Source organism: Citrus sinensis, chromosome 6 (assembly GCF_022201045.2).
Source record: "Citrus sinensis cultivar Valencia sweet orange chromosome 6, DVS_A1.0, whole genome shotgun sequence".
In the NCBI taxonomy this organism is placed as follows: domain Eukaryota; kingdom Viridiplantae; phylum Streptophyta; class Magnoliopsida; order Sapindales; family Rutaceae; genus Citrus; species Citrus sinensis.
Genome location: NC_068561.1, coordinates 14,089,642 through 14,161,730, shown reverse-complemented (window position 1 = coordinate 14,161,730; position 72,089 = coordinate 14,089,642). Strand labels below are relative to the sequence as shown.

General features: G+C 33.9%; 1 protein-coding gene and 1 non-coding gene across 2 annotated transcripts; both read right to left on the bottom strand.

Moving 5' to 3' along the window:
- Positions 1-36,370: 36,370 nt before the first annotated feature.
- Positions 36,371-36,474, bottom strand: LOC127903629 (small nucleolar RNA R71). The gene has a single exon (XR_008056338.1). It is a non-coding gene; the product is annotated as a small nucleolar RNA R71 (small nucleolar RNA).
- A 27,470-nt stretch (positions 36,475-63,944) lies between these two features.
- On the bottom strand, positions 63,945-65,372 carry LOC127903107 (uncharacterized). The gene is made up of 4 exons (XM_052443772.1): positions 65,250-65,372; positions 64,758-64,799; positions 64,135-64,350; positions 63,945-63,950 (listed from the first exon to the last, which is right to left on the bottom strand). The coding sequence occupies exons 1-4, from the start codon at positions 65,334-65,336 to the stop codon at positions 63,945-63,947; spliced, it is 351 nt and encodes a 116-aa protein (XP_052299732.1). The 5' UTR covers positions 65,337-65,372.
- Positions 65,373-72,089: the final 6,717 nt, after the last annotated feature.

Here is a 72,089-nt window from a genome sequence, read left to right as displayed (position 1 = left end):
GTGTAGCAGTTTTGCCACCTCATTGAAGTTGCATCAGCTGGTAAATAGGTGTAGCTTAGGTGGCATGCCAATGTGTCACTGAGCTCAACTGATGATTTGTCATGGTCATGGCTGCTATCTTCAACACCCTCTCTCAAACACAAGGTTTTGTCAAACACCTTGAGTTTGCTTCTGAAGCAGCTGAATTTATATTAAGGTAATGGCTTGGTTAGAACATCAGCTATTTGGTCTCTGCCTGCAACAAAACTGATTTCCAACTCTCCTCTAGCTACCATGTCTCTGATAAAGTGTAGATCTATCTCGAAATGCTTAGTTTTGGAGTGAAATACAGGATTGGTTGCTATTGCAGCTGCACTTGTGCTATCACTTTGGATTGTTGGTGTTCTTTGTATTTCTATTTTCAGCTCACTTAGCAGAGAACCAATCCATGTGAGTTCTGTAGTGCAAAGAGCCATTGCTCTGTATTCTGATTCAGCCGTAGATCTAGCAACTAAGCCTTGCTTTCTTGAACTCCAAGTAATAAGGTTTCCACCCAAGAATACACAATAACCACTGATAGATCTCCTGTCATCCAAGTCATTTGCCCAATCTGCATCCGTGTAAGCTATTAGATCAAAGTACTCTGATCTTTTGAATTTCAGACACATGTTCATGGTGCTCTTGAGATACCTCAACACTCTTTTGCATGCTATCCAGTGAGGTTGCCTAGGATCAGACATGTATTGGCTAAGCTTGTTCACTGAATAAGCAAGCTCAGGTCTTGTGAGTATTGCATACTGCAGGCTACCTATAACACTTCGATACAATCTGGGATCATAAAACTTTTCTCCTCCATTTTTCTTTAGTTTCTCTGTGGTACTGAAAGGTGACTCAATTCCTTTACAGTCACTCATCTCTGTTCTGGCAAGCAGATCTTGTATGTACTTGGTCTGAGATAACATAATGGCATTTTGGTTTTTGTTCACCTGAATTCTCAGAAAGAAATTCAGCTCCCCCAAGTCTTTTAAAGCAAATGCTCCATTTAAATTGCTGACCAGCTCTTCAATACTGCCACTATTGTCACCTGTAATGATGATGTCGTCAACATAAATCAGCAATATAACTATCTCAGATTTTGTTCTTCTGTAGAATAGTGAGGTATCACACTTGGAGTTTTCAAATCCCCAAGAGTTCAAAGCACCCTTTAGTTTGTCAAACCATGCCTTGGGAGCTTGTCTCAAACCATACAATGCTTTCTTTAATCTGAATATGTGATTAGGCTTACTTTTGTCCACAAAACCTTCAGGCTGTGGCATGTAAACCATTTCTGTCAGCTCACCATTCAAGAAGGCATTATTTATGTCTACTTGCCTCAAACTCCAGTCATTGTTTACTGCCAATGTGAGGATGATTCTGATTGTTGCAGCCTTAACAACAGGGCTAAAAGTTTCTGTAAAATCAATGCCTGGAATCTGCAAAATTCCCTTCACCACTAGTCTGGCCTTATATATTTGTTTATGGTTCCATCTGGATTCTCTTTGACTCTGTACACCCATTTATTTCCAATCAACTTGCAACTTGAGTTACTTGGTACCAAGGTCCATGTTTCATTTTTCAGCAAGGCATTGTATTCATCTTCCATTGCCTCTTCCCAGTTTGGTTCTTTTAAGGCTTCTGAAGTGTTTAAGGGTAATGCAGTCTGTGGTTGAGTAGAAACTTGGTATAATTTTGTTTTAAAGATCCCTGCCTTAGATCTTGTTACCATAGGATGTGATGGTATGACTTCTTTTGTGTTTGGAGCTATGATAGGGGATGAAGGTTGGTCATTTTCTTGAGGCTGGTGATTTGTATGAGGAGAAGACATTTGATTATTTGACATCATATCAGTGCTCAAGTTCTGTTGTTCTTACCTTGGTCAAGGTTCTGGAATTGTTCTGAAGCTTCAAGAGTTTCTAGAGAGTGGCCTTGATGAACTGTTGTCTGAGTGTTTTGAGGAGTATCAAGAGAGAATGACACAACCTGAAATTTTTCTAAGAGAGTAATAAAATCACTTTGACTTGTGGACTCTTGTCTACTGAACTTGGTATCGTTAGAGAAAGGAAATGAGCTTTCATTGAATCTGACACTTGTAGAGATATATATTCTACCTGAGTGATGCATGCAAACATATCCCTTGTGAGTTATGCTTATTCCTAGCAATGTGCATTTGACAGTATGGAAATCAAGCTTGTGTTTGTTATATGGCCTAAAAAATGGATAGCATTCACATCCAAATACTCTGATTTGTGAGTAATTTGGTTTGCAATGGTAAACCAATTCAAAGGGGGTTTTATTTCCAATGACAGGTGAGGCTAATCTATTGATAATGTAGGTGGCATAAGTGAAAGCTTCTTGCCAGAATTTTAATGGCATTTTAGCTTGTGCCAGCAATGTGAGTCCAGTTTCTACCACATGTCTGTGTTTTCTCTCAACCTTGCCATTTTGTTCATGTAGATATGGACATGATTGTCTCAATGCTATCCCCTCTTTGTCAAGAAATGCTTTGAATGGTTTAAATTCTCCTCCCATGTCTGTCTGTAATGCTTTAATTTTCAGATTCAATTGATTTTCAATTTGGCTTTTAAAGGTGATGAATGTATTGAGAGCTTGGGATTTTGTTGTCAAGGGAAACAGCCAGGTGTATCTTGTCATATCATCCACAAAAGATATGTAATATCTATGTCCATGACTTGAGGGAATTGGTGCTGGTCCCCATAAGTCAGCATGAATCAATTCTAAGGCCTTGCTGGTTTTAGTTTCTGTGCTTTTGAAGTTTTGTTTAGATTGTTTTCCATACTGACATGCACAACAAAATAAAGGAACAGAATTCTTGTTTATTTTGAACTGATTGCAAGACAACAGGGTGCTTTTCAGAGCAGACTCATTTGGGTGCCCTAGTTTGAGATGCCGGAGATCAATGTCTTTCAAAGCATCATTGCTTGATCTATCAGTTTCAGAGGACTCAACACAAACATTTGCTAACTTGACACTACTCAAATTAAATGACAACATAGACACTGGATTGCTGATGCAATTTATTGACTCAGGCATGAAGGAAGAAGATAAGACAGCAGCATAAGGAGTTTTTTTCCCACTCAGGTGAGTAGGTAAGCACAGCAGTTCATAAAGCCCCTCTCTAGCCACTCCTTTCACCAGAATTTTCCCTTGTCTCTTGTCCTTGATAAAACACACAGATTTTTGAAATTCGATATCAATGTCATTATCATGCAATAATCTGGAAATGCTAATGAGATTTTTAGTGATGCTTGGCACAAATAATATGTCATTCAAAGTGATGTGTTTATGTGGATTTGAAGTGGAGAGCATAGAGTTACCAATATGAGAAATCAGGAGTTTTTCACCATTTCCAACAGTTAGCTTTTTATTACCTTGATACTCAGAGTTGGTGTTTATGTTGCTAAGGGCATTTGTCACATGGTTTGTAGCACCACTGTCCAAGTACCAGGCTCCACTGTTTTGGCCATCAGTTGCAGCCACATATGCACCTCTTGATTTCCTCCTTTGGCTTGGTTGTGGCACATAATTCTTTTTGAATCTGTGCCAGCAATCAGCAACCGTGTGTCCCATTTTCTAGCAAATTTGACAAGGCCCCTTTGGATTTGCACCATCATCATCACTTACAGCTTTGCCCTTCCCTTTGTCATGAGAGTTCTGATTTCCTTGACCATTACCAGATCCATTACCAGGGGTTCTGAAGACTATGCCAGGTTGATATTGATTTCCAGCCCTGTTCTGGTTGTTCCAATTCCTTCTCCCATTTCTCATTTGTGTGTAGTTTGCTTCTATAGTTCCTGAGCTTAGGTTGTGTTCTGTTCTGTTTTCTTGGCTGAGAAGCATTACATAGACTTCAGAATGTGAGGGACTTTCCTGCATTGAATTTATGCTAGCAATTACTGAATCATATTATGATCCCAAACCAGCAAATACACACATGATAAAGTCATCATCACTCATATTACTCCTTGCAGCCCTAAGAGTATTTAATATAGACTTCATTCTAGAGTAATACTCATGAATGGTTAGTGAGCCCTTTTTGATGGTCTGGATTTGTGTTCTGAGATGTAGGATTCTAGCTCTAGATCTTGCACCAAATTGATTGGAAAGAGTTGCCCACACCTCAAAGGAGGTGGAACAATCCACCACAGTGCCCAGCACATCCTCACTAAGTGAAGATAACAACCAACTTAGGAGAATGTGATCCTGCTTTTTCCAGACTTGGTAATTTGGGTTAGGTGTGGTGATTATTGTTTGATCTTGTCCAAGGTTTATGAAAACTCTAGGAGGGCAGACATGGCTGCCATCTATGAACCCCTCAAGTTCATTTGCTCTAATGCTGGAAATCACTTGTGATCTCCAGAGCATGAAATTGTTTTGATTTGGCTTAATGGGAGTTGTGAACACATATGTGCTGCTGGTAATGTGTTGAGTGGGTGAAGGTGAGTTGTGACTTGAGTTTTGTTCAATGTTTTGAGGGGTGTTTTGGTTTTCATTTTGATTCAAGTTTTCCATCTGATCGTTTTGGTTCACATTTGCTTGTGTGCTGCTACTGCTTGCCATAGCTTTGAAGATTGCTCTGATACCAACTTAAATTCCTTAGGAATTGCTTTCTTTGACAAGCAGAGCACAAGAGACCAGAAACTTGTATTGAAAATAAAACTTGAATTGAATTCTGTTTACAGACCATCGTCTATTTATACATAAGAAAACAAAAGTGACAGCTAGCTAAAAATAACAAATTCAGATAAAACAAAATAATCCAGCAATCATTAGCCAATGATATGATGCTTCCAGAATCTTCATCCATTTATTCCATGTGCTGGTATTTCTCTATGTAGCAGTTTTGCCACCTCATTGAAGTTGCATCAGCTGGTAAATAGGCGTAGCTTAGGTGGCATGCCAATGTGTCACTGAGCTCAGCTGATGATTTGTCATGGTCATGGCTGCTATCTTCAACAAAAAGGATCCTTCGATATCTCAAAGGATCATTAAACTATGGCATTCGTTTTTTGTCTCAAAGTTCATTAACACTATACTCCTTTTCTGACTCTGATTGGGCAGGTTGTCCTGAGACCAGACGAAGCACCACAGGCTATTGTCTCTACTTAAGAGCAAATTGCATTTCTTGGAGCTCAAAGAAGCAAACCACCGTAGCAAGATCAAGTGCCAAAGCAGAATATCGATCAATGGCCACCACTGCAGCTGAGATCACATGGATTCAATTTCTTCTTCGCTAAATTGGTCTCACAATGAACAAGAAAACACTTCTATTGTGCGACAATATGAGTGCTCTCTACATGACAAAAAACCGGTCTTTCACGCGAGGACAAAGCATATCGAGCTTGACTTCCACTTTGTTCGAGAAAAGGTCGCGCAAGGATCCATCTTCACAAGGCATGTACCTTCATCATGGCAAATTGCGAATGTGTTCACAAAACCATTAATCAAATACCAATTCCAAAACTGCCGCAACAAGTTAGGAGTCCATCCCATGGACATTCCAAACTTGAGGGGGGCTGATAAGATTCCTTTGTTAATGCCAAAAGATCAGCCAACAAATTATAAATCACATCTTCAATCAGCAAAATCATCTCATCAAAGTTGCTTATATCAAGGAGTCCTTGACAAGCTCTCAAACGGTCACAATATCCCATAATTTAATCATTTTAATAGAAAGTTCCTAAACTGATGTAATTATATCCTTTCCTAGTTGATACCTTCTCTTTGTATATAAATTAGAATTGTAATCATCACTAAGGTGTGAGCAATAACATATTTCTTTTGCAATTATCTTGGATATTATTTGTTTAAAAGGTAGGGAAGCAAAGCAAAAATGCGATTTCACACGTTCTTATTCCAAAGAGTAACTTCCTAGAGAGATATATTATTATTATTGACAAGCTAAGCAAAAGAGGGAGATATTGAATAACAGTCAATTAATGGTTTTCGCGCCTTTTTTTTTCAAATAGTCCCTATGAGTGATCTCCGAGAGATCGTACCCTCCTATTGAATCTTTTCGTATTTTGATAATATATCTCTCTAAGAGAACACTCTTAGGGACTATTCAAGGAAAAAAAAAGGCGTGATAAACGGTCAACTTATATACCATGTATTTTACATGATATAATTTTTAACTAGCTTGCCATATCATCTACATGTATAATTAATGAGTATTGACATGATAATATTCAGGGTTAGATTAACGCTAAACAATACCATATTTGAAGCTATCATAATAAAACACGTTTTTTTTTTAAGAATTATATGAACTAATCTTGATCAATTTATTTTATGGTAAATATTTTAGATCATGCAACCTATCTGGACAATTAGTCAGACATGGAATTTATTTATATTTTAGTTGTTTGTCATCCGTTATATCTCTCTTGTACTTCACTTTTCTCTAATAAACTAGAAAAAGATTCAAGAGGAGGGTAAGAATCCTAAACTTTAAGAATCTTAAACTTTCTTTCGGGTTGCGCGTTGAAGGTAGGGAAGCAAAAGCAGAAATGCGATTTCGCACATTATCTTTTTAATCCTAAAGGGCAGCTTCCTAAAGAGATATATTGTTAATATTCACAAGTTAAGTAAAGAGCAAGATATTGAATAGCAATCAATTAAGAAATAAATGGATTTCACGCCATTTTTCCAAAAAGTCCTAATGAGTAATCTCCTAGAGAGATATATCATTAATAGAGAAAAGTAAAATATAATAGAGAGAAACCAGATGGCAAACAACTAAAAAATAAATAGATTCCGTGCCTTACTAATTGTCCAGGTAGGTTGCATGATCTAAAATAGTTACCATAAAATAAAATGGTCAAGATTGGTTCATATAATTCTCTGAAAAAAGGGAGTTTTATTTTGACAGCTATAAATATGGTATTGTTTACCATTAATCTAACCTTGAATATTATCATGTCAATACTCATTAATTATATGTGTACATGTGGATTATATTCATTGTGAATAATTATGATATGGCAAGTTAGTTAAAAATTATATTATGTTAAATATATGGTATATAAGTTGACTGTTTGTCGTCTACCATTAGTATGTATAACAATTTACTCTTCATATTAATTATTTACTGTTGTATTAAGGAATTATGAGAGCTTAATATGAAAATTATTAGTATATATTATTAGGTCATATATGACATCTAGAATAATTATGATTTGATAAGATAGTTAAACAATAGGATGTTAGATATGTAAGGTAGGTAGTCGTTTATCATTTACTCTTAGTCATGTAGTTTTCATAAACGACTATTTGATGTGCATGAATTTCTAGATGATAGTTCATTGATGGTTCACTTTGTGCTTAAATGTATAAAAACTTTTTATTTTCCTTCAAAGTCATTGCGTAGTTAAGCCAAAGATTTTTTTTTTTAATAGAGGATAAATTAATTTTATGTTCTATTACCACGTTTGATACTCAGTTTTCTCTTTAACTTTTTTTATTTGTATCTATTTATTATTATTTTTTTTTGGGGCATTTTGTAGCAGACAAAAATGGGGCAAGCAAACAATTCTACTCCACCTAATGAGTCCTATATCATAAACCCCATGCCTTTGAGGATGATGCCCCCTCCTGGTTATCAAAATCCTAGAAGGAGAACAAATGATCCAAGTATTGACCAGGTGATTTCTTTTATCTGGTTAGTTTACTTTTATAGCTTTGAAAGTTAAGTGTCATAAACGTTTTATAATTCAAAAAAAATTTACTGATAATAAAATTTTGTGAATTATAACCCTAATGAGATCAACAACTGATGGAGAAAGATTGAAAATTGAAGTATAGTAAGAGAAATTTTTAAAAAATAAATAGCGTGCAACATTAATTTAAGTTTTATGTGGTTGTTAATAAATCCTGCAATATGATTCTTCTCATTCACGAGTTTTTTTATAAAACAAATGTATGGATTATTTATTTGAACTGATATATCCAAACAAATAGTATTAATAGAGTTTTTTAATATATGTATACGTTATAAGATATGGCAATTTATTTAATTATATATTTTTTTAATTTTGTCTAACAATTGAGTGTGTTGCATGTTAAAAATACAATGCAGAATGCAATGGGATTTGAAGGTGAAAAAATACACCAAGACGAAGTGCTGCACCAGCTCACCAACTTCTTGAAAGGATTGGCGGGTGTACGTCAAATTATTGCTTATTCATTTTCTCTTACAATTTCTACATTTCATTTCACTGTAAAAGACCAAACCAGCTGAGCTATCATTCGTGGTTACATACTTTTCAACGTTTAATTACACCAATCATTTAATATGTATTTATCTTTGTTACAGCAAGCAGCGAAGGAACTTAAACAAAATTGTCAAGTACCAGCAGTGCCTGCAAAACCCCTCAGTGTGCCAGAAGATAATGATGCTGGAAGTTCATCCTCAAAAGCGGTAATTGATCATTGTATTGCTTCTCTAACCCTATAGAAAATAAGTTCCCTTGAATTTTCATGGCTATAAATGCTGATTCTATTTAATTTCTTGCTTCAATATATTGCATGCCATGAACATATATAAAGTAGTCATGCGCATAGACTGATCTTCACTGCCACTATTTATCTTATATTAGATGCATTTCGCTGCAGAAAAATAAAACAAAACATGCTGTCTTGGTCGGTAAAATAGATACATCCTTTCAACTTCCAGAAGACTATCCTGTTCTTGATTTAGACCTGGACAAGGTATAAATGGCAGCTTTAATTAGAAAACGCATATTACAACATTGTTAAAATATTAATGATCTCCACAGCTTTAATTGCAATTGGATTTGATGTCAACAGCTCCCGGTGCCTGCCTATCTATTAGATCGATTAATGCCACACGTCAAGCGCAGCAATAGGAGTTTTTCTTTCATGCAACGGATGGCACATTGGAGGATTGAGCGGAAACTACGCTCAAATTGGAAAAATTGTGATATGGTAATTTGATTTAGATTGGTTTTATGTTTCGATCTCGTTGATGAACTCTCCCTTAATTGTTATGGGCTTAAGCTTATAGTCGAGGCATGAAGTTAGGGGTCCAAATTGAAATTTTATCCATTTCTGTGAAAAGGTTATGTTTTGGCACCCCTTATTTTGTGAATTTCATTCTAGCCTCCTCATTATATGCAATTTTTGAAACTTGATGTTTTGAGTCGTCAACTAGTTAATGGAATGTATGAAGCAAATAATCTAAACCCTTTTGTTACTGTCAAATGTGACTATACTTATAGTGAAGTAAACTTATACTATAGGTTTGATGCTTGAACTCAACCCATATCAGTTAGGGTTAGTAAGAGGAATTTAATTAAATTGTTATTGATAAATATAGAATAAATGGATACTTAATTATTATAATCTCATAGTTTTATTGTCTATTAATTGCGGTTAAATTACTGACATTAATTTCCATGTAGTATTTCATTCATCAAACTTCAGACGAGCTGCTTAGATCAGCCGTTGAAGTAGTTAATTTTATCCTCTATGAGATTGTTCCACGGGATCTGATGAAGACAAAGAAGAATACCCTAGAAGAAGATAAATCTTCAGTTAGTATTAAATTATTATTATTGTTATTATTTTAATCATACATCGACGAAACTTTAAAATTGTTATTAATTATCGATAATTTTATTTACACTCATTTGGTTGGCATGGGTAACAAATTTATATTATTATTATTACTCTTGCATCAATGTCACAGGAGCTAGAGACGGGGGAGAGGACGCAGGTAGAGGCGGATCCACTTAGAGCCAACAGCAAGCAATTGATTCCAGTAAACTTTTATTTTCCATTATCCTTTTTATAATTTTTTATGATATTTTCACGAAATTACGTATATAGTTTAGTTACATGTAATTAATTGTTCCCAATAAACACACGTAATTGATTTCTATTTTGCATTAACAATTTATATGATCCAGTTTTCTGGTTTTTGCCCTTGCACACAGGAAAATCAAGCTTGTGCTAGCGGTAGGAGAGTTGTGACAAAGAAAGTAAAGATTTGCTTGAAGTACGAATTTTCTGAAGAGCACTTAATAGATGTAATGAAATTCTCAAGGGAATGTTGCGAGCATCTACGGAGCAGTTTTGAAAAGTACTCTGATAAGAGATTTAAGAAAAATAGGAAGAGTACAACACAGCAGCAATCTCTAACCAAAAAGGCCATCAAAGCCCTGGCCAGAGAACTGAATCAAATGTTGCATCACTCTTTTAAGAAAATAAATATGCAAGGTAATTCAATTCATTCTAGCATGTTCCAACAAGTATTTTGTTGCCTAAATGCTCTTCTATTTCTTAGGGTTTAAGTGAATCGATCGCACTATTAGGTATTTTCTAGTTGCTGCATGCATATGTCTATTATCTATTTTTTAATTGCTGCACACATATCTGACTTACTGAGATTTTGTCTCTGCAACTGTTCGATTCAATTTTTAAAGAGCAAGAAATACTTTTGCCATAGACAGACATAAATGTTCAGAGCACTTTTTTTTAAAGTACTGAGACTAATTAGATAATAAGTGGAGACTGAAAATGACTTTATCTTCTTAAAAAATATGGATATGTAGAATCTTTCAATCTTGATGCTTAAAATATATATATATCCCTGGTCAGATCTATACTTGGAGTGTAAAAGGTTGAGGACTGAGGGTGCAAAACCTTCATCCAGCTCTTCCACGGCTTCAAGCGATGAATTTGCGGTCCGAAAGGTCGATAGGATCATGCATCGCTGCTTTGAGGAAGCAAAAATGTTAGGTAATTAATTTATTGCCTCTTCCACACTTACTGTTGCTCATTTCATTTTCTTTTATTTATTTTTAACTATCTTGAGCTTGTTTGTTTATGCTTATCTTGTTTCTCCGCTAGAAATATACTCGGCAAGTAAGAGGGTGAGGTCTGAGCATGCCAGAATTTTCTCGGACTCGAAGATAGATAGTAGGGCTGATAATTCTTTAGCCTCACTTAAGTTTAATGACTTTACGTGTGGCTTCCATGAGCATACAATTTTCCAAGGTAATTAATTTCCTTTAATTATTGTTGATCAGGCTTATTGTGTTTATTAATACTATTGTTAATTTCTCGGACAATAATAATCGGTTACAGTACGATATTTTGATCATATTTATAAGTTGTGTTATTAATAATCTTAATTTTCTACATTTGCACCTAGACTCAACCAATATAAAGATGGTAATTGAGGAGGATAGAATTGTAACAAGTGACTCTACTGGAACTACTGTTGATGAATCTATGGGACATGAGTTTGATGAACTCCTATATAGTTTCTGCGAGAAAGCAAATTTACTAGGTTGATTTCTTCTTCAACGTTTCTCTTCTTAATCAGCTAATACAATATTTTGATAATGATAAGTATATTTAATTATCTTTTTCGTCTCTATTAGACATATACTTAGCTAGTAAAAGGATGAAAACTGTGGAGTTAACGGAAGAAGGTAATGAGAAGTGTGCAGCGACTCCAGAAGCGGAGATGGAAGACACCGTAGCAGTAGCTTCACCACCAAATCATGTTGCTGAACAAAAGAACACGTCTTAATATTAATTCAAACTTTAAGAATGTACATATGAGATCAGCAAATCCCTTGCATGTCAAGCGATAGAGAGATTGAAAACTCCATTAATTAATTGCATGTACAGATGTATGTTAGTTCCCTGTGTTATTAAAATCCATCCGAATTTAGTTTTGTGCATCCCTCTAATTAATTATTTGAACCTATACTAATTGAGGGGAACCGATGGGTGCGAGTATGTGACCACATCAGTACTAATGTTCTAGATCCAATCAGAATTCCACAGAAGCATATTTGGGTAAGAACAATATTAAGATATGTGATCTCGAGAACTCTTTGCGCCTACTTTTAGAAGAAGCATTTGAAAGAAAAAGGAAAAATGAATAGTTGGAGAGATCAATTTATCAAAATAAGATCGAAAGATAGGGGACATTACAAACAAATGTCAAAATCCTATGCAAATAACACTAATGAATAACACTATTAGTATTGATTAAAAAAATGAAACTTTTATATTTGGGTCCTAGGATTCAACAACGAAATACATTAGGGTTACTATGTAATAGTAAAACATAAAGATCATTAGTAAGACTACAAGATAACTATCAATGCTTGATATTTTTTGGATAATTATCATGCATTCATAGTTATCTAGTATTCTTATTTCTATTAGGAGGTTTTGACTTATGTTCTCCTCTTTATATTTTCTTCATTATCTAATTTATATAACAGGTAGGGGTTCGGCCTAACCTCCCGTCTTCTTTGTGGTTTTAGAAAGAAAAAAAAATTATTTTGTACTCTTGGTATTAATTATAAAGGGAAGGAAACTCAAAAAAAAAAATCAATTCAATTTAAGATTGTGATTATATATTGACAAATATTACCGAAAAGTGATCTTTGAGGTGAAACATACTGGGAACTAAAAGATCGCATTCACTTTAACGTCTAACTTAAGTATTCTACATATACAAATGCATGCATGTAGTGGTTGCAAGTTAATTCAAGAGCAATGCAAAACATTCTAATTTTTTATCTAAAAAAGACATTCATCAATAAATCGATGAGATAATACAATAAATTCACTTAGATCTTGCAAAGAATTACTAACTGCTTGATAAATGACACATTAGTTGAGATGAAATTTGCGGTAAAAAATTTGAAATGCCTGTCATTACTAAAAAATAAACCTAATTTATGGATACATATTTTTTAAACTAAGTATTTATAATCGAACTATGAAAGAAAAAAAGTAATATTTGTTCTGGCCTAATTAAATATCCCTTCATAATTTGCTTGTTGGAACACAACAACCAAGCAACAAATTATGGAAGGTTAAATGTGGTTTAAAAAGGAAAGCAATCTTTATTGTGGATAAAGGTTGAAAACATTTGTTAAATTCAATAAACAATTTTAAGTATTTATGAATTTTATTTTTAAAATGGATTTAGTAACATTTTGGGTGCATTTAATATCACAACTTATTGCCTTCTTGTTATTTATTGGAATATATAATAAAACCTCTCTATAGTCATAATGCTGGCATCACTCCAACTTTAATATTACGACGCGGTTGTAATTTTATAGAAGTATAGTGAAGAAATTATTGTTTTAATCTTAATTATCTTTAGTGCAAGTGACATAGAGGTAAAACGCATGCTACATTGATAACTGGTCATCCACGGAGTATGTCAAATCCAATATGTAAACATTCATAAAATAAATAGACATAGTTTCAAAAAAAAAAAAGTACACAAATCTATGTAGTGTTGTAAATATACAAAGTAATCTTAGAAGTTTAAAGAATAAATGATTGTCCCAAACAACTTAAGAAAAATATTTTATTTCATTTAAACCTTTAATGTAACTGTATATAATTTTTGCAATATACAGATAATTAATACTATATTTGCAAGCGCATTCTTTCAAATAGGACATAGAAAAATTATAATTTATTACAATATGAAGTTTATTTTCATTTATAACTAGCCCAAATTGGGATTAGAATTTGGTTATGACTCCAAGGAGGTTCTTTCTATATAGAATATTATGAAAGATTTAACTGTATTATCCATATAAGATAAATAAAAGCATGCTGCCAACTGTCAAGTGTGTGGACCTTCCAAATAAGGTAGAAAAGGTTAATTGACTAAGTTATGCATTAACGGTGACTAAATTAACTATAAAACGTCTTTAATGGTATGCATTTTTGGCCGAGATATCTTTGAATATTATGTATTTAGTGACTACACCAAATAAATGTAGAAAAAAGTTTAATAATGTGAATGAAGTATGAATAAATATATATACTCTTTATTTTTGGGTAAACTACAATATATATAAATTAGTATATATAAAAGTTAGAGCAATACATATATCCCAAAATTTGTTGCAAAACAGATTTATCCCATGAATAAGAAGTAAAGATGACAGAATTAGAATTTTTGTTTAATAGAGAAACTACAAACTTGGAGTGGCTAGAACAAGCAAACGATAATATGACGGGCTAAAATTGAATATTTATATAAAATTTGTACAATTTGAATTATACAATCATTGTATTCGACTGGATAGACATGAGTTGTGATAACTCAATCGATATGTATTTTATGGGAAGACTGAGAATACAAATCCATGTACAAACTCTGCATAAACAAGTCATTATAATTGTATTATATAATGTTGGAGAATTCTGGAACTTCTGCACGTGCGCTACAATTCACAAACACTATCATGAGATAAATCTTGGTCTGTGATGATTTTTCTTTTATTTTTAATTTTTTCAGTTCATTGTTTGATTTGGTCACTTAAAAGGATCAAAATCCATGGAATAAAAGGCTAAGAGGGTTCTTGGTCTGAACTCTGAAGAAAAACTCTTAAGAAAAACTTTCTTTACTGCAGTTACTTTAGTATAGTAGAAAGAAGTAACAATCCCTTGGTTGTTTTGATTGACACCTCTTTCCCCTAACTCAAAGTTGGACTCTCTGCAGTAGATTTGAGATTATTTTACTTGATTTCTTATACTGGACTTTAGTGGGCTTCAGTTAATTTTATGCTAGGCTTTGATTTAACATTCATATAAATATTAAAAAAATCCAATCAAAATAAAAAAGAAAGAAAGATAATGTGATTTTTGTTAATTGGAAAACTACATTTAAATTTTTTTTTCATATTTGCAGTCTCTTTTTTAGGTTAGCCTATAAGGGCACTGCAAAAAAAAGGCAATAGATAATGGAAAATAACTGTTATAAAAGGAGACACATGATAGACAATTCATCCGTCATCTATGTCACTGTCATTAATTTATGATAGAATCTTTTCCATTATGAATTTAAGATAGTGTTTAATAGTTGTTGGGTATATAAATACTAATGCTATTGGTGTCAATGTGCAAGTGTACACAACAAATAATAAAGTGATGAGTATTCAAGATCGTCTCCACATGGATTGATGTTATTAGACTTGCTACAGCAATCTTAACAGTGCAGATTTTGTGTCTAAATTAAGATAAACAATTGATGAAACTAATTTACTAATTAAAATAAAAACACAGTAAATAAAAGGCAACAAATTAAATATCACGTCAATCTCAAGGATAAAATCAATGGGAATATAAAGTAGTTGAGTGAATAAACTCTCTTAATGGTCTTGACTATTTTCTAATGGTTGGCGCGGTTACTGTAGTATTTGCTACAGCACTGGGCAGAATCCTTATGTATCCTCAGCCGTCGCATGTTGGATATCTTATATCTATATTCAACCTAACAGTGATCAATTGCTATGCCAACATAAGATATAGCATTACACGCTTAGGTTCTCTTTACCCTACAAGGTGAATCCTTATGTCTAGTTCATCACTAATATTAAATCAAGCATGACCCTTTCGGGACTCAAGTAAAACTCAATCCGGGAAACTCAATTTAAGATCAAGTATTGTTCTGATATGTTCCACTAAGATAGGCCCTTTTGCGGCTCTCTCCTAACTTGAATCATTAAATGGGTGATCAACCGAAATAATGAATAAAAATAAATACTATCAAAACAAACTGCTACAGCAAATATGCAGCAACACATATATTCAGTCAATAAACCATCAAGATTGTTTATCACTCAACCACAAATAAATTTAGTTCATGGTTTGTAAAAGAAAAATAAAGAACAAAGTTTCAGCCATGAAACACATCTTCATAAATAAATAGAAAACGAGAAAGTAAGAGAAGAATAAGAATGATTGAGCTCCCAATTGATTTATGCAAATTGTCCTCTTGTGCAGCCCTTAATCTCTCTCTTGAATCTTATTTTTCTTTTGTTTCTTTGTGTTTTTCTCCTTGGGTGACAGCTCTCTTAATCCTTATGATGTGTGCTTCTTTTATAGTTGAAAATTAGGATAAACGGAAGCCTAGGGCGCACATAAGTCAGATTAGGAAACTGCAGATCGCAATTCTGCAAGTATCCCGCACGGAATTTTATCTGTCGTTGTTCCAGGATTGCTACAGCAATGGCTACAGCAATGGTTGCTACAGCAATGGTTGCTACAGCAATGGCTACAACAACTGCACTGTTCCAGATTTGTTTCAACTCTTTTGTAGCCATGTTCTTTCCTTATTTTTGCAAGCCTATTGCATAGCATTCCTTCCATGAATTATAAGCTTCTGGAAACCTACAATTATGCACACAATTTGAGCACAAATTACTTTAAATCGAGCAAAACTTATTAAGACTGACTAAAATGATTATTTATGCAAAATGTAACAAAAATGCAATAGAAACACATAATTTACTCTTTAATTAGTATTGATTTAAGCCTAAAAGTGTCATGATAACTCTTATTTCATAAAATTATCAATAGTCACACGTGCGTCACATCATATTTTAGCAGGAAATTCAAAATTATTTGAATTTTTAGCTTTTTGTATTTTTTTGGCAAGAAATTTAATATAATTTCAATTAAAATTATTGTTAATTCTGTCATAAATAACGTCGTAACAATCTGTAGCTTTAAAACCTAACTTACAACTCCTCCTATATGGTTAACTTATAGCTAGTATTAGATTTTCTTTTATTAAAATCTCCCTCAAAATTTGAATCCAGTAGGCCCTTATAATAAATTTTGATCCTCCATGATATAATACAACATCTAACGTTCCTTTGATGTGTCATAGAATTCTCTTTACAATTTTTCAATGCTCTTTACCAAGATTCGCCATACATCTACTAATCACTCCCATCAGTTGTACAATTCTAATCTAGTACATATCATTGTGACCATTAGATTTCCTATTATTGATGCATACGGTACTTGAGACATCTCCTTCCTCTCTTTTTCATTGCTAGGATACATATTTAAAGATAATTTGAAATTAACAGGAAGTGGGATAAAAATTAGCTTAAAATTTTGCATGTTGAAGCGCCGCAAGATTTTCTGCAATTAATTCTTCTGAGAAAGTCAAATCTTCCTATTATTTCTTTTTTAGTGAATTTACATCCCTTAAATCTTTTTTGCGGTCTTAAGTCTTTCATATCAAACTCTCTAACTAACTATGCCTTCAATTCATGGATTTGATCTTTATCGGACCTATTACCAGCATGTCATCCACATACAACAGTAGAATGATTAAATCATTATCTTTAAATCTTTTGTAATATACACAATGGTCTGAACTAAGCATGCTATATCCAAGGCTTATGATGAAGGAATTAAATCTCTTATACTAACACCACAACACCTATTTGAGATTGTATAAAGATTTATTCAACTTGCAAACAAATTTCTCTTTATCCGTTTCAGCAAAACCTTCTGGTTCGAGCATATAAATCTCTTCTTCAAGTTCTCTATGAAGAAATGTAGTTTTCACATCTAATTGCTCTAGAAATAGGTCAAATATAGCATATATAGCTAAGATTATGCTAACAGTTGTAAGTCAAACCACTGAAGAAAATATCTCATTGAAGTCAATGTATTCTTTCTAAGCATAACCTTTCACCACCAATCTTACATAATACCGCTCCACTTAATTATTGGCATGAATCTTGATCTTGTAGACCTATTTGTTGCCAATGGCATTTTACCATGTGTTAGTAGTACAAGTTCCTAAGTTTTATTCTTATGTAAAACTTTAATTTCTTTATGTGTTGCTGTTATTCACAAAGCAACATCTAGATTATTTAAAGTTTATGGAAAGTTAATGGCTCTCCATCTTCTGTTAGAAGACAATATGCAATATTGATCTCCTTAATATACTCTAAGTGCCATATTGGTGGTCATCTCTCACAAGTTGGCTGATGAACTTCTGAAGCCTCGGACTCGACTGGTTCTTGTTCTTTATACTCTAGTGCTGTTTTAAAATAATTTGAATCTTTCTTTTCCTGATTATTTTCCACATATACCAATACAGGCATTGACCTTTTTTTTTTCTTTTATAGTACTACCATCCCATCTTTCCTTTGTAGTTGACCTTCTATAAACATCTCTATTAATGATAATCTTGTAGTCATTGGGGTCCCATAGATGATATCCTTTCACTCCACAGTATATCCCAAGAAGACACATATTCTGAATTTTGGATCCAGTTTTATTTTTCTTTTGGACATTGTACATCACACACATAGAACATCCAAATACATGCAAATAAGAGTAATTAGTTGGCTTCCTAGTCCATATTTTCATGGGAGTTTTCAACTTAATTTCCATACATGGTGATCGATTTCCTTGAAATAGCCTTTACCTTCATTTTCCACTAGGGGTGGGCATTTTACCCGATCCGACCCAACCCGACCTGATAAATTTCGGGTTCGGGTCAGATCAGGTCGGGATCGAAACCCAATCGGTTTGAAATTTACAAACCCGATCGGGTTGTAATCGGTTCGGGTCAAACCCGACCCGATCCGAATACCCGATCCGGTTCTCAAAAAAAAAAAAAAAACCTAAGCTAAGCTAACACTGCACACACACACAGCACACAGCCACTGAGCCACACACACACACGCTGCTTGGCTGCTGCACAACACACACACACAACTTGTCACAAGCTGCACAGCACACAGCCACACCCACACACACATACGTTGCTGCACACACACAACACAAGTCACAAGCTGCACACTTGCATAGCACACACATAGAAATGCAGAATGACAGAACAGAATAGAACAGAACACACACGAGCTACACAACACACACACACGCTGATCCGAATTGACCCGAAGTGACCTGAACTCAATCCAACCCGATCTAACCCGAATTATTGACTCGACCCAAACCGACCCGAACTGTTCGGGTCGGGTCAATAATTTGGGTTATGTTCGGATTGGTTCTTGTCTAACGCGAACAACCCAAAACCCGATCGGGTTGACCCGAACCCGATTTTGCCCACCCCTATTTTCCACAATGAGAAATTGTTTCCATTGAACTTATCAATTTCATATTTTGCCAATTACTAAAAATCTTAATAAAATTATAGATAAAATTAAAATTTTGTATGAAGTATACGAAGTTGAATAGACAAATAAGATAATATTAAATACAAAATTAGAGTGATAATGTTATACTTTGAAAACATATTTATTCTGATTCAGAGGGAGAAATGCACTGGAGTACTGATGTGTACCATGCACCCGAATTTACATATAGTAATGTCCACTTCCATATACCAAATACTGCAATTGCTTTTGATTCTCGTCTAAATTTATTACATGAAAAAGAAATAAGATAGAATTGGAATTCTTATTTGATAGAGTTTACAATCGAGAACTTATGTAAAAGTATGAAGAGGAACATGAAAACTCTAAATTTAAAGGGTTAAAATGCATGAGACGCTTACTATAAATTTGGTAAAATCTTATACTATATCCTCTATGACTTTATCTTAAAAAATGAGAACAGCCTACATAAACTAGTAGGGTCACTCTGTGGTGCTGTTATAAAAATTACAACATAAGTATAAATATGCATTGTTAAATTTAATCAATAGTCCATAAAATTAAAAATTAGTTAGGATAATATTTTAATTTTAATTAGTTAAAATTTAAACTTACTAATTATCAAATATATTAAACATGCATTTTAAAGATTTAATAATAAAAAAGAAACAAGCATAGTATATTGAAACTTCTATATATTTCCTTTTAAAATATATGAATTTTAATATTAGCACAACTCAATCTTAGTTTATCCTCTTATTATTATCTCTTCTTCAACCAAAAAAAAAAATGCTAGATTAATAAATATTGCAACAATTAATTCAACTCAATCTTAGCCAATGAGTGATTTCAAAAATAAAAAAAGACCATGAACAAAAATAATTTATTTACACATAAATTAATTTGTATATTTGCATGTTCAATTTTCAATTTGGTTAGCAATTTAGAAAATATCTATCAAATTATAAAAAATTAAAGTATATCAATGAACTTAAATATTATCTTAATTATTAAGGAACTAATTATAAAACGACTAAATTAAATCAAGGATGAAGATTAAAATATTTAAATTCAAGGGTCCATAATGACCCATTATCAATACTCATACCGCATGCTAAAAAATCCAATTAATCTATAGTAACATATTAAATAGATTTGGACTGTAGTCCGGTGAGATAAGGGTAACCGTTGTTTTTAGCAAATTTACTCGCCTGATTATCCGCCAACTTTACTTACCAAATGTGCAAATGGTGCCATGTTTTGAGCTCAATAAAATGACACTACTCACTAGCATTTCCTCTCTCACTCTTTCAGTCTCTCTTTTAACCCTCTCCTTCTTTTTCTTATTTCTAGGGTTAGCATAGTAATGCTAGACAATTCAGATAGGCCGATGTTGACTCTCAATAGATGGATAAGGTAATTTAGTTTGTGTCCTTTCTATACATTTTCTTTGATCCTCTAAGATCATCAACAAATTTGATGTCTTGATCATGAAGCGTATACCTGATCTTTTTTTTCTTTTTTTTTTTAAAGAGACTCATTTGTTTTCACCTCATTCCTTTTAATGAGGCTCGAATCTAAGACCAAGATTCTAGAAAGGTTGCAGTCTTACCTCTTAAACTAGAACTTCGCCAGATCGACTAAAATTCTGCTTGGAAAATATTTTGTTATTCGTCAATCTTTCTCTTTGACCGTCTCTCTCTTTTCTTTTATAATTTCTAGGTTAGAATACGGTTCAAATAATCAGTGCCGCCATTGGCTTCTCAACAAATGGATCGGGTAATTTAGCTTATATGGTTGCTATTTTAGTTATCCTCTAAGACCATCAATAAATTTGATTGCTTCAATCACTGATCTGATAATAGTCTTGCTTAATTCAAATTTTTAATTCAACAACTTTACTACTTAATTGTAAAAGTTTACGAATGAGAACAATTGATGGAGAAAGAGACTTTATATAATATCTCTTGATCCAAATTTCATTCTCGATTCAACTCATCTTCAAGTAATTTAAGTGATCCCTTGATCTATTTGTCTCTACTTCTTTTGCTTTTGAATATTAATTCTTTGAATATTAATTCAATGATAATAGTGCATTGCAGCACTTCAAAGTAGGATCATTTCCTAAACTTTTAAAGATCTTGTGCTTTTTAGTGCTAATATATGACTAAGATTTAACTGTTTTATGTTTTAATTTATTAATCACCAATCACATGAATTTTTTTTTTCAGGGGCATATCAGATCTTAAAACTATCCAGAGCAACATATGAATGGAGTGAATGCCCTTGAAGAGGATGTTGTATGTTGTTTCTCTCTCTACAATTATATATAGCTTTTATAGTTTTTTTAAATAGACAATGACTTATATTTTTCGATTTTTTAGGTAAGATATGACAGTTTTTGCTATTTTTTTCACAAATACTTACAGTCTGTAATATAAGACATTAAAAAAATAATCACCCTTTATTCTTACATTTTGTTTTTTGGCAGACCTAGGTAGAATGAGGGAAAATGAATTAGATTTCACTGTTTTTCTCAAACATTCACAAACCCACCAAATAAATGACGCATTAAAATTCCCTTGATACTCAGTTTTCTTGTATTTATGTGTTTTCTTCAAATTTTATAGAAGACAAAAATTGAGAAAGCTAACAAGTCACTCTCCATCTAAAGAGCTTCATATGTCGGGGCACTGTTGAATCGCATCAGCAACTTTCTTAATCTTTGCTATCTGTGCATCACATGATGGTGATGATTTATGCCATATGTGCATGCATAATGGTTTTTGTCACTATTATTTGTGCATCACATAACGGTGTTGATCATTGTCATACGTGATCATATAAGTAATGGTATTGATTCATGCCATCTATACTTATCATAGTAGCCTTGGTTAAGAAAAATCTCGTAAGTGATTCCTATCTCATTCATTTGATAGTGGCACCTCTTCCAAATTAAAAGCTAAGAAGTTTAAAGAGGTTAGATATTTATATGATAGATGACACTAAATTTGATTACCAAACGGCTAGATGTATGAGCAAAGAGAAAGAATCAATGTCAACTACTAATATCACACACTCATAGCACAAAATATATAAAAACTACATATCAACAAATATTTTAATTCTGATCAAAATGCTAGTTTTATGAACAACATGAGAGCAGACCTAATTTTGAAGGCTACAAAAAACAAATAGGTAGATGAAAAGATATCAGACGTTGAAACAAACTGGTCAATGTTTCTAACTTAGTTGACACTGGTTCTTTCCCTCTGCTCATACATCCAGCCAGCAGGTATCCAATTTCTGTGCCATCTGTGAAAGGAATTCTAGATTTTTCTTCCCTTCTTGGCTTTTGATAATTAGAGGGAGGCACGTATCACTGTTAATGGCACAGTGTTGATGATCTGAAGGTCATTATATTTAGCAGAATAGTTAGCTTCCTCTATTTTTGTCTTCTGCAAAATACGAAGAAAACACACGAATATATGAAAACTGAGTTATCAAGGTGGCAAATGAAATATTGAAACAATCCCCTGAACTCCAAGGGTCAGTCTATCTAATTTCACATGACATGACTAGATAAAATCATTAATAAGGGTCTTGCATAAATTAGGCAGAGTTTCCCCTATATTATTGACATTTCCAACTTGCAAATTTGTAGAATAAGCACTCATTAATCAACCTCCTCAACCATAATAGTAAAGATTAATATTGAAAGGACAGAAGAATATATTATTCTTTCTTATATTTTGAATTACAAGAATATGACTTATATATATACAACTTTGACAAGCCATTATAGAGATAAATTTGTGGCTTATTAAAAGAATGCTTTCCTAATATATATAATAACTGTTGGCTAGAGATATTCTAGCTGTTAGTAAATAATACTCAATTAATCATGATGACTCAATCTTGATAGTGGGATTCCTCTAGTCACGGCTGAGTATATTGCTACATTTGTTTTAATGGTTTTAATGTTGGATTCTGGTGATTCTTTGTTGCTATGCATGGAGCCCGTAGTTATCTTGCTTGCCAACTTTGTTTCATTGTGATGAGTTATCTTATCAGTCCCCCGCAAACTAGGCATGGCCATGGAGTGAATGCCGAGTTTGTACCGAAATTTGATGAAGAGTTCTTTGGACAGAGGCTTTGTGAAAATATCTGCAGTTTGCTGTAAGGATGGAATGTATTTGGTGGTGAGCAAACCACATGTGACCTTTTCTCGAACGAAGTGGTAGTCAAGCTCAATATGCTTGGTTCGAGCATGATGAATTGGATTTTTGGCCATATGGAGCGCACTCATGTTGTCGCAAATCAGACCTGGTGGTTTGTCTTGACGGATACCAATGTCGCTTAATAAGTATGTAAGCCATGTAAGTTCTGCTGCTGTAGACGCCATGCTACGATATTCTACTTCAGCACTAGAGCGAGCTACTGTTGCCTGCTTTTTGGAGCTCTAAGAAATACAATTTGCTCCAAGATAAACACAAAAACCACTTGTGCTCCTTCGAGTTATCGGACAACCTGCCCAATCTGAATCTGAAAAACCATATAGTTTGGTGCTGCTTTGTTTTAGGTATCTCAATCCAAAATCCATTGTGACCTTGAGATAGCGAAGGATACGTTTGACAGCCCGAAGGTCTAACTTGGTTGGAGCTTGAAATTTTTAACAAACCTGGTTTACTACATAAGTTATGTCTGGTCTAGTGAAGGTTAGATATTGGAGGCTACCGACTATTTTTCGATACTCAGTGGCATCAACAAGTTCATTATCATCAGATCCTGGTGTTTCTTTCACGGCAATTGGTGTGGCAATAGCTGTGCTGTTGATCATTTTTGTTTTGAGCAGCAAATCCATTGTGTATTTAGACTGCGAGAGAAACATACCATGATTAAATTGTTTGATTTCAATTCCCAAAAAATAAGTAAGCATTCCGAGATCCTTTAATGCAAATTGTGTGCTAAGAGTGTGAATGATATTTTGTATGACAAAGGTATTATTTCCTGTAACTATTACATCATCCACATACACAAGTAATAACACAATGCTTGACTCATGATGTAGAATAAATAATGAATTATCAGCCTTACTATTTCTAAAGCCAAGTTTGATAAGTGCATGATAAAGACAGTCAAACCACGCTCTTGGGGGTTATTTAAGTCCATAGAGTGATTTATTTAATTTACAAACATACGAAGGCAATTTAGGATTGATAAAACCTGGTGGCTGCTCCATGTAAACAGTTTCTTTGAGGTGACCATGAAGAAAGGCATTGCGCACATCAAGTTGCCTTGTGGTCCAATTGAGATTAACGGCAAGGGAAAGAACAAGCTGAATCGTTGTGTGCTTGAAGACTGGATTGAAGGTTTCTTCAAAGTTAATTCCGGGAATTTGTGTGAAACCTTTAGCGACTAAGCGTGCCTCGAATCTTTCGATGGTCCCTTTTTCAGTATATTTGATACGATACACCCACTTAGACCTAATTATATTGGCATCACTAGGCCTTGGTACAAGAGACCAAGTGTTGTTTTGGTGCAGCCCGTGGAGTTCGTCTTTCATGGCAACAACCAACTGAGGATGTCTTAGAGCACTTTTCAAGGTTTTTGGCTTAGTCACTAATGAGATCTGCGAGGCCAGGTTCGGGTTTTGTTTAAGTTTATGACGAGTCACCATTGGATGTGTGTTCACAATACTCTCAGTTGGAAAAGTATGCGGATCCTTTTGAATTGGCAGTTCAATGACCAGCTTGTTTGAGATGTCTGGTAAGTCATGGGTTTGAGTTCTTTCTTTAAGGACTGGAGTGGTAATGTCTTGGCTTTGTGATGGATTGGCCAGAGTGGCGATATTTTCCTCTATATTTGGATTTTGAATGCATGGTGATGAGGGCGTCACAAGAATTGGTTCTTGGCCTTCATTATTTGAATTTTTGTTATGCATGCTTTCCTTGTGACTGTTGGGCTCCTCATCGCAACAATAATGAGTCCGTGCAGGAGTACTAGTTGCTTGGTGATTTTCCTCTTGATCACAATTTGATGTTGATTCAATCACATCATGCCAGTCGTTAGCAGATGGAAAGACATTGTTTTCCTGCAAAATAGACAAGTCTGAAGAATTATTATCAAAAGGGAATACACTTTCATAAAAAAATAACATGTCAAGATATATAAACTCGTTTGGTACTGGGGTGCAAACATCGATATCCTTCATGTAAAAGACTATATCCAATAAAAACACAAGGATATGTTCTTTTCTCAAATTTATTTTTATTGTAATCTCTTAAATAAGGGAAACACCTACACCCAAAAACTTTTAGTAAATGATAATCAAGAGACTTAAGGACGAGTTTTTCATAAGGACTTTTCATCCCAATTGAAGATAAGAGCATGCTATTTATTAAATAAACTGCTGTAATAAATGCTTCAACCCAAAGCGATAGAGGAATTTTAGCATGAAACATCACGGTTAATGATGTTTCTGATATGTGCCTGTGCTTCCGTTTAGCAACCCCATTTTGCTCAGGCGTATAAGGACAAGAGACTTGTTGTGTGATGCCACAAATTTGTAGGTGATTAATGAACAATTTCGAGGCAAACTCTCCTCCTCCATCAGATTGAAAAATCTTGATTTTTCTTTCTAGATGAGTTTCCACATGTCGTTGAAACTTTACAAAGCAATCATAAAAGTCAGATTTACGTTTTAAAGGGAACAACCATGAATATCTTGTGCAATCATCAATAAATAAAGCATAGTATCTAAAGTTTTGCGTAGAATTTAGAGGAGCAGGGCCCCACAAATTACAATGTATCTTTTCTAAAGGAAATTCTAAAATTTTATTCGATTTGTCAAAGGGAAGTTTGCAACTCTTTCCTAATTGGCATGAAACACATATTTTTGGTGTTTTTGTCCAATTGGAAATATTAATCTCTTTTGATGATTTTAATACGCTTAAAACTTTGTGACTTGGATGTCCAAGCCGTTTGTGCCAAAGGTCAGCATCTACAGAGTTTCCTTTTATTGCATTCAAGGCTTCTCGTTCATTCTCATCAAGGACGTATAAATTCCCACGCCTGCTACCTCTAATACCTGGTTCTGTGCATTCTTAACAGTAAATCCATTAGCATTAAACTCAAGAGAACAAGGAAAATCATTAGTAAGTTGAGCTACAGAAAGAAGATTTTTCTTTAATTGTGGAACAACAAGTACGTCTTTCAATTTTAAAGTGCCATGATTTGTATTCAAGGAAATATTTCCAACGTGAGAAATATTTAATCCTTGACCGTTGCCAACAATTATTTTATCATGACCTTTATAAGACGTAATTGTATCAAGTTTTCCAGGATTGTTCACCATAAGTGGCTCCTGAATCTGTATAGATACTTTGATCAGAGGTTGTATTATTGCGGTTTATCGCTGCAAATGCTTGGGGAATTTCATCTTGATCAAACTCATAGCGATCCCAACACTCGGCAGCACTATGGCCTCTCTTGAAGCAAATTTGACAAACAATAATCGCTTCTTCATTCTTTTTAGTGTCTATATTGCTTGTTTTTGGGGCTGCCTGATGCTTACAAGTTTTCAGATTGTTTTTGGGAAAGTTGAATTCTCTTCATTGACCTCCGTGTCTGCCTCCTAGTGGTTTTCTTCCTCTCCCCCTTTGGCCTAAGAAGGCCTGATTACGACTAGTAAATTCTATCTCTTCTTGTCTGTGGGACATCACTGTTTGTTCATGATTCTTGAGAGCAGTGATAAATTGCTTCAAATTCGGGTAAGGGGGTTTTGTTAGCATGGCTGTTTTGAAATCCGAGTACTTCGGCCCTAAAGATCTTGCAAGGTGGAAAACCTTATCTTCATCTAGAATTGGCTTTCCAATGGCTGCTAGATCATCACAAATCGATTTGAATTTCTTAAGAAATTCTTCAAGCTTGATGTTTCCTTTCTTAAGAGAGTAGAGGCCGTCTCGCAACCATGACTCTTGCTCTTTTGTCGCTGGAAGCATGTGCTCTTCAATAGATTGCCAAACTTCTTCAGCGGATTGGCTTTCAACTATTAGACTTAGCACTTCGTCCACCATCGTACCTCTTAGCCATGTCATTAATAATCCATCATTGTTCATCCATTGGATGAATTCAGGATTTATCATTTCCTTGCCATCTCGTAAAATTTTCTTCGAAGGAATTTTCACATTCACAATGTGATGCTCCAACCCAAGGCTTCTAATAAGTGGCAGAGTTTGGGATTTCCAAAGACGAAAATTGTTGGTTGTGAGTTTGATCGAAATTAGACTGGCATATTGATGAAAAATATTTAATGGTGAGCTTAGGTTCAGTTTGAATTTCAGCCATAGGCTCTGATACCATAAAGATTAATATTGAAAGGACAGAAGAATATATTATTCTTTCTTATATTTTGAATTACAAGAATATGACTCATATATATACAACTTTGACAAGCCATTATAGAGAAAATTTGTAGCTTATTAAAAGAATATTAAAAGAATGCTTTCCTAATATATATAATAACAGTTGGCTAGAGATATTCTAGCCGTTAGTAAATAATACTCAATTAATCAATTCCTCTAGTCATGGCTGAGTATATTGCTAAATTTGTTTCAATGGTTTTAATGTTGGATTCTCGTGATTCTTTGTTGCTATGCATGGAGCCCGTAGATATCTTGCTTGCCAACTTTGTCTCATTGTGATGAGTTATCTTATCAAATAGTACACGTTATAAAAGAAATGTGGTTAAATCATCTCATCAAATAATCACCCAACATCTCCAAGATTAGTATACTTTATACCCATAATGAAATCTATTCGTAGAAAAAGTGACTCTGCTGGAGCTATTTTTGATGAATGTACGGAAATTTAAAGAAGTATGATGAACTCCTTTATAGTTTCTACGAGATAGCAAATTTGCTAGGTTGCTTTCTGCTTCTATGTTTCTCCTCTTAATCAGCTAATACAATATTTTGTTAATGATAAATCTATTTAGTTATTTTTTTCTTCTCTATTAGATTTATACTTTGCAAGTAAAATGAAGGAAACCGAGGAGTTAATGGAAAAAGATAACGAGAAGTGTGTATCGACTCCAAAAGAAGAGATGAAAGAAGCCGTAGCAGCAGCTTCATCACCAAATCATGTTGCTGAACAATAAAACACATCTTGACATAGATTAGAACTAGTAAGACTGTAGAGATTAGATGGGATATTAGATGAGAAAATCCCTTGCACAAAGGGTAGAGGGATTGATAACTCCATTAATTAATTGCATGTATATGTGTCTGTTAGTATCCTTTTTTATTAAAATCCATAGGAATGTAATATTGTGCGTAACTTTATTTGAACCTAAAGAGTGGAGGAGAACTGATGGGTGCAATTGTGTGATCATATTAGCACTAATACTTTGATCCCTTTAGAATTCCATAGTTAAACATGATATTTTATTTTATCGTATATTGGAGTTTATATTTTTCTTATCTTTTAAGGGATTTCCTACTTTAAAAATGTATGAGATCCCTTGTTAGAATATTATTAATATATTGTACATAGGCATGCAGAGAAGGAGTTGAGTTAACAAAAAGTTGTAACTTTAAAAATTAAAAAAAAAAGTGTATGTATATATGTATGTTTTTAAAGCTATATGTTTTAAAATGAATTTTGTTACTATAAAATAATATTGTTGGGATTAAGAAAAAATTATAATTTTAGCAAAATTTTTCATTCATCAATAAATGAATAATTTGCTAATTTATTGATAAAAGAATATTTATTAATTTAGAGAGAAATTTTTTTTGTCTTAAGAGGAGTTTTGTTGATGAATGTCCATACTTATAAAAGAGTAAAATTCATGCTTCCCCAAATCAATCGTATGTGCTCCATCGGCTACTATCCATTATAGCATAGCTTAGTTAGGAACCTTGTAATTATATGGTATCTGCTTTGTTTATTCACTTTGTGTAATCAAGTGCACATACGTGTCCTTATCTGGTGAGGCTTCATACTTTATTAAAGAATTTCTAAAACATATATATCACTACTGAGTAAGCCTTTGATATTAAAAAATACGAACACAAAAATATTCTCAATTTTCATTCAACTATATTTTAATTTTCAGTCTCAAATCATTAGAGTTTTCATATATTTCTCATTCACGGCTTCTCACTTAAAAGGACTAAAAGGATCCATATTGACTGATGAGATAAGGAGAGCATTTTGTGGGATAAAGATGAGTAAAGAAAAAACAACTTTAGAAGTATATTTTGTAAAGAGCTAAATTCAGATAATCGAAGTTGTAAGAAGAAAAAACTCCCTAATTTTTTGAATTTTATATTTCATTTATTATTAATTTTTACATTTATTTATTAAGGTTTTACAGTATTAGAAATCTTAAAGAAACAAAGGAATAATTGTTTTTGCCTAAATATCCTTATATATATGTATATATATGTATACACGCACACATAATTATTTTGCTATAGAAGGGAAGGACTGCACTGTTGGATCATAAACTTGATCCAAGATGAATAAATTCAAGCCCAACTCATGGAAGATTCCATGAGTAGGTATGGTTGGTGAAGTTTGAATTATTTGTGTTAGGTGTGGTAGGTGTGGTTGGTGAAGTAGGTGAGTGGTAGGTTTTAATGAATAGTGAGGATTTATATAGTAGTTGAATAAATGAATGGTTGTGATTAGTTTGTATTATGTATAAATACCCCCTCTCCCCTTTGGTTTAAGCATCAAGTGAAGTAACAAAATCTCTAAGTTGTAGAGAGTAAAAAATAAGAGTTGCAATTGGTGAGGAGTGTTGTTGAAGAAATAAAATAGTGTGTGTTTTGAGTGTTTTATTTGTTAATTCTCCAACAAAGTGGTATTAGAGCTAATGTTCGATGCTATATATAGTCATATAGCATATCAAATCGAAGATCTCGACGATAGGAACGTGACGCCCCAAAAATCATCCCGATCGGAGACTGGTCGCGCCCACACTCGCCGCCAGAAGTTTTCTGTCCGGAGCTGAGTCGACTCACTGAGTTGAACCAAGTTGAGCCGAACCGAACCAAGTCGAGCCGAAATGAACCGAATCAAGTCGAACCGAGCCAACTCGAGCCAAACCAAGCCGGATCGAACCAACACTACCAAGTTACATTGACCGTTGACCGACATTGACCGTTGACTGAAAGTTGACTCGAGTCCCTCCCAAGGTTTTTCGACGTGCTGGATCCATCCATGCATTCAGAATCTCAAAATTCTTATTCAATTTGTGAGTTATGGCAAATAGTGGTATGATGTCAGTTCAAGTTTCACAATTAAAATGAAGTAAGTTTGACAATTGGAGTATTAAAATGAATGCTCTATTGGGTGCACATGACGTATGGGATGTCCTGGAGAAAGACTTTATTGTGCCAGAAAATGAAGCCACTTTAACTGCGGCACAGAAGGAGAGTTTAAAAGACTTGAAGAAGAAAGAGAATAAAGCAAAGTATCTCATCTTTCAATCATTAGATGAAGATGCTTTTGAAAAGATTGCTGGTACAACCTCCTCAAAAGAAGTATGAGAGAAACTAGAGACCTCTTACAAAGGAGCGGAGCAAGTAAAAAAAGTTCGTCTCCAAACATTACGAGGAGAATTTGAGTCCTTACACATGAAGGCGTCGGAGTCAATTTCTGACTACTTTACTCGGGTTGTGACCGTTTCCAATGAATTAAAAAGAAATGGCGAGGAGTTAAAAGAGGTAAGGATCATTGAAAAGATACTTCGATCAGTAGACTCGAAGTTTGACCATATTGTTATGGCAATTGAGGAAACAAGAGATCTAGAGGATATGACGATCGAGCAACTTTAAGGAAGGTTGCAAGCTTACGAAGAAAAACTAAAAAAGAAGCAAGGAATCGAAGAACAACTTCTCAAGATGGAGGTCAATCCAAAGAAAAGAGAAGAAAGCTCCGACAATGAGAGAAGGCACTATGTCCGAGGAAGAGGACGAGGACGTGATAGAGGTCATGGTCATGGATGAGATTGGAATTTCAACAACAACTCCAATTATGCCAAAGGAGAAAGGTCAACCAGAGGACGAGGCAGAGGCAATCCAAGATCGAGGTATGACAAATCCCAAGTACAATGCTATAATTGTCAAAAGTTTGGGCATTATGCTTTAGAATGTAGAGCTCCAAGCACCAGAATTGAAGAGAGAGTGAACTATGCTGAAGAAAAAAAATGGTGAAGATGACATACTTTTACTAGCACGCAATGACACAAGTGGAGGTCAAGAAAATACATGGTATCTTGACATAAGTGCTAGCAATCATATGAGTGGAAACAGAAGTATGTTCGTGCAACTAAGTGAATCTGTGAATGGCAGTGTCGCTTTTGGAGATGATTCAAAAGTACCAGTGAAGGGTAGATGTAACATTCTTTTTCGTGCAAAAGATGGTAGCCACTAAATAATTTCGAATGTTTACTATGTGCCCAATATGAAAAGCAACATCCTTAGTTTGGGTCAACTTTTAGAAAAATGTTATGATATTCACTTAAAAGATTATAGTCTTTTCCTAAAAGATGACAAAGGAAATCTAATTACAAAGGTGAAAATGTCGAAAAATATAATGTTTCCTTTAAATATTCAAAATGATGTTGCAAAATGTCTCAAAACCTATCACAAAGATCCATCATGGATTTGGCATCTTCGATATGGGCATCTCAACTTTGGAGTATTGAATCTACTATTCAAGAAGAACATGGTGAAAGACTTACCATACATCAATCACCCTGATCAACTTTGTGAAGGATGTTTACTTGGCAAATAGTTTAGAAAGAGCTTTCCAAAGGAGTCAAACTCAAGAGCTCAGAAGCCACTCGAGCTCATTCATACTGATGTGTGTGGTCCATTCAAGCCAAACTCCCTTGGTAAAAGTAACTCCTTTCTTCTCTTCATAGATGATTTTCCAAGAAAAACTTGGGTGTATTTTTTGAAGCAGAAATCAGAAGTCTTTGAAGCTTTCAAGAAGTTTAAAACTGCAGTGGAAAAAGAAAGTGGATACCAAATTAAAGCCATGAGATCTGATCGAGGTGGAGAGTTCACTTCCAAAGAATTTTTAGAGTTTTGTGAAGTAAATGGAATTCGACGCCCTTTGATAGTTCCAAGATCCCCTCAACAAAATGGTGTTGCAGAAAGGAAGAACAGAACCATCCTTGACATGGCAAGAAGCATGCTTAAGAGTAAGAGGCTACCTAAAGAATTTTGGGTTGAAACTATTGCATGTGCAGTCTACTTATCCAATCGATCTCCAACAAGAAGCGTGTGGGGCAAGACACCACAAGAAGCTTGGAGTGGAAAAAAACCCGACATCACCCATCTAAGAGTTTTCGGAAGCATTGCCTATATACATGTACCAGACGAGAGTAGAGCCAAGCTGGATGACAAAAGTGAGAAGTTCATCTTCATTGGCTACGACAACAACTCCAAAGGATACAAGCTTTACAATCCAAACAACGGGAAGATCGTGATCATTCGAGATGTAGTTTTTGATGAAGAAGGAGAATGGGATTTTGGCTCTGGTGTGGATGATTTCAACTTCTTTCCCATTGAAGAAGATGATCATACACAGATAAAACAAGTAGAAGAACAACAAGAGCCAACTATTCCACCTATCTCGCCAGCATCAACCATATGTGGAGATTCACCGTCATCTTTCTTAAATGAAATAACTGAAGAACGTACAAGGAGTCTTCAAGATCTTTATGAGGTAACTGAAAGACGTGATAATCTCACTCTCTTTTGCCTCTTTGCTGATTGTGAGCCAGTCAACTTCCAAGAAGCTACACTAGATGAGAAGTGGAGAATTGCAATGGATGAGGAAATCAAAGCCATTGTGAAGAATGATACTTGGGAGCTTACTACTCTTCCCAAAGGTCATAAGGCGATCAATGTCAAATGGGTGTATAAAACAAAAAAAAATGCGAAAGGAGAAATTGAAAGGAACAAGGCGAGGCTAGTTGCAAAAGGCTATAGTCAAAAGGCTGGCATAGACTACGACGAGGTATTTGCTCCTGTAGTTCGACTTGAAACTATTAGACTTATTATTTCTTTGGTTGCTCAGAACAAGTGGAAGATTTTTCAAATAGATGTCAAGTCTACTTTCTTGAATGGATTCCTTGAAGAAGAAGTTTACATCGAACAACCATTAGGCTATGTGGTGAAAGGACAAGAAGACAAAATTTTGAGATTAAAGAAAGCTCTTTATGGGTTAAAGCAAGCACCAAGGGCATGGAATAGCAGAATTGACAAGTATTTTCAAGAGAACGGCTTCATCAAATGCCCATATGAACATGCTCTCTACATCAAAGTAAAAGCTGGAGACATTTTGATTGTGTGCTTGTATGTGGATGATCTCATCTTCACTAGAAGTGATCCAAGCTTATTTGAAGAGTTCAAGAAAGTGATGATCAAAGAGTCCGAGATGACTGACATCGGACTGATGGCATATTATCTTGGCATTGAAGTCAAGCAAAAAGAAGAAGGTATATTTATCTCTCAAGAAAGTTATGCAAAGGAGATTCTCAAGAAGTTCAAGATGAATGATTGTAAGCCTATAAGCACGCCAGTGGAATGCGGAGTTAAATTATCCAAACATGATGAAGGCGAACATATAGATCCAACATTCTTTAAAAGTTTGGTCGGAAGTCTACGTTATTTGACATGCACAAGACCAGATATCCTTTATGATGTTGGACTTGTGAGCCGATATATGGAGAATCCAAAGACCACCCATTTTAAAGCTACAAAAAGAATTATTTGCTACATCAAAGGTACAACTAATTTCGGCTTGTTATACTCATTTTCTAATGACTATAAGCTTGTTGGATATAGCGATAGCGATTGGGGTGGAGATGTAGATGATCAAAAGAGCACCACAAGATTTGTGTTCTTCATAGGAGATACTAATTTCACATGGATTGCCCTATCCAAAAATCCAGTCTTTCATGATCAAAGCAAACACATAGACACTCGCTATCATTTCATAAGAGAGTGTATTGCAAGAAAAGAAGTGCAAATCAAGTATGTAAAATCACAAGATCAAGCAGCTGATATCTTCACTAAGCCACTCAAGCAAGAAGACTTCGTAAAATTCAGAAGTTTGCTTGGTGTCACAGGTGTTGAGTGTTAGAAAATACATATTTATAAAGGAGAAAACCGTCATTTTATATTTCAAGTCTTACTAACAACCTTTACTTTTATGTGTTTTAGCTTATTGTAATTTAATTATGTGTGTTTTATTTTAATTAAGTATTTTATGTATTTTATGGGCATTATAGTCATTTCACAATAAACGAGAGATCAAATGGCAAAACAGACATCACTTTTGAACTCAGGACGGTCGAAAACCTTAGGAGGAGCATAAAAGGAAAAATGGCACTGTTCACATGTACGGTACTATTCACATATACAGTACTGTCTACGTTACTGTTCACGACACTGTTCACATAGACGGATCGATGACGTGGCATTGGCCGATGATGTGGCATTGACTGATGAGGTGTCACGATCCTATTGGACTAAAATTCTTATGCACTGTTGATTGATGACGTGGCAGCATATCAGTGGACCAAAAATCTCGCGTACGGTACATGCATTACACAGGATTATTTTTAACGAAACCGCGTCACTGTTCACCCGGGTCAAACCGTGTTACTGTTCATCCGCGTGGTCAAACTGCGTACTATTCACGCGTACTGTTGACTGATGAAGTGGCGAAATCCTGAGCGTCCAAACTGTTTTTAATCCGATGGCCACAATTTACTCAATGTATCTATAAAAAGGGGGCCTCCCCCCCTAATTTAATATCTCTGAATCCATTTTTTGGATCCATTTTCTGTAATTCCTTCTCCATCTTGTATTTTCTTTGTATTTTAATAAATTCTCATTTTGCCCCCAGTTCAATTATGAGTGGCTAATTTTCTTTCAAGGTTGGGTTGAAGGTGAAGTCTCAACATGTGTCATGGGCTTAATTTGGTAAATTTATTTTCTCTTCCCCTCTAGTTTTTGTGGATGTTTTGACTTCTCGTCGACAAATAATAATAATTTTGTCTAGATACCGCCTTGGTTACACCGGCTCTCTAGTATAAGGTTATTATTATTTGGCACGATAAGCCCTTAGCACCATATTGATTAGAGTGTGGTTCATGAGGTGTGGATTCCCCCCTCATGATTTAATTGGTATTAATAAAGAATATTTAGCCCATGATGCATGTTGATACGGATCCAGATACCCAAGTACGTCATTTCAATAGATTTCGCTTCAATTTATTCTCGCCATTGCAATTCCAATTTTAGAATTTATTATCGCCATCTCAATTCTAATTTTAGGATAATTTAAATCACTTCCACCACAATTTCAACCACCCATTTACAAAATTATTTCTACATATAATTAAAATCCACCTCCTCGTGGGATCGACACTCGTCACTATTGGTCTATACTACAATAGATTCGTGCACTTGCAAGTACATTAAAATTTGCACAACAAGTTTTTGGCGCCGTTGCCGGGGAGGTAAGTAATTTTAATTCATAGAATTAATTTTTGTGAATAATTTCTTTTATTTGTTTTCTTGTATTTTTTTATCAAAAAAAAAAGAAAAAAAAAAGTGAATCTACATTTAAAGGTTAGTATTTCTTTTCTTTTTCTCTTCTTTAAAATTTTATAATTTAATTTTCAATTTAATTTTCTTTGTAATTTTTTTTATTTTATTAATTTAATTTTTAGTTAATTTATTTTACGTATTTGTTTTAGTGTGTTTTTATAGAAAGGTTGTAACAGCGTAACAAGGTTAGTATCGTAATTTCTCATTTTTCTTTATTTTTATTCATTTTGTTCCCATTTATTTTGTGTTTCTTGCATGCATGGTCGTAGGTCATTATTTCCTAATCTTGAACCTATAGACCTTGAATTAGAAAAAACACTTCGCACACAAAAGCACATTAAAAATAAATTTGGAGTGGATTTACAAGCACCACAGGAGAGGCCATTTAAGGACTATTTTAATCCCTTAGCTAATTTGAGCACATCATTCATAAGATACCCAAATGTAGCTGCTAGGAGTTTTGAATTAAAACCTAGTGTGCTAAATTGTCTCCCCACATTTTATGGCCTAGAAAATGAGGACCCATATAATCATCTGAATGATTTTTATGCTATTTGTCAAACTTTTAAATATGAAAATTTTTCAGACGATGATGTTAAACTTAGACTATTCCCATTTTCTTTAAAAGATAGAGCTCGTTCGTGGTTAAATACTTTACCTGCTAATAGCATTTCATCATAGGAACAAATGGTAACGAAATTTTTGAATAAATATTTCCCAGTGCATAAAACCAATGCTATTCGCAGGGAAATCTCAAAGTTTACCCAGAGAGATGACGAGCAGTTTTTCGAAACGTGGGAGCGATTCAATGGGCTACTCTTGAAGTGTCCACATCATGGGTACGAGAAATGGCACCAATGCCAATACTTTTTGGAATGATTATTGCCGAATGTGCAAGAATGGCTAATGGCAACAAGTGGAGGAGAGCTAATGTCAAAAAGTGCATCAGAAATTTGGGAATTCTTCCAGCGACAAGCGGATAATTCCCAACAACGGAGTCGATCACTCAGGAATACTAGAAGGATTAAGGGAGTAAATGAGGTTCACATTGGCGAGTCAAGTTCAGAAATTAAAGAAGTCAAAGCGATAATTGAATGTCTCTCTCGACAAATAGCATCGTTATCGACTGCTAAATCAACAGAGCCATATGACCATGACTCATACTCAGATCAAGCCAATGTCATAGGTGTAATGAGAAAACCATCGAATTACAACCCATACTCCAACACATATAACCCTGGATGGAGAGATCACCCAAATTTTTCATGGTCTCAAGGACTCCAACAGAATGGACCAGCAGCTCCAGTTCCACCAATTTCATAAAATTCTCAAGCCTCTCAGCCCCCATTTAGACCATTCAATCAGAACCATAACTACTCTCAGCCCAGACCATGGGAGGATTCATTCCAGAATCTTAAGAATCTTACTCACTCCACGATTGAGCAACAGAACCGTACCATTAATGGACTACGAAATGAGTTGAGAACAGACTTCAATTTACAAGCCCAATCAGTTTCAAGCCTCGAGAAGATGGTGGGACAACTTGCTTCTTCAGTTCAGATCTTGGCAATGACCGTTGAGAAAGGTAAGTTTCCAAGTCAACCAGTGCCTAATCCTAAAGGCGTACATGAAGCAAGTACCAGTTCACCACAGCAAAATGGAAAGGTCAAAGCAGTAATGAACTTGCGAAAAGGAAAAGAAGTCGACAACAAAGTGGAGATGCCGGTGATAAAAGAAAATCAAATTGTACCTGTGAATGTTGAGAACTCATCACCGGAGGAGAAACAAGAAACCGACCCACGAGAATATATTCCCAAAGCTCCATTTCCTCAAAGGTTAGCTAAAGGAAAAAAGGGAAAATCCACAGGTGAGATTCTCAAAATCTTCAAACAGGTAAGTGTTAACATCCCTTTACTTGATGCTATTAAACAAGTTTCATCTTATGCCAAGTTTCTTAAAGACATGTGTACTAAAAAGAGAAATATGCATGTTCAAAAGAAGGCATTTTTAACAGAAAACGTTAGTTCTATACTCTAACATAAAATTCCTTTAAAATGCAAAGACCTAGGCTCCCCCACTATCTCATGTAGTATAAGGAACCACACAATTGAGAATGCTTTGTTGGATTTAGGAGCTAGTGTAAATTTGTTGCCTTACTCTGTATTTGTGAAACTTGGACTGGGAGAATTACACCCAACTCCAGTGGTGTTACAACTTGCAGATCGGTCCACGAAAATACCTCAAGGTATTGTGGAGGACGTGCTTATCCAGGTAGATAAATTTTATTTTCCTGTTGATTTCATTGTAATTGACACTCAACTAATATAGGATTCAAGGAAGCACATCCCCATTATTCTAGGCCGACCTTTCTTGGCAACTGCGGATGCTCACATTCAATGCAGAACTGGAAATATGCAGTTTTCTTTTGGCAACATGACTATAGAGCTGAACATCTTCAACATTGCCAAACAACCTCACAATGCAGACAATGGTATTGTTGATGTGGATTTAATAGAAACAATAGTTGATAACACTTTTCTTTCAAACCTTAGTGATGATCTTTTACAAACATGTTTAACTCACTTTGGTTTTGATTTTGATATTAACAGATCGGTTGAAGAGGTCAACGCTCTGCTTGACTAAGCACCATCCATGGACACTAATAAATGGAAGTCCAGAGTTGAACAACTAGCACCATCAGAGAAAAAACTCATCTCATCATCAGAATCACCACCGGAACTCGAGCTCAAACCATTACCCAACACATTGGAATATGCATTTTTGGGAAAAGAAATTACTCTATCGATAATCATCTCAGCATCCCTCAATGACGAATAAAAAGGTAAGTTGTTGGATGTTTTGAAAGAGCACAAATGGGCATTAGAATGGACCATAGCAGACATAAAAGGTATAAACCCAGTAGACTGCATGCATTACATTCACCTTGATGAAAATACTAAATCTACTAGGGAAATGCAACGTCGGTTAAATCATAATATGAAAGAAGTTGTTAGAATAAAAGTCCTTAAGCTATTAGACGCAGGTATCATTTACCCCATTTCTGATACTTCATGGGTCAGTCCTGTGCAAGTTGTCCTCAAAAAGTCAGGAGTTACTGTAGTTACCAATGCCGATAATAGATTGATACTCACTAGAGTGACTACAGGATGGTGTGTATGCATTGATTATAGGAAGTTGAATTCCATCACACGTAAAGACCATTTTCCTTTACCATTTATTGATCAAATGCTTGATAGATTAGCAGGCCATGAATTTTATTTCTTTCTAGATGGATACTCAGGATATAATCAGATTCCCATAGCACCAAAAGATCAAGAGAAAACTATTTTCACTTGCCCTTTTGGCATATTTGCATATAGGAGAATGCCATTTGGATTATGTAATGCACCTGCTACATTTCAACGATGCATGTTGAGCATTTTTTCTGATATGGTGGAACGATTCCTTGAAGTCTTTATGGATGATTTTTCTGTCTTTGGTGACTCGTTTGATCAATGTTTACATCATCTAACACTAGTTCTGCAGAGAGGTATCGTAAAGAACTTGGTCTTAAATTGGGAGAAGTGCCATTTTATGGTAAAACAAGGTATTGTTCTCGGTCACATCATTTCGAGCAAAGGTATTGAGGTTGACAAAGCCAAGATAGATCTCATTTCTAATCTTCCTCCACCTAAAACAGTCAGAGAAGTAAGATATTTCCTTGGGCATGCTGGTTTCTATAGACGTTTCATTAAAGATTTTAGCAAAGTTTCTAGACCTTTATGCAATTTACTTGCTAAGGATGTACTTTTTATCTTTAATGATTCATGTCTTGTGGCTTTTAAAAAATTAAAGCAGTTGTTGACATCATCACCCATCATACAGGCCCCGAACTGGAGCTTACCATTTGAACTCATGTGTGATGCATCTGATTATGCAGTAGGAGCAGTATTAGGACAAAGAGTTGATCGAATTCCCCATGTTATTTATTATGCTAGTATGACATTGAATGATGCACAGTTGAACTATTCAGCTACTGAAAAAGAAATGCTAGCAGTAGTGTTTGCATTGGAAAAATTTTGATCTTATCTCATTGGTTGTAAAATAATTATGTTCACAGATCATGCTGCTCTTAAATATCTTCTCACAAAGAAAGATGCAAAAGCTAGACTAATTCGTTGGGTGTTACTTTTGCAGGAATTTGACTTGGAATTCAAAGATAAGAAAGGGACCGAAAATGTTGTGGCGGATCACCTCTCTCGTCTCCATTTTGACACAATTACAGAGCCATTAATATTGAATGAGTCATTTCCAGATGAACAATTAATGAGTGCGGAATTATTGCCTTGGTATGCTGATATAGTTAATTATCTTATTACAGGTAAACTCCAAAGCATTGGACCAAGCAAGACAAGGCTAAATTCTTTGCAGAGATAAATAATTTCTTTTGGGATGACCCGTATTTGTTCAAGTATTGTGCTGATCAAATTGTTAGATGATGTGTCCCAGAAAATGAAATTCAGAATATTCTTTCATTCTGCCATGAACAAGCTTGTGGAGGCTATTTCAGTGCTAAGAAAATAGCAACTAAAGTTTTATAATGTGATTTCTTTTGGCCAACTATATTTCGAGACGCTTACGCTTTCTGTTCTTCATGTGATAGGTGTCAACGAATGGGGAGCATTACGCGAAGGAATATGATGCCACTAAATCCAATTTTAGTGGTTGAGATTTTTGATGTATGGGGTATCGACTTCATGGGACCCTTTTCCCCGTCTTTTGGCCATCAATACATATTGGTTGCTGTTGACTACGTATCGAAATGGGTAGAAGCAATTCCATGTAGAACTAATAATCACAAGGTGGTGATAGCATTTTTGAAAAGCAACATTGTTTCACGCTTTGGATTCCCTCGAGGGATAATCAGTGATGGTGGTTCCCACTTTTGTAACAAAGCATTCAAAGCTCTTTTGACAAAGTATTCAATTACACACAAAGTGGCAACCCCATATCATCCGCAAACCAGTGGCCAAGTTGAGATATCCAATCGAGAAATAAAGCACATATTAGAAAAAACGGTGAGGCTAGACAGGAAAGATTGGTCATTGAGATTTGATGATGCATTATGGGTATATAGAACGGCTTTCAAGACCCCGATTGGGATGTCACCCTACAGGCTAGTGTATGGAAAAGCTTGCCACCTACTTGTGGAACTCGAGCATCGTGCATTTTGGGCCATTAAGAAATTCAATTTTGACATGCAGCAAGCCAGCTCAGAAAGAAAATTACAGTTGGCAGAACTTGAAGAAATTTGCAATGATGCATATGAAAATGCCAAGATTTACAAGCAACGAATGAAAGTCTTCCATGATAAGCAAATTATGAGAAAATCGTTCACTCTAGGTCAGAAAGTGCTTTTATTCAATTCTCGCTTACACCTATTCCCAGGTAAGTTACGCTCTCATTGGTCTGGCCCATTTATTGTTCATACTGTTTTTCCATATGGGGCAATTGAAATTAAGGACCCAAAGAACGGTGTCACGTTTAAAGTTAATGGTCAAAGATTAAAGCCATATCTAGAATACCAACCACATAGAGAAGACATCGAAATAAATTTGAGTGACCCACCAAATTTGAATTGATTTTTTTCTTTTCGGTGATTTGATTTTTTTCTTTCTATTATTCTTTTGCTAATTGAAATTATTTTTGTATAAGTGTGTTTGTTTAACTATTAAGTTTTCTCTTATCATTTTTAATCATGAGTACCTTACTTAGACCGTTCCTCCTGAACATTCTTAAACCACTTCAACGTGTCAAAACTCATCTCAAAAGGCAGATTCAATTTTGTAAAACACATCGCATTTGGGCTCTACAGCCACCAGAGTTAGTAGCCTATGTTGAGGGTTTAGAAAGCCAACTCAGAGACATTGAGAGAAGTGTTTACGACATCCAGTTGGAGCTTGAGGTAAATTCAATAAGAGGACGATTTTAATTTTCTTTGTGTGTTTTAATTTGTTTTTTTTTGTTTGTGTGCTTTAGTTTGTTACCCCAGTGAAGTGGCGGATAACGGTACTCTGTGACAATCAAGTCGGTTACTTCAGTTTCCCATAATAACTGATATTCTGAGGTGAAGGTATGGACAGAAACGAGATTCTAGCGAAGCTTCACAAGCGATTCCCTTCACTTCCTCAGAATTCCCTCCTTACGATCTATAAAGCTCGGTCCGAACGCATGCGATTGCTCATGAGGAATAACATACCTGCTGATATCCGTTGGTTAATTGAGGCGAAAGTACGATCGACAGGTGAGTTACCTCCAAAATTTATTGCATACATGCCTGGTTGTGGTAAAGGAAATTATGCAAGAAAACGACGAGCTCGAAGAATTTCTGTTGCTTGTCATAAATGTGCCAGAATGAGTTGCAATAAAAACTCATGTTCTTTAGGAATGGTGTCTGATAACACGGAAGATAAGATTCAATTCATTAGGGATGGCTTGAATAAGGAGTCATTGGATGATATCCTTTTGTCTCTTGAAACGCATCCCAGTGGATATGTGCAAGGAACGATTCTCCAGTTATGGCCATTATTCCAGAAAGAGCATGCACGATATAGTCTCAGGAATCTGACTATAAACGACCATGTTTGCCAGTTTATAAGAAAACTGGATAAGAAGCCTATCCTCGACCTATAGAGGGCGATCAAGCCGTTTCTGGACTTAAAACCAGAGGAAGATGTGAGCCACAGTCGCAACTACCTGTAAATATCCTTTCACTTTACTGTTATTTTATTTCACTATTGTTTTATTGTGTGCATTATTATCTTTAATAATTTTATTAATGTTTGCTTTTTCTTTATTACTGTTTGCTTTTTCCCTTTTACTGTTTCTTTTTTGACTAGCGAGCCACGTGCTTTATGCGTTATTTGACACTGACATGTTACCTCATACACAACTGTGATCCACTGTCACCAAGATTCTTAAATGTGATTTCTTTTTTGTCAAGCACTCACAAATTATTTTTGAGAAGTATCACAATGGCAGCTACTCCCAATAGACAATTCAAGAACATTTGTGTGCTTTCTAGATTTACATATGGCAAACATAAAGAGTTCATTGAGGCAGCCATAAATCTTGGTCAAAGCATAGTAGCAAGAAAATTACACTTGGTGTATGGAGGAGGTAATCGAGGGTTATCAAAAATGGTCTCAGAAGCAGCTTTTATCAGAGGCAGCCAAGTGTTAGGCATCATCCCAAGAGTCCTAAAACCATTGGGCAGTTCGTCTAACTCATCAACTGGAGAAGAGTTAGTCGTCTCAGGTATGCAAGAAAGAATAACTGAAATGCTTAATCATGCTGATGCTTTTATTTTCCTTCCAGGAGATCTTGCAACACTAGAGGCACTTATCACACTAGCATCTTGGGCCCATCTGCACATCCACCAGAAACCTATCGGTTTGTTAAATGTCAATAACTTTTATGATGACTTTATCGCATTTCTTAACCATGCAATAAAAAACTATTTCATTCATTCTAATGTGAAAAAACTTTTTATTTGTGCTCACACTGCTAATGAGCTACTTGATCTATTACAAGCTTATAAACCGGAGCCAGACCCCTAGACTTTTGTGTTGGAGCGCCCAAATAATGATGGTAACAGTAGCCGCAGTAAGAAGTACAAATTAGATTTAACTCTCCGCTTGTAAATATTTTCTTCTGTGTTACACCACCCAGGTGATGTCTTCTAAACTCTACTTCTTTCCTTTCAAACGTTGAGGACAATGTTTCGTTCTAGTTGGGGGGAGGGAATAGTCGACAATTGTGGAATCTTGGTTAAGTTTTTACTAATTTTTTATTGTAGAAACTAATTGTTGCTAACTTTTTGTGTTGAAGATGGCTAAATATGGAGTGTAGTGACTCTAGAAACGCATCTTCATCATTAAAAAAAATCTAAAAAAAAAACAAAAACAAAATTCAAACATTTTCTTTTTCTTTATTATGTTTTGATGTCTATTTTTCTTCTTTTTAATTTCTCCTTATAAATATATATTTTCAAATTTTTGAGTCGAAGATGGCTGAATATGGAGTGTAGTGCCTCTAGAAACGCATCTTCTAAGTTAAAAAAAAAACCATTTTCGTTTTCTATCATTTTACGTGTAACTTTTCTAATTAGTTTTTATGCATCATTTTCACATTTCTGCATGTATATTTTCCTTTCATGTTTAGAATAGGTTGGGGGGTAGAATGTTGTTTAAAAAAAAATTTGTGTAATTTGTTTTGACATTGGATGACATGATTTATTTCAAATTTTAGTATTTGTATTATCTTTGGTCTTAAGTGATGTTACATTATGCTTGCTACTCTACATGTTGATGTCGGAGACAAATATGAGTTGCTTGAAGGAATGAACATGTCATAATAAGTACCAAGTGAGTTTTTGAGCCTATTATTTTTCTTGGAGAGTAACCCTTTTGTCAATTCTTTATACAGTTTAACAGTTTATTATTGTATACACGATCTCTAGATTTCTTTTGAGTTAACCCTTAAAAAAAAAAGAAAAAAAAATGTGTGTTGCTACATTTGGAGGCCCATCTAACTAGTAGATATGGAAGATTATTTAGAGCCCTAAAAGACGATGGAAATGCCATCTTTGATCCGTTTGAGACTTTCTAGCTATCCTTTTTATCAAATATCCATAGTTAACCCTTTTGAGCCTTTAAAAAAAACAAAAAACCTTTCTTTGTCAAACTTATCATCTTGACCCACTCCGATTTGGAGTATTACCCAATGTCTTATAAGTTCCATCACCTATTTATGTTTGAGAAAAATGTAAATAATTATTTTGTTCAGTGACGTTGTGCTAAGCAAAAGCAAAAAAAAAAATGTTTCAAAAAAAATAACAATAATAGGTGAAATGCACCTTGCAACTTCAAAAAAAAAAATTTTCTCTGCATTTTTCTCAAACATATACTTTGTTTTCCTTGTTTCCCTTCTTTGTTAACCATGTCCCTAGCCTATGTTACGTCCTAATAAAAGTCCTTCTTGATTTTAGGGAACTATAATCTGAAGTAAAAGCTAGTTATATGGGCTAAAAAGATGTAGTGATGCATGAAAAAAAAATAAATAAATTGGGTTGACTAGCATTTTTATTTGACTGGAGATCGTATTATTTCTAAGCTGAGGGCATATTTCTTTCATTTTGGTGAGATCACTTCTTTATTATTTTCTCTCAATTACCGTTCATTGGAGTGACTATTTTTATTGGGTTTAATTTTTTTTGTGAGAGTGTCACTATTTCCAGTGAGATTTTGGGGTTTGACATGTCATTTTTAAAAGTAGCTATGACAATCTACTAGGCTGATTCATGTGGATGGTTGATGTGGGTGTGATATTCCTTTAGATGGGAGATAATGCTTATACTTTTATTTGATTGTTATCATTAGTCTGATTGAATAAACACGAGTGTTTTAAAAAAAAAACATTTTGGATTTAAATTTTGTTTTCGCTTTATTTGCTAGGGACTAGCAATAAGCTGGTTGGGGGGTGTGTTGAGTGTTAGAAAATACATATTTATAAAGGAGAAAACCGTCATTTTATATTTCAAGTCTTACTAACAACCTTTACTTTTATGTGTTTTAGCTTATTGTAATTTAATTATGTGTGTTTTATTTTAATTAAGTATTTTATGTATTTTAGGGGCATTATAGTCATTTCACAATAAACGAGAGATCAAATGGCAAAACAGATATCACTTTTGAACTCAGGACGGTCGAAAACCTTAGGAGGAGCATAAAAGGAAAAATGACACTGTTCACATGTACGGTACTATTCACATATACGGTACTATCTACGTTATTGTTCACGACACTGTTCACATAGACGGATCGATGACATGGCATTGACCGATGATGTGGCATTGACTGATGAGGTGTCACGATCCTGTTGGACTAAAATTCTTATGCACTGTTGATTGATAACGTGGCAACATATCAGTGGACCAAAAATCTCGCGTACGGTACATGCATTACACAGGATTATTTTCAACTAAACCGCGTCACTGTTCACCCGGGTTAAACCGTGTTACTGTTCATCCGCGTGGTCAAACCGCGTACTATTCACGCGTACTGTTGACTGATGACGTGGCGAAATCCTGAGCATCCAAACTGTTTTTAATCCGATGGCCACAATTTACTCAATGTATCTATAAAAAAGGGGCCTCCCCCCACTAATTTGATATCTCTGAATCCATTTTTGGGATCCATTTTCTGTAATTCCTTCTCCATCTTGTATTTTCTTTGTATTTTAAGAAATTCTCATTTTGCCCCTAGTTCAATTATGAGTGGCTAATTTTCTTTCAAGTTTGGGTTGAAGGTGAAGTCTCAACATGTGTCATGGGCTTAATTTGGTAAATTTATTTTCTCTTCCCCTCTAATTTTTGTGGATGTTTTGACTTCTTGTCGACAAATAATAATAATCTTGTCTAGATACCACCTTGGTTACACCGGCTCTCTAGTATAAGGTTATTATTATTTGGCACGATAAGTCCTTAGCACCATATTGATTAGAGTGTGGTTCATGAGGTGTGGATTCCCCCCTCATGATTTAATTGGTATTAATAAGGAATATTTAGCCCATGATGCATGTTGATACGGATCCAGATACTCAAGTACGTCATTTCAATAGATTTCGCTTCAATTTATTCTCGCCATTGCAATTCCAATTTTAGAATTTATTATCACCATCTCAATTCCAATTTTAGGATAATTTAAATCACTTCCACCACAATTTCAACCACCCATTTACAAAATTAATTCTACATATAATTAAAATCTACCTTCTCGTGGGATCGACACTCGTCACCATTGGTCTATACTACAATAGATTCGTGCGCTTGCGAGTACATTAAAATTTGCACAACAACAGGATCAAGTTTAAGGGGAGGTGTTGGATTATAAACTTGATTCAAGATGAATAAATTCAAGCCCAACTCATGGAAGATTCCATGAGTAGGTATGGTTGGTGAAGTTTGAATTATTTGTGTTAGTTGTGGTAGGTGTGGTTTGTGAAGTAGGTGAGTGGTAGGTTTTAATGAATGGTGAGGATTTATAAAGTAGTTGAATAAATGAATAGTTGTGATTAGTTTGTATCATGTATAAATACCCCCTCTCCCCTTTGGTTTAAGCATCAAGTGAAGTAATAAAATCTCTAAGTTGTAGAGAGTGAAAAATAAGAGTTGTAATTGGTGAGAAGTGTTGTTGAATAAATAAAATAGTGTTTGTTTTGAGTGTTTTATTTGTTAATTCTCCAACACGCACAACAAATTAAGGAAGGTCTAATATGGTATAAAAGCCAAGCAATTTTTATTGTGGATAAAAATTGCGGATATGGGTGGATAAGATTTGTTAAATTCCATAATAAATTTCAATAACTATTTCTTTTGTCCAAGAAGGAAGAAATTGCAAAAGCCTTTGAAAAAAAAAAAAAGCTGCCCCAAATAAGGTTAATAAGGTAATGCATGAACGCTAATTATCAAGTGGGACTAAATAATGCGCAAATGGTAAATTATGTCGCGGGAAATAGCCTTTAGTGGAATGTAATTTTGGCCAAGATATTTTTGGATGTTTTGTATTTAATATTTAAATCAGGTATAGATTTTTTAAAATTAATTATAGTTAGAATTTTGATAATATGAATGATATCCGAGCCTTTATGTTTTGTAAATTATACTACAGATGCAAAATAGGTGAGAATGAGATTTTACCAGTAGCCTAAATTTAGAGAGAAAAAGTACAATAATATAAATTAAAATCTCAATTGAATACTAATATTAATATAAAGATAACACAAAATCTTTTAACGTTGAGGAGAAAAATCTTAATTAATTCTTTGTCATTATCTATTTACACTGCAAAGAAAAATCTTTGACAATTTATATATTTAAAAATAAATAAATTACGTACAAGAGGATACTTGGACCAGAGCGGTGAATGCAGCCGTTGTTTTCTCCGCCACCTTTCATTGCCAAATGTGCTTAATGTTGCATGCAGTAAATATATTTATTCTCTCGGCTTTCCGCTCCTTCACTCACTCGCTCTCTCTCTCTCTCTCTCATCTCTTCGTCACTCTCTCCTGTTCTTTCTCAATTTCTAATGCTACCAATGATAGACAATTTAAAAGACTTCAACATGGCGGCCTCATCGGTGCCGCCAGTGGTTTCTCAACAAAATATGGATACGGTAATTAATTTAGCTTATAATGTCCTTACTGCTATATTTTGATCCCATAAGATACTCAAAAAATTTGATGGCTTGAGGCACAGATCTGATATTATTTTGCTTAATTAACATTTTATAGTTCAACAAATGTACAGTTTGTAAAAGGTTGGGAACTAACCTAATGAGATCATCATTTAGTGGAGAAAAGATTTAAAATTAGGGTTTATTAAGAAAAAATTCTAAAATTATTTATGTGGTTGTTGTTCATTAAGTATCTTCATAGTCATAGTGATTTTCTGTTTCTCATTTTCAAATATTTTCTAACTTAAACCCTTTTGTAACTTATTGAACGCTATAATATCTCTTGATGCAAATCTCCTTATTTTCGATTCACCTTCAGGCAATTAGTTTACTATTGTGGACTTATTTAGCTTCACATGTATACTAATTGAAGTATAATTGTCAATTGCAGCCTCGTCCATCAAGTGTAGCAAGAGATGGAACTCACGATGCGGTATGTTGTTGTTGTCTCAGCAATTATTCCTAATTTTTAATAGTCAAGAAAATATTTTGAGTTCTATATACGATGTTTTTATAATTAAAATTTTCAAGAATATAGTAATTACACTAAGAAAAACAATTGTAGTTTCAAATTTCGTTAGAAGACTAGGATCTCAAGTGCCTTTTCGATTGGGGGTTTCGGGTAGAGCTAGCATTACTCGTATTCTTTCAAAAACTGTTCTGCAACAGTAACCTTTTAGAGAAATATATTATCAACAGAAAAGAACCAAAGAAAAGTAGAGCACAAGAGAGTGTTGCCAAAGAACAAACGACTAAGGAATAAAAATATTTTTTTTCACTTTTATTCTCACCTTGATTACTCAGTTATTTCAGTGCTTACGTATTTTCTTTGCATTTTGCAGAAGAACAAAATAAAGGAAGGTTACAGCTCAGCTAAACCTATTGAGCTTCTGATCATCAACGTTGTGCCTTTGACAGTGGTGCCTGCCCTTGGTTATCAAAAGCCCAAAAGGCGGAAAAGGGGTAGAGATCCTCTCATGGACAGCAGGAAAGTTGGATCACCTAATGGCTGGATGTATGAGCAGAGGGAAAGAGCCAATGTCAAATACGTTGACCAGGTTGTTTTAACATTCGATTTCCTTTCATCAAATTATTTTAACATTTATCGTTTAGAAGCATATGGACATGATGGTATAAATACACACACACACACACACACACACATATATATATATATATATATATATATATAATTTTCTTTTTAAAATTTTAAAGTTAAAAAAAATCTGAGAAAGTTTTAAAATCCTATGGTTTTATAGTGTTAATTTCATAATACTTTAAAATTGTGCGATTTTAAAGATTTTTCGTATTTTCTCGTATTTTAAAATTCTTGATTAGAAAACTACCAGATATATATGTATGTATGTACATATATACGCACATATATAGGTGCAAGTACTCTGACTGACTATAAATGTTTCACAGGTGCAGTTTTATTATGAACCGGGGACAAACAAGCAATTTAGGTCAATTAAATAAATTGACAAGCAATTCGAATTAAAGGAGAAAAAAAATTAAATCAATTACTCCTCAAGCACGACAAGAAAATGATCGGCAGAAGCTTGCTCATGTGAGTGAACCTGCAAAATCAAATCTCTATTTTGGCTTCTACTTAATTTGTTGTTTAATTATTTTTTTTATTATGCCCGTATGCATGATTCTAGGAGTATCATACCTAAGAAGAGGAGTATTGCCAACAAGCGAAGAATACATTACTAGAAAAAAGGCCTTTATGACGGTTATTACCCGTCATCTACCCTATGGCATGACAGTTGAGCGCCCGTCATTGATTCTGGTGTCAAGAAAAAACGATGACAATTTTTGTCATGTTATGTATGACATATTATCTATCATGATTCTATCATTGTTACTTTGATTGAAAATTTTAACGCATGATTAATATCTATCATAAACACTTCCCATTCATGATTGTTATTTGTCATATAAACATGACATATTTAATTGGAATAATAAAATTATTTAATTATATTAATTAGATCTGGTGGGAATAACTAGAATATCTTTAAAATATATTTTGGCAGTAAATAAAATAAATTTTAATTATTTGGCGGGATTTATTTAAACTGGCGCATATATATATATATACACACACACACACACACACAATACATACGAATACAATACATCTATTATTATCACCATTGCTTCCACTGTAGGGTCCACACTCTCACTCTTATCTCTAAAGAGAATACATATATATATATATATATAGTGCTTTTCTAATCCAGGATCCTGCATCATAGTAATAATTCGGGAGAGTGCTTGTGGCCGTTGGATTTGATCCAACCGTCACTTTATATTTTCTTTATACAGCACTGCTTCCCGACATATGGACCCACACTGGAGAGTTTCTATAATTTTTGAAAACCGAAAAAATAAAAGAGGAAGCGCAATAGTCACAATTCTAGAGAGAGAAAACTAAAAAAAACTTTTACACAGCACCATTTAAGCAATTTGCAGATTGAAATAAAACAATTCCAAATTGAACAAATTAAATTTAGTTTGGCAAATGCAACGACTGTTCGTTATCAAATTGAATCACTCATTGCAGCGTCGCCATTAAGTTTTTTTTTTTTTCAAGTGAGTTGCATGCTGATTCATATTCATCCTCTTTAATTATTTATTTTAGCTCCCTAAATTTGTGTTTTTTCTTCTTTTTCTCCCCTTATTTCAATTGTACTAAAATGAATGCTCAAAATGTGGTTGGCCAGTCAAACTGTGAGGATAGTCTCTATGTACCAGAAGTAGCGCTCGACCGTAAGCCACATAAACGTCAAGAATTTGACACTTTAGATGATGCTTATGAATTTTACAACAAATACGCTAAAGAGGGTGGTTTTAGTATCCGAATTAATTCGAGTACGATATGCAAAGAGAGTAATGACATAATAAGGAAAGAATATGTGTGCTTTAAAGAAGGACAAGCAAGACAATGCCAAGTTGTTAATCGTAAGAGGCGATGCGGTATAATACGAGGTGGTTGTAGTGCAAAATTAGTAGTGGTTAAATCTGAATTCGGTAAATATATGGTTTGTATATTTGTTGAAGAGCATAATCACGCATTATCTTCACCTCAAAGGTGTTAACATGAATTTGTTAATAATATTGATTTTGATGATAACAAACATTAAATGGTTTTTGATAAAAATTTTGGAGCTATTCCTTAATAAACGAAAGCCTTAATAATCATTCCATTCATATTCATAAAAGATGGACTTTCAAATTAGAAAAAGTTTCTTTGCAAAATTTGGTTTAAAATGTGATTCTGGAAATAAACGGTGAACCGTTTTCTTTTAAACGGTTAACCGATTAATACCAGAGAGTAACATATTGCCTAAGCTCTAACTGTTTACGAAAAACGGAAAACACAAAGATGGGAAGGCTACTGGAATTTACCGGTGAACCGTTTATTGAAACGGTTAACCGATAACATCCAGAATTGAAGGTTGTACTCCTCTGGTACTGTTTAACAAAACCGGATAAGGCTAAATTGTTTTACAGGTTACTGGAAACAAACGGCGAACCATTTATTACAAACGGTTAACCGATAATATCCAGAGAAGTCACTTCATGCAAATCCTTAACCGTTTAATGTAAACGGATAACTGATGTTCATCTTGCAGGTTTCTGGAATTTAACGGCGAAAGGGTAATCATAAAACGGCAAGCTGTTTATTTGAAATTTGGCCCAACGGTAACTTTTGACCAGCCTAAACGGTTAACCGTTAATGGTTAACGGCGAACCGTTTTCGGGCCGACAGTTTGTAACGGCTAGTTTTTCAGCTCCAAATATAAATAAGCTCATTCAAATTCAAAGAAGATTGATCACAATACGACTATTGAGCTTATATTCGAGAATACAATCTTCATAGAGCTTTGAACACATTCTTGCTTCATCTATTCACATATTAGGCATCATTATGTAATCTTATATATTGTGAGAGGCAAAACAAATTTGAAATCTTTTGTTTTGAGTGATTGTAAGTGTTGGGATACACTTGGGTTAAAGAGATTGGGATAATCTCTTGTTGTAAAGGTTATTAACACCTTGGAAGTCAAGTGTAAGCATTTGAAGCAAACAATTCAAAGCTTAATGTAAATTCTAAAGTCGAAGCTTCAATTCATAACGATGGTTTTGAATTTAAAACTTCTTTTGTTCTTACAAATGACATACACCATGCTGTCATTTTAGGAACCCCTTTTATAAATCTCATCACACCTTATACTGTCAATTATGATAGTATATCTTTTAAAGCAAAAGACAAAAAGTTTGTTTTCCCATTTATTGAAAAGCCAAAAACAAGAAATTTAAATATTGTTAAAGCATGTTTTGTTTATCAGAATCAAATCAACAATCTTCTCCGATCAAGACAAAGTGATTTAATGTTTTTACAAAAGGATTTAAGTTTAAAAAGAATTGAAAGCCAATTACAAAATGAGTTCATCCAAAAGAAAATCTCTGATTTTAAAGATCTAATTGAGAAAGAGATTTGTGCCGATCTTCCTTCAGCCTTTTGGAATAGGAAACAACATTTGGTAGATTTGCCTTACGAGAATTCTTTTGATGAAAGACAGATACCTACTAAAGCTCGTCCAATCCAAATGAATATGGATTTGGAACAACATTGTAGAACTAAAATAACAGACTTGGAGTCTAAGGGACTCATTGTAAAATCTAAATCCCCATGGTCTTGTGCCGCTTTCTATGTAAACAAAAATTCTGAAATTGAAAGAGGAGTACCAAGACTAGTCATAAATTATAAACCCCTTAATAAAGCGTTAAAATGGATTAGGTACCCAATACCTAACAAAAACGATTTGCTTCAAAAACTGCATTCTGCTTTCATATTTTTCAAATTTGACACAAAATCAGGTTTTTGGCAAATTCAAATTCATCCAAAAGACCGTTATAAAACCGCTTTTACTGTTCCTTTTGGACAGTATGAGTGGACTGTCATGCCATTTGGGTTGAAAAATGCGCCTTCAGAATTTCAAAGAATTATGAATGACATTTATAACTCTTATTCTGATTTTTGCATTGTTTATATCGATGATGTTTTGATTTTTTCTCAAACTATCGACCAACATTTTAAACATCTAAAGACCTTTTACCTTGCTACTAGAAAAGCTGGTTTAGCAATCTCTAAGTCTAAAGTCTCTTTGTTTTATACAAAGATCAGGTTCCTAGGTCACCATATTTTGCAAAGGAACCATTACCCCTATTGAGCGTTCTCTTGCCTTTGCAGACAAGTTTCCTGATAAAATCCTTAATAAAACTCAATTGCAAAGATTTCTAGAAAATCTAAATTATGTTCTTGATTTCTGTCCAAATATCAATAGGATGTCCAAACCTTTGCATGATAGGTTAAAAAAGAATCTTGTTGCCTAGACCGATGAGCATACTAAAGTAGTTAGACTTATAAAGAATTCTGTAAAAAGCATCCCATGTTTATTTCTTGCAAATCCTGCATTACCTAAAATTGTTGAAATTGATGCATCAGATTTAGGTTATGGAGGAATATTAAAGCAAAAAGATAATGATAAGGAACAGATAGTTCAATATGTTTCTGCACATTGGAATGAATGCCAAAAGAATTATTCAACCATCAAAAAAGAAATCCTTTCCATTATTTTATGCATTTCAAAATTCCAACATGATTTGTTAAATCAAAAATTTCTACTTAGAATCGATTGCAAAGCTGCAAAACATGTTTTAGAAAAAGATGTTCAAAACATTGCATCAAAACAAATTTTTGCACGATGGCAAGCCATTTTAAGTGTTTTTTATTTTGATATTGAGTTTATTAAAGGAGATACAAATTTTATTCATGATTTTCTAACTAGAGAATTTTTGCAAAGCAGATAATGCCGCCGAAGAAAAAAGACAAAGGTAAAGTTGTTCTCAAAGATACCGAACCTACTAAAACTTCCAAAGAACCCCAATCTACTCCCTCTAAAGAAAAATGACTTTCTTCAGCCATACCCATTAAATTCTGGATTGAAATGGTTGAAGAAAATCAAGGAACCCAGTACAAATCCATCTCCTCTGAACAACAAGTCAAAGAGTGGATGGAATCTATTACAAAGTCCCCTGAGCTTATGCTTGCCTTACAAGGCATCTCAAAATCTAAAGCCCTTTCTCAGATCCCTGAGGAAGAAAACCCAATTTCTAAAGAAATTACAAAGTCTTCTTCCCAAAGCCAAACTGTTGTTCTTTCTGGTCAAAGTTCATCTTCTCAGATTGTTCTTTCCCAGCCTACACCTTCAAAGAAAACTTTCGATTGGTATGATAAAACCCATTTTCAAAATGTTTTAACTATGGAAGATGGATTTTACCACACTGATCCTTTCCAAGCAATCTCAAAGTTTTTTCCTAAAGGCTGGTTTTTCAAACCATGGGACTTAACAAAACACCAGCCTTATTATCAAAGCATTTTAGAAGCCACTGAGTCTGTAAAATTTAAACATTTCTTTCTCAGTGAAACCCATTCAGAACCGGCCTACTCCACAGCCACTATTTTAAAAGTCTTAAGCCCAAACCAGTGGGGTGACCAACTCCACAAATTCAAAACTTTCCCTCCAAGTTTTTCAAATGCGTTTACCACACTGCCTGGCCTATTCCTATTGGGACTACCAGCAAGCTTGGTTCAATACATTTTTCTTACAAAACCCAAAAAAGTCCCATTCATGGTTATTTTTCTTCAATTCAAAAATAACCTTCCAAAGTCTTCCAAATTGGTTCCAACAGTGGTGGAATTATTTTGGTCCAACACCACAGATCCTAACTCCAAATGCCACTCAATGTTTAAACCTTTTCAAAACCCATTATTCCCCATCAGATTCAGAGAAACGATTTTCTCCCTTCCTCTGTTTTTGTACCAATTTCTTCCTCCCATGGGTATGGATGTGGAATTTCAGATTGCATACTCATGAAAAACAACTCATCATACAAAGAACTTTCAAAGTCAAGTGGTGGTCAAAATTCGATGAACAAACCAAATTGACTGAATCCCTCATCCAAAATTAGCTTTGTTCAAAAGGCTTTCTACCACAAACCATTAAAGACTCCAAAACCCAACAAACCTTCCTAACCCAAAAAACCAAAGTCTTTTCTTTTTGTTTAAATCAGAATAAAAATCGTTATGCAGAAAAGTTTTATCCAATTCAAATTCCTTTTCAATGACATTAATGACATTTTCTGTAACAGCAAAAAACGTCGGTGATGTTGGAGGAGAAGATTCCTTCTCTTCCTGACTTTGTACATGTTAATTACTAGTGTAGATCGGATGAGGAACATTAGTGGTGTAATCAACTGATCGAATGGAGGTACTAGGTATATCTGAAGTAGAAAACCTAGGTTGACTCTTTGTATTTTGGAATGGGAGATTTATAACAGAGGGTATCTTTGTAAATTTCTTTTCTAATGAGGGAATGTTATAGCACGACTCTTTATCAGAAAATCTGGATGAGGTAGACCTTCTGAATGATAGTTTGACTTTACCATCGGAATACTGAGTCACATTTTGTAACTCTGTATTTGGCTCAAGTTGTTTCGGAACCACCGGTGGGGCGGCTCCTTCAAGAATCCATTCCTCTGGGAGATTGACATCTTTCCATTGGATTGGCTTCGGAATGACAGTGTTTGCTTTAGACAAATCAGTCTGCAAGAGGAGAGTTTCATCTCTTTTTGACTGGAATTTGTGTTGCGTACTGAATGCAGAGACCATAGCTTTGTATGAAATTTTAAAAATTAAAGCAACTGGGATAGACCCTTTGACCGTATTATAATTATGGGTTTTGATTTGTAAAATCATGCTTTTTAAAATATTTTTATCTTTAAGAGAAATTGTTATATTAGGATAACAATCAAAAGAAATTGGACCTTTACAGAGACTAGATTCGATGCTACTTAGCAATGAATCATCAAAAGAGATGAATCGCCCATCTCTTAAGATAACTAAAATAGAAGTGTCTAGACCTTCTTTTGTTAAAGGCTTTATTCCGACTTGGATAAGACCAATGTGAATGTATTTGAAATTCTTTTCTTTTAATTTCTTTAAAGACTTTTCTGAAAATAAATAAATTGTTTCAAAAGGCTCTGAAAGAGTTATGTCACGTCCTTCAGTTTTTATAATATAATCATGTTTTAAAATATCAAGCATTTTTGTTTTGTAAATCTTTTCTTTGGAAATTTTTGGAAGTTCCCAACAATCAATTGCTTTATCAAAGTTCTCAATAATGAATTCTTCTGAACTCACAACATGCTTTGAATCACTAGTCTTTCCGGAAGAAGAGCTAGAAAAGGACGATGTTCTACCGAGTAGAGGGTCCATGGTCAAGACCTTATGGTCTATTTTTGGTTTGGTCAGAATGGCTACATGTATGGATTTACAGCCCTCAGCGGAATCCTTATCCTAAAATGGGACTTACAACCAGTAAAAATTCACCACAAAAACAAAACTTCAAAATAAAACACAAGATTTTAAATCACGAAAACTCTAAACAATAAAACACTTAAACTGTTCACTGTAGCGGAGCTTTAAGTGCACAGTAATCTTTGGAAATTGGCACTGTAGCGGTGCTGTTGCTTTGTACAAAATACAGAATACAAAATAAAAAATACAAAATACAAAATACACCCCGGGTGAAGAGACATGTGCGCTCTCACTTGTGTCCAGGGGACCACCCGAATAAAAATATTTCTTTTTTTTTAAGTAAATAATCAAATAATTATTTACAATGCTTTACTGGAGAGAAAATTCCGAAACAGTCATTTTCATTATCGTCTCCAAGAGAAATGAATGGTTCTTCATTAAATGGCTCTTCATCATCTTCTTCGTCTTCAGAGGTGTCAGCTACTGAAGACTTTGATCTGGAGGTTAGGAGTTGTTCCATGACTTTGAAGTATTCATCTTCAGTTTTGGCACTAGCCAGGAGGGATTGGGCTTTGGATTTTTGAGTTAGGAAGGTTTGTTGGGTTTTGGAGTCTTTAATGGTTTGTGGTAGAAAGCCTTTTGAACAAAGCCAATTTTGGATGAGGGATTCAGTCAATTTGGTTTGTTCATCGAATTTTGACCACCACTTGACTTTGAAAGTTCTTTGTATGATGAGTTGTTTTTCATGAGTATGCAATCTAAAATTCCACATCCATACCCATGGGAGGAAGAAATTGGTACAAAAACAGAGGAAGGGAGAAAACTGTTTCTCTAAATCTGATGGGGAATAATGGGTTTTGAAAAGGTTTAAACAATGAGTGGCATTTGGAGTTAGGATCTGTGGTGTTGGACCAAAATAATTCCACCACTGTTGGAACCAATTTGGAAGACTTTGGATGGTTATTTTTGAATTGAAGAAAAATAACTATGAATGGGACTTTTTTGGGTTTTGTAAGAAAAATGTGTTGAACCAAGCTTGCTGGTAGTCCCAATAGGAATAGGCCAGGCAGTGTGGTAAACGCATTTGAAAACTTGGAGGGAAAGCCAATCTTTAATAGCGCTTTGGACCAGTAGTCCGCATCCTCGAGTGTCCAGTTGATATACCAAATCAATTTTGCTTTACCAAATATAGATTAGGTTCTTTAATCGCGGTTGGTCTGCTTTTATAAAATTTACCAAATCTTTATTAAATTCTTTAGCAAGCCTAGCAACAAACATTCATCTAAAAGGCTTGGGTGCATACACAGTACCAGATCCGGTTCCCAGAAATGGTGCTCTGAGGGAATGGAGGGAGAAGAGAAAATTTACAACTGAGGATCGAGATCCAGTCTCTTTGCCTCAGAGGAATGTATAACTTGTTTTCTTTCCAAGTTATATATATATATATATATATATATATATAACACTTTTCTTGGATATATATATATATAAAATTATTTCCTTCTGGTATCAGAGCCAAGGGGAGGAAAGTGTTTTATTGTTTAGAGTTTCGTGTTTAAAGATCTTGTGTTTTATTTTGAAGTTTTGTTTTGTGGTGAATTTTTACTGGTTGTAAGTCCCGTTTTAGGATAAGGATTCCGCTGAGGGCTGTAAATCCATACCTGTAGCCATATTGACCAAACCAAAAATTGACCATAAGGTCTTGACCATGGATCCTCCGATCTGTAGAACATCGTCCTTTTCTAGCTCTTCTTCCGGGAAGACTAGTGAGTCAAAGCATGTTGTGAGTTCAGAAGAATTCGTTATTGAGAACTTTGACAAAGCAATTGATTGTTGGGAACTTCCAAAAATTTCCAAAGAAAAGATTTACAAAACAAAAATGCTTGATCTTTTAAAGCATGATTATATTATAAAAACTGAAGAACGTGATATAACTTTTTCAGAACCTTTTGAAACAATTTATTTGTTTTCAGAAAAATCTTTAAAGAAATTAAAAGAAAAGAATTTCAAATATATTCACATTGGTTTAATCCAAGTAGGAATAAAACCTTTGACCAAAGAAGGCTTGGATACCTCTATCCTTGCTGTCCTTAGAGATGGGCGATTCATCTCTTTTGATGATTCTTTACTAAGTAGTATCGAATCTAGTTTATGTAAAGGTCCCATATCTTTTGATTGTTATCCAAATATAACAATTTCTCTTAAAGACAAAAATATTTTAAAGAGCATGATTTTACAAATCAAAACCCATAATTATCATATGATTAAGGGATCCATCCCAGTTGCATTAATTTTTAAAATTTCTTACAAAACCGTGATTTCTGCATTTAGCACACAGCATAAATACCAGTCAAAAAGAGATGAGACCCTTCTCTTGCAGACTGATTTGTCCAAAGCCAACACGGTCATTCCTAAACCAATCCAATGGAAGGATGTCAATCTTCCAGAGGAATGGATCCTTGAAGGAGCCGCTCCACCAGCAATTCCGAAACAACTTGAGCCCAATACAGAGTTGCAAAATGTGACTCAGTATTCCGATGGTAAAGTCAAACTGTCATTCAGAAGATCTAACTCATCCAGATTTTCTGATAAAGTATCGTGCTCAAGCATTCCTTCATTAGAAAGGAAATTTACAAAAATACCCTCTGTTATAAATCTCCCTTTTCAGTCGATAAAAAGTCAACCTAGGTTTTCTACTTCAGATATACCTAGTACCTCCATTCGATCAGTTGATTACACCACTAGTGTTCCTCATCCGATCTACACTAGTAATCAACATATACAGAGTCAGGAAGAGAAGGAACCTTCTCCTCCAACATCTCCTACGTTTTCTGCTGTTACAGAAAATGTTATTAATGTCATTGAAAAAGAATTTGAATTAGATAAAACTTCTCTGCATAATGATTTTTATTCTGATTTAAACAAAGAAAAAAGACTTTGGTTTTTCAAACATTTTTTAAACCAAAGAAATGAAATCCAACAAACTTATTATGAATTTGTGAATCTTCATAAAGTTCATATATTGTTTTTTGATTGGTTCGAAATATATTCTTCTGATAACAACGTCTCTTATCCTTTTAAAGAGTCAAACCCTATTACTATTAGGAAGAAAGTTTCTGAATGGAAACTTCTTGATAGTGATAGAACTATAGAATCTGAACACCCACCTCTTCGGAGTGTAACCGTTGATCACGGTGAACCTCCTGTCCAAATTCGAGCTTCACCTTACAAAATTCCAAAACCAAATGATTCTGAGGCGAATTTAAGTAGTATTATCCAACAAAATAATTTCTGTAATACTAACTTAAATACAATCGGAAAGCAGTTGACTAGGATAGAAAACCAAATCCAGAAGTCAACCATTACTGTTCCATCAATTTCTCCTATTCCAACAAAATCGAATTCTGACAAAAAGCTTAAGGAACATATTTTCAAACCCTTTCAGGTTTCGAAAACTAGCCAAAAGCTTGTTCAAGAGTCAAAATCAGATTTTGCTAAAGCCATTAGAGAACAATTAGATAGGATAGAAGCTGCTTCTTCCTCATCTAGCAAAGTTCAGATAGCCCCTGATACTCCTCAATCTAGCAAGATTGGAGTATTAGAGAAAGATGACCAAACTTCTATAGCCTCTTCGGATATAGAAGCCTTCCAAGAGGAACCCACTCCTAAAGCAAACAAAATTCATTGGGAATTAGCCCTTCCCACTGTCAAGACTCCACCAGATCTAGCGATAGATAATAGACCAAGTGCATTAAATCAATCCCGATATAATGCATCTTCAGTCTATGAGTGGAATATTGACGGTATGTCCGAATACAATATCCTAGGATTGTTGCAACAGATGACAATGGCAGCCAATGCCTATAAAACCCAAGCAGGAACTTCTGATCGTGCTATAGCAGAAATCTTAATTGCCGGTTTTACTGGTCAACTAAAAGGTTGGTGGGATCATCTTCTCACTAATCAGCAACAATTAGACATTCTAAATTCCATTCAAGTCGATGAAAATGGAGTCCCTATTCTTGATGAGTTCAACAATCCAATTCAGGATGCTGTTGCTACTCTAATTTTAACCATTTCCCTCCATTTCATTGGTGACCCTTCACACCTTCGTGATAAAAACACTGAGTTACTACATAATTTAAGATGTAGGAAACTTAGTGAATTTCAGAGCTACAAAACCTCTTTTTTCACCAGACTATTTTTAAGGGATGATGCAAATCATATAACCTGGAAAGAAAAATTTCTTGCTGGATTACCTACCCTTCTAGGTGAAAAGGTAAGAAATTCCATCAAAGCCCTTTATGATAATCGTATTCCTTATGACGAGCTTACCTATGGTGAACTTGTCAGTTTCGTCAATAAAGAAGGTTTAAAGATCTGCCAAGATTTGAAATTACAAAAACGACTTAAGTGGGAGCTTAAGAAGTCTAAACAAGAATTAGGCGGTTTCTGCAAACAATTCAATTATGACCCCTTTAAAACTTCTTATTCCAAAGATTGTAATGGCGAGTGTTCCACTAAACCCCGCAGGAAACATTACAAGTTAAAAAATTCTAGGAAACCCTTTCGTAATTTTAGAGAACTTCCTTATAAGAAACCTTCGAGGCCTTATAAGAAACCCAAATTCTCTAAAAGAAAAGAGTTTAGAGCCAAACCAAAGACCCCTTTCAATTACAAAGAAGTTATATGTCATAAATGTGGCATGAAAGGTCATACTGCAAATTATTGCAGGATGAACAAAAAGCTTCATGAACTTGACCTCGATGAAGAGATCCTTTCCAAATTAGCCGCCCTTCTTGTCGAATCTTCTGATTCCGAATCTTCCATGTCGGGAGATAGTGATCCGTATCAAGTTGATGAGCTTTTTGACTCAGATGACTCTGTATCTAGCAGTAGTGAATCTGAATCTGATTCATATTTAAAGAAAATCAATGTTTTGACTAAAGACCAAGAAACTTTTCTTGAACTTGTAAAGCATATTTCTTATCCAAATCTTCAAAAAGAATATCTTGATAAACTTTTGAAAACTTTGGATTTTAATAAAGCCGAGACTTCTAAAGTCCCAATTGTTAAAAAGAATTCTTATGATCTTACTCAAATTTTGGATAAAAAGAAAACAAAGAAGATGGTTCCTAATATCCAAGATCTTCAGAAAGAGATAAAAGAAATCAAATGTGAAATCAGAGATTTAAAAGAAAAACAAAAAAGGGATTCTGATACTATCCAACTTCTTTTTCAAAAACAATTGCAGGATAATTCAGACAATGAATCTAATCCTGATGATGGTGATGACATTAAAGTAGAAAACATTAAGTCAGTACCCAATGATTTTCTATTTGTTTTAAAGCAAATCACCACAAGAAAGTATTTGGTTAAAGTCACTTTAATCTTTTCTGATGATTTTGCAATGGACGCCATTGCCCTTTTTGATACTGGCGCCGATTTAAATTGCATTAGAGAGGATATTGTCCCCAAAAGATTTCATGAAAAAACAAGAGAAAGACTTTCTGCCGCTAATAATTCAAAACTGAATGTCAGTTCAAAGGTTGAAGCCTCAATCCATAATAATGGTTTTGATTTTAAAACGTCTTTTGTCCTCACAAATGATATTCATCATGCCATCATTTTGGGAACTCTTTTTATAAATCTTATAACTCCTTATACTGTCAATTATGATAGTATATCCTTCAAAGCAAAAAATGAAAAACTTGTTTTCCCATTTATAGAAAAACCAAAGACTAGAAATCTAAACATTGTAAAAGCTTGTTCTGTTTACCAAAATAAAATTAATGCCATTCTTAAATCCAAGCAAGATGATTTATTTTGTTTACAAACAGATTTGAATTTCCAAAGAATTAGAAGTCAATTACAAAATGATTTTATACAAAGAAAAATCTCCGATTTCAAAAGCCTTATTGAAAAAGATATATGTGCCGATTTACCATCTGCTTTTTGGAATAGAAAACAACTTTGAGAACTGCTTTACCTTTATCTTTCTTCTTTGGCGGCATTATCTGTTTTGAAGAAATTCTCTGGTTAAAAAATCAGGAACAGAATCCTCTGTTGCAGACTCCTCTGAAGATGATGATGATGATGACGAAGAGCCATTTATTTCCCTCGGAGACGAAAACGATGATGATTGTTTCGGCATTTTCTCTCCAGTAAAGCATTGTAAATAATTATTTGATTATTTACTTAAAAAAAAAAAAAGAGTTTTCCGGGTGGTCCCCTGGACACAAGTGAGAGCGCACATGTCTCTTCACCCGTATTGTATGTCAGTCTGTATTTCAGTATTTGTACAAAGCATCTACTATTCAAAGATACGATCCAATTGTTACTGTGCACTTAAAATCCCGCTACAGTGAACAGTGCAGAGTTCCAGATGTTACTGTGCACTTAAAGTCCCGCTACAGTGAACAGTTTAAAGATTTTGTATATAAACCGAGAGGAAGACTTAGACTCCTCAGGTTTTTCATTTTTCATTTTCAGAGCTTCTCTCTCTACTTCTCTTCCTTCTCTCTAAAACTCTCTCTCTCTCTCTCTGGGAATAGGAATCTGGAATCCGAAGACAAAAAGGAATTTCTCCTGTCTTCAGATTAATTTCCCATAATTTCCCTTTCTTCTCTACAAAGAAAAGCAAATAATGTAAGCATCCCATTTTTATTTAAAGCCATTTCAATTCCATGTACTTTAAATTTCTGCAATTTACTTTTCTGCAATTTAATTTTATGCACATTTATATATATATATATATATATATATATATATATATATATATATATATATATATGCGCCAGTTTCAATAAATCCCGCCAAATAATAAAATTTATTTTATTTACCGCCAAAATATATTTTAAAGATATTCCAGTTATTCCCACCAAATCTAATTAATATAATTAAATAATTTTATTATTCCAATTAAATATGTCATGTTTATATGACAGATAACAATCATGAATGAGAAGCGTTTATGATAGATATTAATCATGCGTGAAAATTTTTCATCAAAGTAACAATGATAGAATCGTGATAGATAATATGTCATACATAACATGACATATAAAAATTGTCATCGTTTTTTCTTGACACCGGAATCAATGACGGTCGCTCAACTGTCATGCCATAGGGTAGATGATGGGTAATAACCGTCATAAAGGCCTTTTTTTAAGTAGTGTCTTCTTCGCTTGTTGGCAATACTCCTCTTCTTAGGTATGTTGCTCCTAGAATCCTGCATATGGGCATAATAAAAAAAATTAAACAACAAATTAAGTAGAAGCCAAAATAGAGATTTGATTTTGCAGGTTCACTCACATGAGCAAGTTTCTGCCGATCATTTGCTTGTCGTGCTTGAGGAGTAATTGATTGAATTTTTTTCTCCTTTAATTCGAATTGCTTGTCAATTTCTTTAATTGACCTAAATTGCTTGTTTGTCCCCGGTTCATAATAAAACTGCACCTGTGAAACATATATAGTCAGCCAGAGTACTTGCACCTACATATGTGCGTACATATGCGTACATATATATATATATATATATATGGTAGTTTTTTTATCAAGAATTTTAAAATATGAGAAAATCCGAAAAATCTTTAAAACTGCACAATTTTAAAATATTATGAAATTAACACTATAAAACCACAGGATTTAAAACTTTCTCAAATTTTTTCTAACTTTAAAATCCTAAATTGAAAATTTTATATATATATATATATATATGTATGTATGTATGTATTTATACCATCATGTCCATATGCTTCTAAACGATAAATGTTAAAATAATTTGATGAAAGGACATCCAATGTTAAAACAACCTGGTCAACGTATTTGACATTGGCTCTTTCCCTCTGCTCATACATCCAGCCATTAGGTGATCCAACTTTCCTGCTGTCCGTGAGAGGATCTCTACCCCTTTTCCGCCTTTTGGGCTTTTGATAACCAAGGGCAGGCACCACTGTCAAAGGCACAACGTTGATGATCAGAAGCTCAATAGGTTTAGCTGAGCTGTAACCTTCCTTTATTTTGTTCTTCTGCAAAATGCAAAGAAAATACGTAAGCACTGAAATAACTGAGTAATCAAGGTGAGAATAAAAGTGAAAAAAATATTTTTATTCCTTAGTCGTTTGTTCTTTGGCAACACTCTCTTGTGCTCTACTTTTCTTTGGTTCGTTTCTGTTGATAATATATTTCTCTAAAAGGTTACTGTTGCGAACAGTTTTTGAAAGAATATGAGTAATGCTAGCTCTACCCGAAACCGCCAATCGAAAAGAAACTTGAGATCCTAGTCTTCTAACGAAATTTGAAACTACAATTGTTTTTCTTAGTGTAATTACTATATTCTTGAAAATTTTAATTATAAAAACATCGTTTATAGAACTCAAAATATTTTCTTGACTATTAAAAATTAGGAATAATTGCTGAGACAACAACAACATACCGCATCGTGAGTTCCATCTCTTGCTACACTTGATGGACGAGGCTGCAATTGACAATTATACTTCAATTAGTATACATGTGAAGCTAAATAAGTGCACAATAGTAAACTAATTGCCTGAAGGTGAATCGAAAATAAGGAGATTTGCATCAAGAGATATTATAGCGTTCAATAAGTTACAAAAGGGTTTAAGTTAGAAAATATTTGAAAATGAGAAACAGATAATCACTATGACTATGAAGATACTTAATGAACAATAACCACATAAATAATTTTAGAATTTTTTCTCAATAAACCCTAATTTTAAATCTTTTCTCCACTAAATGATGATATCATTAGGTTGGTTCCCAAGCTTTTACAAACTGTACATTTGTTGAACTATAAAATGTTAATTAAGCAAAATAATATCAGATCTGTGCCTCAAGCCATCAAATTTTTGATGATCTTATGGGATCAAAATATAGCAGTAAGGACATTATAAGCTAAATTAATTACCGTATCCATATTTTGTTGAGAAACCACTGGCGGCACCGATGAGGCCGCCATGTTGAAGTCTTTTAAATTGTCTATCATTGGTAGCATTAGAAATTGAGAAAGAACAGGAGAGAGTGACGAAGAGATGAGAGAGAGAGAGAGAGAGAGAGAGAGAGCGAGTGAGTGAAGGAGCGGAAAGCCGAGAGAATAAATATATTTACTGCATGCAACATTAAGCACATTTGGCAATGAAAGGTGGCGGAGAAAACAACGGCTGCGTTCACCGCTCTGGTCCAAGTATCCTCTTGTAAGTAATTTTATTTATTTTTAAATATATAAATTGTCAAAGATTTTTCTTTGCAGTGTAAATAGATAATGACAAAGAATTAATTAAGAATTTTCTCCTCAACGTTAAAAGATTTCGTGTTATCTTTATATTAATATTAGTATTCAATTGAGATTTTAATTTATATTATTGTACTTTTTCTCTCTGAATTTAGACTACTGGTAAAATCTCCTTCTCACCTATTTTGTATCTGTAGTATAATTTACAAAACATAAAGGATTAATATATATTTTTTCAACATCGGATATCATTCATATTATCAAAATTCTAACTATAATTAATTAAAAAAATCTATACCTGATTTAAATATTAAATACAAAACATCCAAAAATATCTTGGCCAAAATTACATTCCACTATAGGCTATTTCCCGCGACATAATTTACCATTTGCGCATTATTTAGTCCCACTTGATAATTAGCGTTCACGCATTACCTTATTAACCTTATTTGGGGCAGCTTTTTTTTTTTAAAAGACTTTTGCAATTTCTTCCTTTTTGGACAAAAGAAATAGTTATTGAAATTTATTATTGAATTTAACAAATCTTATCCACCCATATCCACAATAAAAATTGCTTGGCTTTTATACCATATTAGACCTTCCTTAATTTGTTGTGCGGTCCTTCCCTTCTATAGCAAAATAATTATGTGTGCGTGTATACATATATATACATATATATAAGGATATTTAGGCAAAAACAATTATTCCTTTGTTTCTTTAAGATTTCTAATACTGTAAAACCTTAATAAATAAATGTAAAAATTAATAATAAATGAAATATAAAATTCAAAAAATTAGGGAGTTTTTTCTTCTTACAACATCGATTATCTGAATTTAGCTCTTTACAAAATATACATCTAAAGTTGTTTTTTCTTGACTCATCTTTATCCCACAAAATGCTCTCCTTATCTCATCAGTCAATATGGATCCTTTTAGTCCTTTTAAGTGAGAAGCCGTGAATGAGAAAGATATGAAAACTCTTAGACTGAAAATTAAAATATAGTTGAATGAAAATTGAGAATATTTTTGTGTTCGTAGTTTTTTAATATCAAAGGCTTACTCAGTAGTGATATATATGTACTAGAAATTCTTTAATAAAGTACGGAGCCTCACCAGATAAGGACACGTATGTGCACTTGATTACACAAAGTGAATAAACAGTAGATACCATATAATTACAAGGTTCCTAACTAAGCTATGCTATTATGGATAGTAGCTGATGGAGCACATACGATTGATTTGGAGAAGCATGAATTTTACTCTTTTATTAGTATGGACATTCATCAACAAAACTCCTCTTAAGACAAAAAAAAATTTCTCTCTAAATTAATAAATATTCTTTTATCAATAAATTAGCAAATTATTCATTTATTGATGAATGAAAATTTTCGCTAAAATTATAATTTTTTCTTAATCCCAACAATATTATTTTATAGTAACAAAATTCATTTTAAAACATATAGCTTTAAAAACATACATATATACATACACTTTTTTTTAATTTTTAAAGTTACAACTTTTTGTTAACTCAACTCCTTCTCTGCATGCCTATGTACAATATATTAATAATATTCTAACAAGGGATCTCATACATTTTTAAAGTAGGAAATCCCTTAAAAGATAAGAAAAATATAAACTTCAATATACGATAAAATAAAATATCATGTTTAACTATGGAATTCTAAAGGGATCAGAGTATTAGTGCTAATATGATCACACAATTGCACCCATCAGTTCTCCTCCACTCTTTAGGTTCAAATAAAGTTATGCACAATATTACATTTCCTATGGATTTTAATAAAAAAAAGGATACTAACAGACACATATACATGCAATTAATTAATGGAGTTATCAATCCCTCAACCCTTTGTGCAAGGGATTTTCTCATCTAATCTCTACAGTCTTACAAGTTCTAATCTATGTCAAGATGTGTTTTATTGTTCAGCAACATGATTTGGTGATGAAGCTGCTGCTACGGCTTCTTTCATCTCTTCTTTTGGAGTCGATAGACACTTCTCGTTATCTTTTTCCATTAACTCCTCGGTTTCCATCATTTTACTTGCAAAGTATAAATCTAATAGAGAAGAAAAAAAATAACTAAATAGATTTATCATTAACAAAATATTGTATTAGCTGATTAAGAGGAGAAACATAGAAGCAGAAAGCAACCTAGCAAATTTGCTATCTCGTAGAAACTATAAAGGAGTTCATCATACTTCTTTAAATTTCCGTAGATTCATCAAAAATAGCTCCAGCAGAGTCACTTTTTCTACGAATAGATTTCATTATGGGTATAAAGTATACTAATCATTGAAGATGTTGGGTGATTATTTGATGAGATGATTTAACCATATTTCTTTTATAACGTGTACTATTTGATAAGATAACTCATCACAATGAGACAAAGTTGGCAAGCAAGATAACTACGGGCTCCATGCATAGCAACAAAGAATCACCAGAATCCAACATTAAAACCATTGAAACAAATTTAGCAATATACTCAGCCGTGACTAGAGGAATCCCACTATCAAGATTGAGTCATCATGATTAATTGAGTATTACTTACTAGCGGCTAGAATATCTCTAGCCAACTGTTATTATATATATTAGGAAAGCATTCTTTTAATAAGCCACAAATTTATCTCTGTAATGGCTTGTCAAAGTTGTATATATATGAGTCATATTCTTGTAATTCAAAATATAAGAAAGAATAATATATTCTTCTGTCCTTTCAATATTAATCTTTACTATTATGGTTGAGGAGGTTGATTAATGAGCTGGTTGAATATTGGGTTATTTTGAGAGTGCTTATTCTACAAATTTGCAAGTTGGAAATGTCAATAATATAGGGGAAACTCTGCCTAATTTATGCAAGACCCTTATTAATGATTTTATCTAGTCATGTCATGTGAAATTAGATAGACTGACACTTGGAGTTCAGGGGATTGTTTCAATATTTCATTTGCCACCTTGATAACTCAGTTTTCATGTATTCGTGGGTTTCTTCGTATTTTGCAGAAGACAAAAATGGAGGAAGCTAACTATTCTGCTAAATATAATGACCTTCAGATCATCAACACTGTGCCATTAACAGTGATACGTGCCTCCCTCTAATTATCAAAAGCCAAGAAGGGAAGAAAAATCTAGAATTCCTTTCACAGATGGCACAGAAATTGGATACCTGCTGGCTGGATGTATGAGATTGACCAGTTTGTTTCAACATCTGATATCTTTTCATCTAGCTATTTGTTTTCTGTAGCTTTCAAAATTAGGTCTGCTCTCATAACAAAGTCTGCTCTCATGTTGTTCATAATACTAGCATTTTGATCAGAATTAAAATATTTGTTTATATGTAGTTTTTATATATTTTGTGCTATGAGTGTGTAATATTAGTAGTTGACATTGATTCTTTCTCTTTGCTCATACATCTAGCCGTTTGGTAATCAAATTTAGTGTCATCTATCATATAAATATCTAATCTCTTTAAACTTCTTAGCTTTTAATTTGGAAGAGGTGCCACTATCAAATGAATGAGATAAGAATCACTTAAGAGATTTTTCTTAACCAAGGCTACTATGATATGTATAGATGGCATGAATCAATACCATTACTTGTATGATCACGTATGACAATGATCAACACCGTTCTGTGATGCACAAATAATAGTGACAAAAACTATTATGCATGCACATATGGCATAAATCATCACCATCATGTGATGCACAGATAGCAAAGATTAAGAAAGTTGTTGATGCGATTCAAATGTGTCCATTCACAAACTCGTTCAATTAACAGACCAAAACAGTAATCGAGGTTTCTTTCGTCAAATTTTTTTTCTTTTTATGTTCAAATTTCACTTTTTTTGTTCAATATTCAAAACCCATTTGCTTGAATTTGAATAAAATTATTGAGAAATTAGTTTATTTTCTTGCTATGGAAGGGATACTTCACCTTATACGTAGATTTGTGAAGGAGATTTTCAACGACTTTAAGGGCAGACGGATTGCCTTGATTAAGGCTTTAACTGTTGGTAATGACTTAATATTTTATTTTCTTTCTCAAATTAATTAACAGGTTTGTTTTATTTTTGCTTATGATTATTAGGTTTTTTTATTAATTTTAATTTTTTGGGTTGTTGCAAATGTTGAGAAATTCTACCAGTAGTGTAATCTTGGTGGGATTTCTTTTCCATATCTATTTTTTGTTTATTTAATTGTAATTTAATTTTTTTTCTTTTTTTCTATATTTCTATATTCTATTGATTGAATGGCTGTGTATTTAGTAATTATTATGTGTTATTTATTGCTCTGTTTCATGTAAAGAGAGACAAATTATGTTACAGAAACCAACTTATTTATTTATTTATTTTTTCAGTAGGAAGATTTTTAATAAAGACAATGAGTATGATATGAATTAACTAAGTTCATGCTTGTCTGAATGTTTTGAGATTGCACAAAGTTCATGATTTGTCTTTAGGTAGTTTTGCTTGTTGTAGCACTTGGAGACTTACATTTTCTTTGTTCATTACACAATTAGTTTCGCTCTTATTCAGAAATTTTTGTGTTTCCTCACTTGCATGGTCATTAATTCATTCCATGATTTTTCTTCTGTAAACACACTTGTATTTGCCTTTCACTAGTTTGAAGGACTTTATTTTTTAAAAAATTTAACAAAAAATTGAAATGAATTGAAATTGTTGCTATAATGTACTTTCTTTGTTGCTGAAGTTCAAGGAATGTCTATTTAAATGAACTAGAACTTGAAAAATCTTGAAGTGTTGTTGTACCCATAGACTTCATTTGTTTTCCCTACACATTGCACTTATGTCGTTCATCTTCTTTCCTTCAATTTGTCGTAGAGGTTAACAATGCTTGATGGGAAATGGAGGTTTGCATTTACAACTGCTGAATCTCATGAACAGGAAGTTGGCAAACTGAGGTCTGTATCTTTTCCTCAAATTCATAGTTGAATTCATAGTAAGCTTAAAGCAATTGATTGAGGGAGAAAATAAATTGAGTTTTATTTATTAGTACAATTTTTGTTATTCAGTGCTTTACACTCTTCATGACAACTTCTGCGATCTTGTCCTATTACCTTAGGGTACTATTGGATATTTGAGAGAAAATTAAAAATGATTAAGCTTATCTTTCTTTGATGATAGAATTACAGTATGTCTTCTCACTTATTGTAGTTCATCTAGTTTTCGTTTTGTTGCGCAATCTGTGGAAATTAGAGTCCCACATTTAAGAGTTTTTATAAAATGTCTCCTTTACCTTTCCTATTATTTAAACTAATTTCATGTGTATTTCTTTAGTTAATGATTGATTTTCAAGTAGTTGAAAGAAAGAAACTTTTAGAACCTCCTTCTAAAATTGGTCTGGAACCTTTGTGTGCAATGGTTAGTGAAATCATAATCCATGGCTTGTGTTAATATGCATCGATTGTGTGAAAACTATTGGTTACTATTTTCTGTGGCTGGTTATTAACATGATTCAACGATAAACAACAATAAACTCATACCCATATGCTTGCTTGTTTTCAACATCCATTTTCTTTTTTTTTCTGTAGATTTTTTTGTGCGTCTCTCTTTGAAGAATAATGTTATTATCTTACACGAAACGGGGATATTGCCGTTATCTTGCTGTAAGTTTTGACCTGGTTCTACAGTTCTACCATTTTCTATCACCTTGGATGACATGTCGAGTGAATCCTAGAACATCATTTGTCAACCTTTTGATTCAGTAATAATTTAATGATTTTGAGAAATTAGTTTCATTTTGTCTTGTTTGTACCTATAATGCGTTGTGTTCAATGTTCTTGAAATTTTTGGGCATGGCTGCAAACAAATTTAGCAGTTTTTAATAGCCAACTATAGAGATAATTTAAAATTTGTCTAGGTGGTGAGTTTCTATGGTTTTGTAATTGGGGTGAAAGGTAGCAAATATCAATCTTGTCTAAAGAGCATTTGTGTAAGATTACTTTGAGTATAGTGGGGCAGCCTATATAATAATTTTATGAAATAAGCAGAAAAAGGAATCCCTTTTTGTTGTCAGCAATAAAAAGAATTTTAAAAAAAGTAAACACAAAGCTTTCTAGTTGCACCGTTATTTGCAAAGATCTTTTCAATGTATTTGTAGATCCCAACATATCTTGATGTATGATCAATTAGTATTTGATAGTATGGATGATGATCTTTCCATTTGCTTCTCTTTTTTTTTTTTTTTTTTTGGCATCATAGTCTAACGTAAGCAGGCCTCCTCCATGTTGATTTATTTTTTTAAAGAGTTTGGAGCTTATGCATTTGCAATTCTAAAACATGGGCCAATATACTTTTTACTTGTTAATCTGTTTACTTTTTTCAATTTTGCAGGTTAATTTTGATGATGCGCGCAGAGGTTTTGTAGAGGTTGCGAAGGTATTTAAAACTTAAAGCTTTTAATTCTTCTTTTCCCTACTTGATATATGTTTCCCCTATATAGTGTTTCAACATGACCTGATTTCATGCCTCATCATTTA

Bases quoted from the DNA above. Each gene is read 5' to 3' on its own strand.
- LOC127903107 (XM_052443772.1), bottom strand. From the start codon at position 65,336: ATGCTACCAATGATAGACAATTTAAAAGACTTCAACATGGCGGCCTCA. The intron at 64,800-65,249 runs GTAATTAATTTA...TGTCAATTGCAG, and splicing joins CTCAACAAAATATGGATACG to CCTCGTCCATCAAGTGTAGC. The intron at 64,351-64,757 runs GTATGTTGTTGT...TGCATTTTGCAG, and splicing joins GAGATGGAACTCACGATGCG to AAGAACAAAATAAAGGAAGG.